Source organism: Lissotriton vulgaris, chromosome 6 (assembly GCF_964263255.1).
Source record: "Lissotriton vulgaris chromosome 6, aLisVul1.2, whole genome shotgun sequence".
NCBI lineage: Eukaryota > Metazoa > Chordata > Amphibia > Caudata > Salamandridae > Lissotriton > Lissotriton vulgaris.
Genome location: NC_141694.1, coordinates 175,950,071 through 176,022,159, shown reverse-complemented (window position 1 = coordinate 176,022,159; position 72,089 = coordinate 175,950,071).

The window sequence follows — 72,089 nt, the reverse complement described above, 5'->3', positions numbered from 1 at the left end:
AAAGCACTACTGAACAGTTATATTTTCTGCTTCTCGCACGAAATCGCATGCAACTCTACAAAAGTGTGTTAAATATGTAGGTATCAAATTATAGAATAGTTCAGAGAAAAACATGGGAGAGCCTGCTTGGAAGGTGGGACAAATTACCATATATTCTGCATATATTCCTGTATGTAAGTGAGAGACATATGCATGGAAAGATTTGAAGAGCATGTTGTGCATGTTTTAATCTAAATAACAATTACGGAACGTGAAAGCTAAAATATTGTAGACTTAATCTAACGTCATTATTTAGTCAGTAGCAAATAGTTTATGGATGAAAGATAATCGCTGCGGGTTAAATTGTCTCTCTCCTAGAGTACGAGCATTGTTCATTGGCCCATGCAAGCATTACGAGAAGGGGAAAGGTTCTGTAAGTCAAAAGAAGTATTTATCGAAAACCAGAGCATGATAATTAGAGAGGAGGAAGCTAGTCACTGACCCAGGCCTACTTTTATAAACAAGAGTACAACTAAAACAGAGCTTTCAACACCCAAACAATTGAAAAACGCTGTTTTACTTTCCTGTCTCTTAACATGCAATGATTTAGAAATACACTGCGGAAATGTCCACTGTTAGGTTAACTCAAGCAATTGTTCCATTGACTGTGTGTTGAGCCCAAAATAATATTTATGGGCTGCCAGTTAGCACACTGGGGAGTTATATGAATGAGTTTGTGAGATGTACGAGGCCCATACTCGGGGGCGGGGACGGGAGGTTCACAAAATGAGGGGGCCAATATGTGAAAGGCAAAACACCTTGCAAGTGTGCGGCTACAATTTGACTCTGTAGGATCCGATTTAGAGTTAAGACTTCCAGTCGAGGTTAGCGATACAGTTCGTAGTTTTCACAATCAGACATCCATTGCAGTGAAGCAGGTGCTCTTGTTTTATACACTGTCTCCCATGATGCACTCGGGCATTCAACAAATTCTTCTTGTTGTCTATGATTCATGTCCCACTCCCTGCTCCCACTCATAGGAGCACACTCGCAGGTACACGCCTTATACTGGTCATACTTGTGAGTAATTCGATTTACATTTTCACCTTTATGTTAGAAGTTGGATTTAGCAGTAAATCCACCGCATATGCTTTTCACATGCAATGCTGTCAGGGATACTTTTATCCCCTGCTGGTATTGTGCTTTTACTGGGTCCTAGGCCTCTACAGAGAGGGTTATTTGATCAGTCATGAGTCAGCTATGAAGGCATACTTCAGAGGAATTGACTTGTGGAAACACAGCACAACTAATATAAAGCATTTAATGTTTAGAAATAATATTGCATCAAACAATTCTTAAACCATGACGTAGATTTTTTTTTAACACGGCAAATAGAGCAAACAGATTTTGCACTATTTTTTGTAGTTTATTTAAAATATAACCGTATTTGTTTCACGCTTGATCCCCTCCTTCATGTTGGAAAACTAATAAAAGAAAATTCTACAAGGTAAGCCCAAAAAATTGAGGGACATATGTACAAGAACTGGTGATAACTATCGCTAACGCTAGTTAGCAGTAGTTTTTTTATCGCCGATTACCGACGAAAACTATTGCCATGTTAGCAACGTATTTACAAGATGTCGCTACATGGCAATAGCTTCATGGATCGCGGTGAAAACTGCCACTAACAATAGCGTGATGGTGAAAGGAATTCTGACATTAGAGGGCAAAAACCAAAGAAAGGCCCATTAGTGGCAAAAAAACACATGTTAGTCAGCCCAACGTGAGTTTTTTTGTCTGTAATGGAGAAAATAGCCTATCATTCAACACCAATAGAAAATAGGCCAAAAATACAATGAAATGCAGGAAGGACCAGCCAGGGCAATGTGCAGCACGCATTAGCAACCCCCTCAAGCCACCCAACATCCAGGATGACCAGGATGACAGCCTGGTTGCTTCGTTGGACCTGCATCTGGAACCTGGATGCCTCGCTTGACCTGCATCCTGAGCCTGGATTACTCGATGTACCTGCGTCTGGAGTATGGATGCCTCGCTGGACCTGCGTCTTGAGACTGGATGCCTTGCTGGACCTCTCCTTGGAGCCTGGATGTCCCGCTGGACCTGCGTCTGGAGCATGGATGCCTCGCTGGACCTGCGTCTGGAGCCTGGATGCCTTGCTGGACCTGCATCTGGAACCTGGATGCCTCAATGGACCTGCGTCATGAACCTGGATGCCTTGATGGACCTGCGCCTGAAGCCTGGATGCCTCACTGGACCTGCATCTGGAGCCTGGATGCCTTGCTGAACCTGCGTCTGGAGCATGGAAGCCTCGCTGGACCTGCATCTTGAGACTGGATGCCTTGCTGGACCTCCGTCTGGAGCCTGGATGCCTCGCTGGACCTGCGTCTGGAACCTGGATGCCTCACTTGACCTGCATTGTGAGACTGGATGCCTTGCTGGACCTGAGTCTGCAGCCTGGATGCCTCGCTGGACCTGCGTCTGGAGCCTGGATGCCTTGCTGGACCTGTTTCTGGAGCCTGGAGCGGGGTGCGGAGGAGCTGTGGAGTCAATGAAGCGTGGCAGTAGATATTGAGGCGTGGTGCTTGCCCATACCTTGTGGTGTAGTCTGGCAGGTTGCATGGAGACACGTTGCTGACCTGTGTGAGAAGAACGCCTTGAGCCTTTTGGAGCTGTGAATGGTACAGGCGCTCCTGCACACCAACGTAAGAAGGTCTGCATCGCATACTACGATCCACCACTACACCGGTGTGCACGGAGGGGATTACCAATGGTGGGCGTCACCTCTCTGCATCAAAGGGTGGATGATGTTGTGCTGTACGGACGCTGCGGATGGTAAGGCCCCTGAGCTGCGCAGAACTTGCTTGGCGTGAGCGCTGCAACTTCACGCCTAAGGGGAGCCAGCTGCATCAACTCCATCGGGAGGTTCACCAGCGGACTTGTTGGCGACTGCTGTACCCATGCTTGTGAAATCCCACCTGGCTGAGGCTCCTGCTGGCTGAGTCACCGATTTAGAGCGAGTGTTGAGGATTGCACCACAGTTTCAATGTCTAGCTAAGGAGAAGGTGGGACGCATAGCTGAGGAGGCATGGTGGTCAAGTCCCCCAGGCCTAGCACCAGAGATGATGCACCCCCAGTGGCGGATCATCCACTCTAGTGGAAGAGCGTAGCCCCATTGCTTTTAAGCAGTGAAGGAACAGGAACAATCATCACATGATGATAACTTCCTGATGTAATCGTGCTATGTTTACATTGCGGGCGAGAGGGTGGGTAGGGCTGCCCACTCACGGAGCAGGCCTGGGGCTGAGGGGCATGCCCACTCAAGTGCGCAATGACTGTTTGGTCAGCCCACTCAGGCCGCCCAAAGCAGTCATGCTCACTGTCCGGTTCGCAATGCAGGCTGCATTACAGCCTGCATGAAGAAAATGCCCACCCCTTCAGTCCCTGGACGAACACCTTGTCCAGGCACCAATGACCAATCCCAACGCCCCATTGCAGCATTGTGATTGACTTAGGGGATGGAGCCTGGCTGCCTACCTCCTGTTCCTGGAAGCAGACTCAGGAGAGCAGGAGAAACGAAGAGACGGGACCCGGCCTCGAGGTAAGATTTATCTCATTTAAATATTTATGACACCCACTCCACTAACACACCCATGTCCATGCCCCACTCGTCCTTTCCGGCCTTTCCCATCACCCAGCTGTTCAGTCCCCCAGCAGTACTTCTCAATGGCGGCCGCTATGCGGCCATGGGCAGCGTGCGTACCCTGGTGTGCCAAAGGTATAGATGAAGTTATGAAGCATACCATTAGATCACATTCCATTTCAATGCATTCTAATACTAGGCATATTGCAACAGTAGGGAAGGTGTAGGATAGCAGAGATGTAAGTATTACTATTCCCACTTCAGTGAGTGCAGCTCTAAAACTAACACTTGCACCTCAAAGCAAACCCTGAATCCTAAAATTCATCTTTGAGCCCCAAATACACACTCTAAAAATCATATCTGACCCAAATGCACACCCCAATTTTCCTAATTGACTCCAAAATACACCAACAATTTCAACTTTTACACCATAATACACTCCAAATTGAAAAATTTACCCCATAATACTACCCAAATGTAATCTCGGGCACCCAAAACCCGTACCCACCCTACAAGTTAAAAATATCCCATTACTGACCTCGCAATGCTTTGTAATGGAATGCGTTGTAAAGGCACCTGCGTTGTTGGTGTTGCATTGTAAAGACATTACAATTAAATACCTGCATTGTAATGGGCGTCTACCGTGCCAAAAGCAAGCCCATCTGTGTCCGTCTGCCCCTGCAATGCATGCAGCACCAATCACCCTTCCTCTCGAACTTTACACCGCTATGACGTCAGCACCCTCCTCGCAATCAACCCTGGACGCTACATCGCCTGACAGGACCAACCTCTGTTTCAGCCTGGACATCGCCATCAATGACGGCTACTAAATTAACCGCAAGGACTACCCCGACTGTCCTGGAGGAGGCATTACCATCGCCTACAGAAGCACACTCCGACTTACCACACACTCTAATGACCCAATGGTGACCATGGAAAATTCTCATCTTCCAGTTCCGAGACAACCCCAACCCCATCCTCTGAGGCACCCTCATCTGCAGGCACCCCGGGCCATGGACCCCATTCTTTGATACCATTGTAGACCTCATTGCACACCAGGCTCTCACATCTACCGAAGACATCCTGCTCGGCGAACTCAAGTTTCACCTGGACAACGCCAGTGACCAGAACACCACCCTCTCCTGAGGAAGCTCTCCAACATCAGACTCAAGCAGCTAGTCACCGCTGCGTGCCACATAGCAGGACACACGGTCAAGCATGGTTCCTCCACAATCAGGACCTTCAACTAAAGCCACACCACCGGACTCTCTTGGACCAACCATCATTGTATACATCACGTGTTCACTATGCCCTCCATACACCGGCGCCATCATCGCCCCCTTCAAAGTTGGATCAAGGCCACCAAAGTACGCCTCATCAACTCCCTCAGCACCACCACTCAGCCAACGCTTTCAGATGATGACAGCGCAGCGCCCAACCACAACCAATAGATATCCAACTGCACCGACAACCGGGTACCTCCCAAGGATGGCAGTGCCACAGGGATAAGATGGCCCCATGCATTGCTGGAGTTACGTCATGGTTGTGACACGGCTGCAGCAATGTGTGACTTTAGCGCATCAGCTACGTCAGGATTCCAGAGATATCTGTAATTACTTGCGTCATGGAATGCTGCCCAGTGAATACAGCGCATCCGTAGTGTCGCAAGAAGGGGTTAGTGAAAAGTGTTGGAACTCTGTCTTGTTGCAGAGCTGCAACACTTTTCATGAGTGAGGCCCAGGAACGCGCACTATCTTATTGAATGGTGTGCAGTCCTGCCTTGTAGTTTTGTCACAGGGCAGCACAGCAACATTGCTTGCAGCGCAGTTCTGCACCAAAACCTGCTGAAATGAGGCCACAACGGTTATCTCCATTTTTAATACCAGCTATTTTCTGGTCTTAAAAAACTGCCTCTAACTACAGTTAAAGGCAGTTTTTTTGGTTCTCCAAACTTCAAGAATCCCCTTGTAAATATCACAAAGTGGGGTTAGCAGCCGTTTTTGCACGGGAACACCTATCTTGCATATCAATAGCGATAGTTATTGCTAACGTCAGGGGCGATGTGGAAAACTGACGTTTTCGATTGAAATATGTCGCTAACAGCCGTTAGCGACAGCTTGTTAATACAGCAATAAAAATATTGCTGATTTTGCGGCTAAAAAGTGCAGCTAACATGGCATTATCTCCTTGTACATAGGCCCCTGAGTGTGGAATCATCTTGAGTCTTGGTTTTATACTTAATTTTAAAACAAATAGAGTTGGCGATTTAATTACACACATAATAATAGTTGCAAGTGAACTCGTCCTATTTTTTGCAACACTGCAATATTATTCTATTATGGATTTTCCTGCCTGTGCATTTGAAGTTGGATAACCACTTTTTTGTTTCAATAGCATTATCTAGTTTCTTATATCGTTTTAACTTCTGTCAGAGGATTCATAATATTTGTACATGTAATACTCGTAGTATTACTAGTAGTAGGGGTTGTTGTAGTATTAATACTTAAAACAGCAGACACACTAACTGTACTAGAAATGCCAATAATATTAATGGCACTAGTGTCAGCAACAGAAGCATAATACCAATGACCGCATAGTAGTAGTGCATTTAGTACTACCCGTGCAAGTATTAGTATTAGAAGACAAAGCACAAATGGTATCTATACTAATATAATAAAGAGAGAGCCCAAACCTTTGAGGCGGGTAATCCCAGGAACTACAGCACCAATCACAACTCCCAATACAGCATTGGAAAGGGCAGTTGGAGCAGAAGGACATAGGCTATGCAGACGCCCACCATATACATTTAAAAGGTAAAAGAACCGTGCCAGCTAAGTAGACCCTTGTGGGCGTGTCTGCGTTGTGCTGTGGTCGTGTGCTGGGGGCGTGACAAACCCTGGGGGGGTGTGGTATGTTCCACCCTTCATGCGATGTCTCATATCGTGTGCTGTGGGCGTGTGCTGTGGGCGGGTGCGGGGCGCGGCATTACGGAAAAAAAGCGAGCGTTGTGCCCAATATTTCATTGTTTTTTCTTCCCAGGTTCTGTACATTCCAGCTCCGGGTGTCCACCCTGCACCCCATAATCATAACCCACACTTAATCCTTAAAATACCCCAACACCCTTAAACACTAACCCATCTTTACCCTATAAATATACCCTGTACCCCAAAACTCAAACCTATCCCTAAACCCTAAAAATACCCCTGTACCCCAAACCCAAACCTAGGCATGAACCCTATAAATACCCCTGTACCTCAAAATCCAAACCTACCCCTGAACCCTAAAAATACCCCTGTACCCCCAAACCTAGCCCTGAACCCTAAAAATACCCCTGTACCCCAAAACCCAAACCTACCCTGAACCCTAAAATACCCCTGTACCCCAAAACCCAAACCTACCCCTGTACCCCTAAAATACCCCTGTACCCCAAAACCCAAACCTACCCCTGAACCCTAAAAATACCAATGTACCCCAAAACCCAAACGTAGCCCTGAACCATAAAAATAACCCTGTACCCCAAAACTGAAACCTACCCCTGAACCCTAAAAATACCCCTGTAACCCAAAACCCAAACCTAGCCCTGAACCCTAAAAATACCCCTGTACCCCAAAACCCAAACCTAGCCCTGAACCCTTAAAATACCCCTGTACTCCAAAACCCAAACCTACCCCTGAACCCTAAAAATACCGCTATACCCTAAAACCCAAACCTAGCCCTAAACCCTAAAAATACCCCTGTACCCCAAAACCCATACCTATCCCTAAACCCTAAAACTACCCCTGTACCCCATAACCCAAAACTATATCTGAACCCTTAAAATACCCAAACACCCAAAAACATATACCTCAGTACCCCAAAACATATACCCCTATATCCATACTTACCTGATCCAAACATTTTTAAAAAAAACGACTTTTACCATTCATGCATTTACAACGAATTTCGTTGTAAATGTATGCATGGTAAATGCATATAAAATGTAATGCCATGCATTAAAATGGCATTGCGGAGTCATGGTTCTTTCGTAATGAAAGTATGCGGAGTGATGGTATGCGGAAAGAAAGTTGCGGAATAATGGGTGTTTACCCTTCCCCGGTAAGTACATTGGTGGCACGGCGGCCCACATCTCCAGCAACATACTCATACTTTCTCTGCACCGATTTGAAAAATGCACAGGTCTCTCTCAATGATGGCCAGCTGACAAATACTTTTAGACACACCTCCCGCCACAAGTTCTAGAATTGCGAACTTTAGAGCTGGGGAGCTACGATCGAATCTCGGCATCAGCTCAACAACCTGTGATTCCAGGCAAATCGCTTTGTCTCCCCGTGCCTACCACAAATGAATGTGTTCTTCTGTAATGTAAATTGTGCTCATGCCATGTTGTCGAGTTCGCGCTATATAATATTGCAAGGGAAAAAAAAGTAGGGAAACTCGAGTTCACACACTACTGAACGCGCACTCTTAAGTGCATCAGCAGTGCACTGTGAATCGGAGCGTTTCACAGGCCTGTCACAGATAAGAAATGCTATCAAAACGAAATCCTACAAAACAATTGGAAAGGGGCGACCACTCGGTCCCCCCGAACGTATGGCAGAGTACCACGATCCCCCCGGGAAGCCATTTTGGGCGGGAGGCGCGTCTCGGCTGGTATGCCCGAAGCGGCGTAGCCGGGGCGCGCTCTTTCCCGCCCTAGAGTGGGCTGGCCTAGACACTGACGCGGCTGGCCACGCCCTCGGGGCAGGCAGGGGCGGGTTTACGCCCGCCCTGAAGACGGATAAAAAGGGACGCAAGACCGGAAGACATCCTCTTGTTCCTGTGCTCTGAAGCTGCACCTCCTCGCTGCACGTGAGCTCGAGACGGAACGAAGAGCCAATTTTGAGCGTTGTAATCTTTCTTTTGTCTTTTGTCTGTCGGAGAAATGCCCAAGAAAGGCGGGAAGAGAATGACGACCGAACAGATGGTTCGGGTTCTCATGAAGGAGATGACTGAGCTGAAGAAGCGGGTGGCGGAGAGAGACGGGGAAGGGGGGCCGGAGCGTCCGTCGGCTGGAGCAGCTCCAGGAGGAAGAGCCAAGAGGCCAAGGAGGGGACCAGCTGGGGGAGTCGCCCCGGTTCCCTGTACCCCGCTCGAAGCGCCAACCCCAGTACCGGCGGAGGGGAATCCGATTCCTGTGGTGGTCACCCCGGTGTCCAAGGAGGATATGCCGCCCGAGCTGGCAGCACAACTTGCAGCGTGGTTGGGCGACAGTAGTGAGGGCGCCACGGCTGCCGAGGCCCAGGCGCTGATGAAGCAATTGCGCGAGAAACGGGATGCAGCCAAGGGGTCCGCGCCGGCTGCAGTAGTCGACAAGCCACAAGGGACGATTGCGACCGCAGATGCAGCGTCCGGTGCAGGTAAGCGGCCATTGCCGATTGCGAGGGATGAGTCAGCACCCTCTCGTAGAGAAAGGTTGGGTCAACATGTGCCTTTGGCAATTAAGGAGAAGATTTGGGCGGGGGAATATGTGAACATCTTCTCGTTGCTTGTTGATCATTATGAGGTGGAGCATGTTAAGGGTCAGAAAGATCTTATGCATCCGAGTGTTTGGCGGGCAAAAATGGCCGCCTTTAAGGTAAATGAGACTATTGGCAATTGGGGCAATGCATGGGGAATTTTTACGTCGATCTTGGGGGAACGTAGGCCCGAGTTGCTTTCCGAGTTGCCGACCTATCAGTCACGAATCATGGGGTACTCGACATCACACCAGGGTAACCATTGGTTCTGCTATGATAATCTTTTTAGAAAGGCAAAAGAGCATAATAAAAGCTTAACCTGGGATTGTTATGATTCTTTGACATGGGATAAAATGAAGGAGACAGGTATGTTAAAAATGCCATTGGTAGGAAGTAATGCTGGCGAACCCTCCCGCCAATATGGGGGGACGCCCTTTCGGTCAGGTACGAGTACCGACGATTACTCGAGACCTGCCGGCAATACAGGAAAAAGGGGGTTCTGCTTCAATTTCAACAGAGGTAAATGTACCAGGCCCCAGGGGTCGTGTAAATTTAAACATGAATGTAGTAGGTGCGGGTCGTCCCATCCTGAGTCCACGTGCAGAGCCAAAACGGGTGATAACGGGGGGAGAGGAGGCGCCAAACAGGTCTAATGTAGTCCGAGGGGCGCCTTTACCTACTCCGATTGATACCTTGGCGATGATTCCCTGGCTCAGTGAATACCCGGATCGTACTTCTGCTGGGGTGCTGCGGAACGGATTTTCGTATGGTTTCCGCATCCCGGTAGGGGACTTTCAGGGTGTGGAGAAGTGTAAAAATCAACTTTCCGTCCTGCAACATACGACCGTGGTTCAGGATAAGATCCGAAAAGAGGTTACTCGAGGTCGGGTCGCCGGCCCGTTTAGTATACCCCCGGTACAGGATTTTGTTTGTTCTCCTTTAGGGGTGGTCCCCAAGAAGGACCCGGGTGAGTTCCGACTGATTCATAATTTGTCAGCTCCACGTGGTCTTTCTGTAAACGATGCAATAGATCCGGAAGTGTGTTCGGTGCGGTACGCATCCTTCGATGAGGCCGTAGCCATTTTGAATCACCTGGGGCCCGGGGCGCTGATGGCGAAGTCAGATATCGAGTCAGCGTTCCGGTTGCTCCCGGTACACCCAGACGACCAGCGTCTCCTAGGTTTCATGTTTCAGGGTTATTATTACATGGATAGGTGTATGCCAATGGGGTGCTCTATATCTTGTGCCTATTTCGAGAAATTCAGTAGTTTTCTACAATGGGTCTTCACAAAGAAGACGGGTTTCCAACATGTAATGCATTACCTTGATGATTTTCTGTTCCTTGGGGCAGCCGGGGATCTCGAATGTGGCCGGGCCTTGGCCGAATTTTGCGTATTGATGAAGCAGTTTGGTGTGCCATTGGCACCAGGTAAGACGGTGGGTCCTGCGACTTGCCTCGAGTTTCTGGGGATCGAGTTGGACTCCAGAGAGGGTTGTTTTCGTTTGCCAGCTGACAAAGTGTGGAAGTTCAGGGCAGCCCTGCAAGTGTGTCTAAATGGGTCTAAAGTTACGCTGCATCAATTACAGCAGTTGGTGGGACAGTTGAATTTTGCCCTGAGAGTTATACCGATGGCCCGCCCCTTTTCTCGTTCAATTGCCCAAGCTATGGTCGGCCTAAAGGAAGGCCATCATCGCACGAGACTATCGGCCGAGGTCCGCCAGGACGTGCGTATTTGGTTAGCATTTCTGGCGGACTTTAATGGTCGAGTCATCTGGAACAAACCAGCCGTGTCCTCTGAAGAGCTGGGGCTATGGACAGATTCAGCAGGTAGCATAGGTTTTGGTGCCATCTTCGGCACAAAATGGTCGGCACAAAGGTGGCCGACATGGTGGCATGACAATGGTCTGACAAGTAATATTGCTTTCCTGGAACTTTTCCCCATTTTGGTGGCCCTGAGAACCTGGCCAGAAGGGTTCAAAGATCACTCTGTGATATTTTGGTCTGACAATATGACCGTGGTCGAGTGCATCAATAGTCAGGCAGCACGATGTAAACTGATTTTAAGACTGCTCAAAGAAATTGTTTTACTGTGTATGCAACTGAATGTGCTATTCAGAGCAAAACATGTCCCAGGGGTAATGAATCAGGCGGCTGATGCACTGTCTCGTTTTCATATGCAGGCTTTCTCGGGTTTCCTTCCCTCAGCGGACCCAGAGCCGGCACCCTTTCCCGAAGCTCTCTGGTCTCTCGGTGCCCCGAACTTCGTCACCTCGTGGGAGAGAGTCTAGCACCAAGGACGAGGAAGGCATATGAAGGGGCGTTTCGGTCCTATTTAGCCTTTTTAGGGACTGATAGAGAGAGGCTTTGGGGCCATGAGGAATGGGTAGTGAATTTTCTGATGTCCTTACGTAGGGCTGGGAAATCGGTGGCTACGGCCCAGAGGCATCGTGCTGCTATTTCCTTTGTTGCCAGGGCCCATAGTATCCAGGACCCGACAGCGTCTTTCGTTGTACAGAAAGCGCTGCGTGGGTGGCAACGCCTTGAGGGTCGCAGAGTAGATGAGAGGCGCCCGATAGGTTTGGATAGGTTGGCCCAGTTGTTGGCTACACTCCCTGCGACATGTTCATCTCAGTTCGAGGCGGTATTGTTCCGAGCCGCTTTTACGCTAGCATTTCACGGGGCAATGCGGTTAAGCGAACTGGTAGCAAGGAACAAACAGGATGTGACAGGGGGTTTGTGCCGAGAACACGTTCAGATCAAAGGAGAGGCAATGACTATCTCCTTTGTCAGATCCAAGACCGATCAAGATGGGATGGGTGACTGCAAAATCATACGCAGGATTCCCGGGTCCTCCTTGTGTCCGGTAAAGTGTTTAGAACATTACCTAGCACGAAGGGTGGCACTATGGGGGGGGACCTTGTTGAGACACGCGGACGCCACCCCACTGACGAAATTTCAGTTTCAGCGGGTGCTTGCGATGTCAATTGCCGCTGCGGGCTTGAACCCGGGCGAGTTTGGGACCCATTCCTTTCGGATAGGGGCTGCTACGGAAGCTACAGCCAGGGGTCTTAATGTTGAACAAGTGAAACGAGTGGGGCGTTGGTCCTCCAATTGTTATAAGAGGTATGTGCGGTTGCACATGTTGTAAAGCTGTAATGACGTACTCACGCCTCTTGTTTTTGTTTGGTTTTTCAGTTACGCAAGCCTACGAGGCGGGGCGGACTATGCAGTCGACCCAACACCGGGCCAGTGGTCAGACATCACCGGCTGTGAAAAAGGAGGTGTGGGTCGTGGGCCACTCATACGTGAGGCGTGCCGCGGACGTATTCAAAGCAGGTGACATGATTCACGTAGCTGGGGAGTACGGGTACAGGGTGTCCTTCTACGGAAGAGGCGGTCTCTGTATTGACCAGTTTCAAGCATATTTTGAGGATTTGTTAGGGTGGACGAGGTCACCGCCGTCTATAGTCATAGTGCATTTAGGAGGCAATGATTTGGTCACCACCGGTAGACGACTTCTTCTCGAGGCAATGCTTTCCACAGTAAGTTGGTTGGCGAGGAGAGTTCCGGGGTGCACAATTGCGTGGTCCCATATGATCCCACGAAAGGTGTGGTGGGGGGCTATTTCTATTCCTGCTTTGAATCAGTCTGTTAGAAAGCTTAATAACAAAGTGAGTAGGTTGTTCCGTTCCGGGACATTGCATTCTATTTCGCATGGCTGTATTAATGATGACAGTATGTATTCGGGGGATGGTGTGCATTTGTCTCGGGTGGGGAATGAGTTACTCATAGAAGACTTCTTAGCATGGTTAAAAACGTTAAAGCATGACCTTTAGGTAGGAGCTTTGTGGGGGGTCCGGATAGCCGGTCAACTATCCGGACCTGTGGCGGTAAGGTCATGATCGGTGAGCAGTAATTGGAAGATCCCTATGAGTGGGCGTCACCCAACACGGATGGGAGCGCTCGGGAGAGGTGGCCTTTGGCCCCTCAACGGTGAGGCGGTCCTGTCTAAGGAGAGGCCGCCGGAAGGAAAGGAAAGGCGGTCAAGGCCCCTTCCTGTGTAGGAGGGGTTACAGCCCCCTCCTGGGGAATTTCCCGGGGCCAGTGACGTCTGCGACGGCAGATGTGGTAAGTTGTGTGGGGTTTGGGGGGAGGTCTACGCTACCTTCTAGATACTCACACGAGTCCTCGAACGACCTTTAAGTGGCGTCGAGTTTATTGGGGCCCCCGTCAAGTCAAGGGAAATTGGTAGTTGCACTTGGGGTACGCCTCAGTGCTGTCGCCCCTCCCAAGTGGGGGGGGTATTTCTGGTTAGGGATCTTGACACCGGTTACGACCTTGCCGTTGGCCCTTAAACGTTAGGATGTACAATTTCATTATTTCAAGAAAATGTTTTGTAGGTTGTTAGTTCGGCTAGGAGAACCTCTGTATTAGAGAATCTGTTAAGGTTAGCCAAACATCGCAATGTGGTTATGAAATTGTACATTAATATGAAACTGTTTAACGTTTAATTTTTTGTTTTAATAAATACGGCCGGGGAGGGTCACTCCCTCCCTCTTCCAAAAAACTTCAAGAACTGTTTCCGGTTTCCCTCCTTTGGGGATTGTGTTGAGAGGGGGTGGCGGGTATCTCAGCCATAATACTACTGGCCGGCAGCAATTCATACCCGGACAATGTCGGGACGGGCTGCTAGTTCATTACTAAAGTTAAAATCGATCTGCATTTGAATACAGAAGTGAAAAGTACAATAGGCATAAAAATTTGAATACATACATTTTGAAAACAGCATGCTCTCAATTAAGATGTGAATGATACTGAATAAATAACCGTGAATTTTCATAATTTTGAAAAACGTTATTTTTGAATTCTTTATGTCCCCTCTCACTGCACCCCCTTATGTTTATGCACAACAAAGAGGTGGCTTCTCTATCCCAACCCCTTTGTAGCTCCATCCCTTTGTAACCTTAATCACTTGCCTACGTCACTTATTAACCTTTTGAGGGATTTGCTTTTTTCCATCTACCTTTCACAACTTCTTTCTCTGTATAGTTTTCTCAAATTGGGTCTGAACACTCAACATCACTCTTACCTCCCTTCCTCTCCCACTTAATACCCCGAAATTCCTGTTGTACATACACCTTCTACATAACTCCTTAGCCCATCAATCACTTACCTTATCCCAAACCTATTTTTTGATCTAAGTTATGATTGTTTTTGTTTGTTCTCTTCTTTGTAACAATTGTTATTTCACCTTTTTCTAATCAACGTTCCATTCTACTGTTATATTCGAAGATGTGTTTTAGTAGAATGAATGGCCAGGAGCTATACTGTTAAAATATGTATGTGTGTTTGTGTGAGTGTGTGTTTTACTAGGAAGGTTACTGCTCACAGGTCTTACGATCATAGTATTATTGCCCAGATTTAAATTGAGCTATTTAATGTTGGACTCATACATTTAATGGAACGGCTGGTGTCCTCCAGAATAGTACACTGGTCAGGAGTGTAGGGTAACCCATTTCATGGGGCAGGAATCTCTCATCCCCTTGGCCCTGGTATGCATGGAGTGGGGTGAGGAAGTGAACCAGAGGAGAGTCATAGTTAGTACCCATTTGCCCCTTGACTGTATTCTGGTAAATAGGTTGCCACTGGTGAGAGAAGAGATAGAAGGGGTTGACGCCCAGGGTGCCCTGAAAGCTCAGCCATCAGATTGAATGAAATGAAATGAAATAAAAATGTGTCGAGTGCGCTAATACCCAAGGATCTCTAGGCACTAGACTCAGTAAGAAGATAGTTGACTGAAGTTGAAGTTGATAGTGTGAATAGAGTTACTGTTCAAAAAGCCACATTTTAAGGGCTTTTTATTATTATTATTAAATTAAATTTATAAGGCGCACAGCTACCTGGAGGTTTCCCGGCGCCATAGGACCACATGCAACAGAAGGAATCACATCTACTAAATAGCCAGGTTTTTAGGCCTTTACAAAAGATCTTGTGGCTGGTTTCATGCCGAAGAAATGAGGGTAGCGAGTTCCACAATACTGGCCAAAATAGGAGAAAGAACGTCCGCCCATGCATGATAGTTTGAACCTTGGGACTTGAAATTTGGCTTGCGATGAGGAGCGAAGCGCACGAGTCAGAAGATAAGACTGGGCTAGGGAGCATAAATACAGGGGTGCTGTGCCTTGTTTAATTTTATGCATATATCATAGGGCCTTAAATTTGGTCGGGTTCTCAATCCTAAGCCAGTGAAGATCTCGGAGAGCACCAGAAGTGGACGATAATTTAGGCACATGGGAAAGCATTCTAGCAGCCAAGTTCTGAACCACTTGTAGTTTACGAGCTGCCTCTTTGTTGGCTCCTAAATACAGGACGTTACCATAGTCCAGCCTAGACATAATCAAGGCTTGAATTACGCTTTTTTGGGTGGGACCAGGCAACATCCAGAGTATTTTACGGAGCCATTTTAAGATGATAAAGCAAGTAGATGCAGTCTTGACTACTTGTTGTCTCATAGACAGCTGCTCGTCGAGCATCAGGCTTAAATTGCGTACAGGTAGCACCGGTTGGAGTAGTTTGCCCATTTCTAGTGGCCAATGAAGTGGGCCTCAGAGATCTTTATTTTTCCCCAGGATAAGAACCTCAGTCTTTTCAGCATTCAACTTAAGCCAGTTTGTATGCATCCAGCTAGCTATTTATTGCAGCCCTACCTGTAAAGATGCAAAAACAACAAAAACAAACAATTGATGGACGGAATGTTGCACAATGGCAAACATTCACCCTCAGTCACAGATCTGGGTTTAATCCATCGTTATTTTGCTCACCACACCACCCCAGTTCAGACATGGCCATATGCAAATCAGTCATGACCCTGTGTCTCATGGGAACAGTCAAGCCCGAACTGTCAAGCCATGTCTTTCCTGTACCAGAATCAAGCATCCTAGGACCGGTTTCTGGCTATCAGCCATCATCAGCCAGGATAGCTTGATTCCCGTGGCATGGAGAGCACAGGACTCACGTCTGAGCATACCTGTCCCACTCGGGGTGACAAATGCAAAAACAACAAAAACAACAATTGATGGACAGAATGTTGCACAATGGCAAAACATTCACCCACAGTCACAGATCTGGCTTTAATCCATCGTTATTTTGCTCACCACACCACCCCAGTTCAGACATGGCCATAAAGATGACACAGTGGAGGGTTTGTTGGAAGAAAGCGAAAAGAGAAGCTGGCTATCATCTGCATAAGAGAAGATAGATAGCCCAGCTTCTTCCTTAAAACCTAGCTAGAGGACTGACATAAATATTGATTAACAACTGGCTAAGGATTGAGCCCTGTGGTCTTGGATCCGGATATCCGCAGAAAAACCCGAAAGGTTCTTCCAATGAGAACATTTTTAATCCATTCTAAAGCTGGGCCACTTATCCCAATGGACTAGAGTGACTTTAAAAGAACTTAGTGGGACACTGTTTCAAAAGCGGCACTCAAATCCAATAAAATGAGTACCATTGTTTCCCCTTTGTCCACATGCTGCCAAAGTTTTTCTGTACGTCCTAGGAGTGTTCACTTTGTGAAATACCAAGCCCTAAAGCCTGATTGGGACACATATAATATTTTATGGGTTTCCACATACTGCGAAACTTGTTGATTCGCATGTTTTTCCCAAATTTTTGAAAAACGGGTAGCAAGGAAATAGCACGGAATTTAGATGGTTCAGCCGGGTGGGCATTCAGTTTTTTCAGTAGCGGAAGAACCATCGCGTGTTTCCATTTAGGTGATAGGGTGGCCTCTCTCAGTGACGCATTACGTAAATACATAATCAGTTCCAAAAATAAGGTCTCTAATTTTTATAAAATATGGACAGGAGGTGGGTCATTGGGGGAGCCTGATTTAAGATTATTTAGAATGGAACTAAAACACAAAGGGTCTATTGGCTGCCAATTAGTGATACTGAGATTAGACGCAGAATCAGGAGACTTGTGTGGCGTGATACAACCAGACAAGGAGTTGGTTAATGGCTGTTCGATGTTATCTGTAGTTGTACATAAGTCAGCATACATTTTCTCAACTTTCTCAGTAAAGAACTTCAACACATTTTCACAGTGTGTTGCATTTCATACCAGGGGCGTTGGTGGAGAGGATGCTCCAGAGAGCTCCTTAACTATTTTGAGCAATACTTTAGATTAATTATGTGCCAATATAGTAGTATTGCTCACGTGTTCAGCACGAGCAGCTTTACACAGAGCGTTGTATCCTCTCTTAGCAAGTTTATACCTGCGCTTGGAATCAGGAGCGTAATCTCTCCAAGGCCTTGCACTTGTTTTTTTTTACTTTCAGCTTTTCTGTAAACCAAGGAGCAGGAGGACGATGATTATTTAATTTCTTGCAAGATATTGGGAGGCAGGCATCCACAGATGACGTGATCCAAGTGAGGATAGCATCTACATCCAAGATTCTTATGGAAGAAATCTCCGGACTATTTCTAGCAAAGTGGAGTTTGAGTGAATCAACATCTAATTTATTCCAGTTTCTGTGCTTAAGATCGGATATGGAGGAAAGAGGACTGTTCATCCGCAAATCAATCACCACTTTAAAGCTGACCAGGAAATAGTCAGACCAGAGTAAGGGGAGGGCCATTTGACAAGAAATATTAGGCAGGTTGGAGAAGATAGGATCCAACAGATGGCCGGCCCTATGAGTGGGACCAGAATTACAGAGTGACATATTCAAGGCTTCTAGATCAGTGACCAAAGTGGAGCCAATCTTACATACAGGATCATTGAGATGAATGTTAAGGTCCCCCATAATAGAAAAATGTGCAACATCCAGTGCAAACTGAGAAATAATTTCAGGAAATCTAACTGCCCATGGTCAAGCAGGGCCGGGCGGACGGTACACCAATAAACCTGAAAACGTGAATTCGGGAGTTAAGAGGAGCCTAAAAAAGCAAGCTTGACAACCTTCACAGGGTAGATTTACCCATTTGCACGAGAAGTCTTTTTTTTTAATTATGGCGATGCCACCCCCAATTTTTCCTTCAAGGTCCCTTTTAACAATTGTATAATTAGGAGGTAGGGCCACTGCGATAACGGGCCCGAACCCTTATGTAGCCAAGTTTCTGTGAGAAAAATTGCGTCGGGTTGTAAGTGTTGTGATGGAACAACATACATTTTTTACACGAGCCCAACAATTAGATGAAGATATAGATACATATGTATCTATATGCTCTACATGGGTTGTCTCTAACCTGTAAATTTGAAAGCATAAGTGATTCACTCATTAGAAATCAAATTGTGAGGTGCACAAATGACAAGAGGGTAAGAGAAAAGTTGTTAACATAAGATCTTGATCTTGAAGCGACAATCCAAGTTGTGAAAGGAATGAAACATGCTTCAAAATGGTTGAAAGAAATAGATACTTCATCAAAAATTGAAACAAAGTCAACGAACATTAGCAATAAAGTATCTCCAATCTGTGTTGTTCCAAAAACGTCTTCTAATGATACTGTGAGAAAATATTCTGAGGGAGTAAAGAAGAATACAGTAGATGATGGAAGAAAGAAAGATACTAGAAAAATAAAATGTTTTTGTTGTGGTATTCCAGGACATATTGCTAGAAGTTTTAAGTGTGCAGCAAGGGGTGTTGTGTGTCGTAATTGTGGGAAAAAAGGTAATTTTTTAAAAATGTGCAGGTTAAGATATACTGATAGTGGTGTTAAATGTATAAATGAATCACCATGTGAAGTTGTAACAGAGAAAATTGTACCTGTTCATGGAGAAGAATATACTCGAGTTTGCAAGTTAGATGCCACAAGGGATACGAAAGCTATAGGGGCAAAGATGGAAAGTAATGAAAAACTTGAGATACCACATTGCGTTATCAATTTAAATGATTTTCAGGTAAAAGTGTTGGTTGACTCTGGGAGTATGTACACTTTAGTATCTAAGGATACATTATCCAGAGAACAATATGATGATTGGTCCGACCCTGACATAAAAGCAGTGGGGTATGGAGGTAAGAAAATAGATATACTTGCAGTGAAATGGATGAATATCCATTCTCTTTTATGGAACAAGTAGTTTATGGACGAATATACTTGACCAATTATGGAATGGAGGATTAATCGTCTGATAATGGACAATATCCAATTGTCATTAGCTAATGGATTATCTTGGAAAGAAGAGTTAAAGAAACTAGTTTGGGCACATAGGACTACTCCTCATGCTATTACGGGTATTTCTCCCTTTGTATCTCTTAAAGGGAGAGAACCAGGTAGGAAAGACAATCCCAGTTAGTTGGTTCTCAAGGATCGTTTATGGGCAGACCATCGTGCTGTCAAGACAAATGTTACAGAGAAACAAAGACTTACTGAAGATTATTACAATATGAGAAAAGGTGTGAAAATGTTAAACATTGTAGTTGGAGATTGGGTCGTCACCAAAAGAAGTGGCTTGGTCATTAAAGGGGATAGAAAATTCTCTGTTCCACTAAGGGTAATTGAAGTAAAACGCAATATAGTGGTATTGGAAAATCGGACCGTTTGGAGTATTGGAAATGTTTGTAAAGTACCTAATGTACAATATAACCATCGTCATATGTAATAGTGATGCTATGAGATCCTTTGTGTTATGTTTTTTTTCTAAATCTTTTCTTGTATACATTTTTAATGTTCCATGAGAGAGGAGATGTGTAGTATTAGTGAAGTTAAATAGTAGTAAAGTTACATTATACACTGACTAGCATGTGAGCTAGAATGTCCAGACAGAATGTGGAGTGTCCTGTTCCAGATATTCTATGTGGGAGTCATTTACTGTTGGGCAGCGTTGTGTACTGGACTGCTGTGCTGGGAATACCATTTCAGAATAAATACTTCCCTCGCCAGGGGTTGTTGCATGGAGCTTATCATAGTGCCTGTGTTAGACCACTGTGATCTTTTGAGTAGAGAAGTACAGGTGAAGCTACAGTGAGGGCAGGGCATAAGTGGGCTATTTGGTTTAAAGGAAATACACTCATCTTGCGCTGTCTCCCGTAACTCAAGCAGAGAACTGGGTACATATTTCCTTATTTCGTTAGTGTACGGAGCAGGGGTTATGGCTCCTTGCCCCGGATGGACGCAGATGGGTGCAGAAGGGCTTGTCTTTGGGCACTCTTGGCGCGCCCGCTGCACACATCCGCTGCACGAACTGCGGTGCATTGCTTTTAAAGGTTTCCTGATCAGCTGGCTGCTGACAACAGTTAAACTCCTCCCCCCGCCTTCTCCAGAAGCAAAGATCCCCCTGCTCTCTCCACAACAAGTGGGCAAACCCGTGGTGGACCGGGGAGCGAGTGGGAAGAGTTAAAGCAGGTAAGGCCAGTGAAGTTATCACAATTGCTAAAAGAGGCCTAGAAAGTGCAAAAATCTATTTTTAAAAAGCGTATTCAAACACAGCAAGTCGAGACATCTAGCGCATATATAACCTTACTGTAGCACGTCCGCTGCGTGAACTCCAGTGCATTGCTTTTAAAGCTTTCCCAATCAGCTGGCTGCTGACGTCGGTTAAACCCCCTCCACTGCCTCCTCCTGAAGCAAAGAGCCCACTGCTCCCTCCACAACAAGCGGGTGAACCCGTGATGGACTGGGGAGCGAGCGGGAAGAGTTAAAGCAGGTAAGGCCAGTAAAGTTGTTAACATTGCTAAAAGAGGCCTAGAGAGTGCAAAAATAAATTTTTTTAAAAGTGAATTCAAATACAGCAAGTCGAGACAGCTAGCGCATATATAACCTTACTGTAGTGTGTCCGCTGCGCTAACTGCGGTGCATTGCTTTTAAAGGTTTCCCTATCAGCTGACTGCTGATGTCAGTTAAACTCCTCCCCCGCCTCCTCCCAAAGCAAAGATCCCACTGCTCCCTCCACAACAAGTGGGCGAACCTGTGGTGGAACGGATAGCGAGCGGGAAGAGTTAAAGCAGGTAAGGGCAGTGAAGTAGTAAAATTGCTAAAAGAGGCCTAGAAAGTGCAAGTTTTTTAAATTAAAAAGTGTATTCAAACACAGCAAGTCGAGACATCTAGCGCGTATATAACCTTACTGTAGCTTTCTGAAGGTGACTAGATTAGTTTCATTTTTCAATGCAAGTTGTAGGAAGTTCCAGAGTTGAGAGTTGCTGCTAATAAAGCTTCTTCCTCCCCATTGTATATTTTTTAAATTGGGAACAACCAGATTGGAGGCTGTTATTGAATGGTGTGATCTAGGGGGAATATACCAGCAAGAACTTTGCCTCAAATATTCTGGTCCTGCCCCATGAAGTGCTCTGAAGGCAACGAAGAGGGCCTTAACATTGATACTTATTATTATTATTTATTAAAGGAAATTTGTAGAGCACACTGACACCATGAGTTTCCTGGCGCTATAAGACATCGGATTCCAGAGCTGAGGTTGAGTGCAGGGTTAGCAGGGAAGGGGAAAGAGAAAAGTTTTGAGCAACTTCCTGAAATGCAGGAGGGAGCTGCTTGAATTGATGTTCAAAGGAAGGGAGTTCCAGAATTTCGGAGCCAAAAAGGCAAACCTACGTCCACCAAATTTGTTAGTTCTAATTTTGGGTGTGGTAAGAGATTTAAGATGGATAGAGCGGAGGTTGCGGTTTGGACAGTAGGGGGTGATCAGAGAGGTCAGGAAGGCAGGGCAGGGGCAATTGAGGGCTTTGTATGTGAGACAGCCCAGCTTGAAGGCCACCCTTTGTTCAATTGGTAACCAGTGAAGTTTGTACATCATAGGTCTGGGAGATTGCCATTTTGGGGATTTAAAAATGATCCGGGCTGCCTGTTTTGGATCACCTGAACACGGTGAAGAAGAGTTTTGGGAAGTCCGTGATAGATGCTGTTGGAAAAATCCAAACGGGAGAGCACAAGAGAGATGATGACCTGAGTCAAAGCAGGGGTGGGAAGCAGATGACTGACCTTCCGGATCTTTCTAAGCTGGAAGGAGCAGGATGAGATCACGGAGCTAATATGAGGTCGGAGAGAAAGGTCGGCGTCAATTATCACGCCGAGGCTTTTTACAGAAGTGGAGGGGGCCGGCGGGGGTCCCAGTGCGTGAGGCCAGAACTGGGTACCCCAAGAGGAAGGGCTAGAACCTGGGAGAAGAAGCTCAGTTTTCCCGGGGTTAAGCTTCAATTGGTTGGAGTTCATCCAATCTTGAATGTGGAGCATGCGGAGTGAAAATTGTCTATTGCATTGGGGGAGTTGAGTGGGCAGATGATCTGCAAGTCATCCGCATAGTTAAAGACTGTAATGTCCCACTTGCGGAGTGAATGGAGTAGGGGACGGAGGTACAAGTTGAACAGGAGGGGTGATAAGGAGGAGCCCTGAGGGACTCCGCAGGTTGTGGGGGTCTTGGGGGCTGTGTAGGGGCCTAGGCGGACGGCTTGGGATCTGTTAGACAGGAAAGACCGGATCCAGCCGAGAGCGGGGTCGTGGATGCCAGCCTGTTCGACACGGTTGAGCAAGATGTTGTGGTCAACCGTGTCGAACGCGGCCGAGAGATCCAGGAGAACGAGAGCCTGGGGGATTCCTGAGTCGGCATTTCTTCTTAGCATGTCGAAGACAGCCAATATGACGGTTTCGGTGGAAAATGAGGGCCTGAAGCCAGCCTGATTAGGCTCCAGATAGCGGGAGGACTCAATGAAATTGGAGAGGCAGCTGGTGACATGTGCTTCAAGGAGTTTTGAGAAGTAAGGCAGAAGCGAAATGGGGCGGTAATTGGAGAGTTCCGCTGGGTCCGCACCAGGATTTTTTAATAGCTGGACATGGATGGCTTCTTTGAAGGGTCTCGGGACAGTGCCTGTGCTGAGTGAACTGTTCAAGAGAGGTAAGATGCAATCAGGTAAGGAGTGACATACTCTACGCAAGACCGAGGGTGGACAGCCGTTGTTCGGGGAACCTGATTTTACCCGGGAGGCGAGCTGTCCGAGGGAGGTAGGGTTAATAGGGGGGAATTCAGTGAAAATAGGAGTGTTATTGAGGGGGGTTTCCAGAGTGATGATCTGGGGGACAGTGGAGATCGATGCCTTGATTTTGTTGATTTTTTCGACGAAAAAAAGGTACACCTCTTATGGGAAGCCAATGAGGAAGGCTAAGGGAAGAAGAGACAGATTCACATTTGGGGATGCCTAAGAGTAGTTGGGCAGCTGAATTTTCCAGCATCTACAATTTGTTACGGCCTTTCTTTTTGATGTTAACAAATAGGTTGTTGACATAATTGATCCTAGAAAGCATGAGAGATAAAATTAGTTTTCTGAAATTCCCTAAGAATAAAGGGAAATATTTTCCAAAGGCGTTTCATTGTAAAGAAGGAATCTGAGGTGACACCAAGATTCTTGACCTTTGCAACTGGAGTGGGAAGTGTGCTGAGTTCTGCCGGTCACCACCTGAGAGACCAGAAGGAGTTATATCTTCCAAAGAGCAGAACCTCCGGTTTACCAGAATTTAGCTTTAGGCAATTCTGGGTCATCCGGTTCCCTATCTCATGCATGTAGTTATAGAAGTGCATGGCTGTATATAAATGATCACTGGACACAGAGACAACAATTTGGGTGTCATCTACTCAGGTTATGGCCATGAACCCAAAGGACCTAATCAACTTGACCAGTGGAGCCATGTAAATATTGAAATGTGTCGGACCTAACGACGTATCCTGAGAGTGCCACAGGGAAGAGTTAAAGAGGATGAATTTAGGGTTTCCAAGGTGACAAATAGCTTCTGGTCAGAGAGAAAAGATTTAAGGAGTAAAAGTGCTTTATCCTTGATGCCAATAGAGGAAAGAAAAGTCAGAAGAATATCATGGTTGAAGGTATCAAATGTTCCCGATAGGTATAAAAAAATCAGGGGAGCATTTCCACCTAAGTTCATACTCTGTCTAATTTGCTCTAATGCACTTATAAGAGCCAGCTATGTGCTGTGATGACTTCTGAACCCAAATTGACAGGGATCTAAGTTGGCCTGTTCCTCACTAAAAGAGGCCAGTTGAAAGTTGATGGCCTTCTCAATGAATTTTGCAGGAAAAGGGAAATGGGAAATTTGTTCGGAAATACCCTGTGCTGAGCACCTAATTAAAGATGTTAGAAAGATGTCTGGAAATGACTTCCTGTATAAGGTGTATTATTTTGAGAGAGCAAGGATCTACAGGTGTTCCAGATTTAGTCTGGGTAAGTAATGTCAGGACGTGTGGTGGGGAAAGTTCAGAGTTGGTCAATAAAGTTACCCGTCATTGTCTTCCTTAGATTGAAGGCCAATTGCGCTGTCAGTAAGGTTTATAGGATTAATGGAGAAGAGATTTAAGACTGTATTTACCTTATCTTGAAAAAATGTGGCCAGTGAGTTGCAGAAAGTTTGATTGATATTATTGTTTACCTTTTCTGGGGCCTTAGATAGTTTTTGGACAGTAAATAAAAGTTATTTTGCGGAGGTCTTAAAGTATTCTATTTTATGAGTATATTACCAGGGTTTCTCCTTAAAAATCATATTTTTGTAGATAGCTTAGGAGCGCTTATATATGTCTCTTTTTCTGTTATGGCATTTCTGTAGTCTCAAATTTTCTGTGAACCAGGGTTCTGAGGGCGCGGACCTAGAGTTATTGAGGGACTTTAGCAGTGCTAGCTGATCAAGTGCCATTTTAATCCAATGATGATAAGAGTTGGCCGCTAAGTCCAGGTCTTCAGCGATCAGAGGTGGTGTCACAGCTAAGGTCGCTTTCAGATCATCAGTTTCAATGGTATGTCACTGGCGGGAAGGCCTTGGGGCAACAGTTGCTGCAAGGCAAGTTTGATGTTAAATATCACTGCCTTGTTGTCAGACCAGACCAATTGGAGGGCAGGGAGATTTTGAAGATGTAGACTGTTAGTGAAAATGCCATCAAGCAGATGACCTGCCAAATGGGTTTGTCTCTTGACTAGTTGCTCAAATCCTAAGCCTTGATCTCCTTTGACTGTCTGAGACTGTTCCATCTCTCCTCAATGTTTTTGTACTTGTACAAATCCTTGAATGTAGTGTCTAGATGCAGCATACTGATAAACTGACGTAATCTTTGTTGCAGAGTTATATAATAGGTTTTACAGAAGGTTACATGTAAAGTTAAATGTTATAACACAATCTTTCTGGTTTCAGTCACTTGAATTAGGTGGACATTAGCGTAGTCCATTATTGTGATATCACTCGCTATATCACGTGTATTTTTGCAGGTTAACAAGTTTGCAAGATATATAATTAACTATATTTACCATGTGCGGTTATACTACTTAGGGGTCCAAATTAGTCATATGCTCCATTACTACACAGGTACTGACTTGGCGCCTTTTAATCTGAATTATCTTAGCTGAAACTAGACCCAGCTCAATACCCTCCTAGTTGTCGGTAGACAGATCTGCTATCGTAGCTCCTGTTTCCAGTTTGTTCAGGGGGAAGGGAGAGGGAGGGGTGGGGGAGAAGGGACAGAGGGGTTCAATATTTGTGGTTGTTCTCTTTTTCTTGTATGTTAGTTTTAAATATTTTTTACATTATATTGCTTCGACCGGTATACTCTACTCCTGATACATGTTTAGTGACAGGGTCCTTTTGAACAATAAATTAAAACAGTCTTACCAGTTGAACATTAACAGTATCCTAAAACCCAATATGCAGACTTCATGGGCGTTGCTATACATCCACTCACTAGACTACTCAGACTGATTGTTTCATTTAACGATAATGAGTTTGCCTGATGTCTCCAGCTAAAGTTATTGCAGAAGACCTGAATATTGTCTCCCTGAATGTGAAGGGACTTAACCATCCTGTTAAACGTAGGAAAATATTTGATTTCTTAGCAAAATCCAAAGGGAACATTATACTCCTTCAGGAAACGAAATTATCAGAGGAAGATGCTGTTTCATTAAACACAACTGGATATCCCATATTTCTTGCTCACCTGCATACCCCAAGGAAAGAGGTGTCATTATCCTTATAGCCAGAAAATCCAACATTACCACTGTCTCACACACACATGATAACGGAGGGAGGATTTTAGTCACACACTTGAAAAAAGGAGATGACTCAATACATGTCCTCAACGTATATGGCCCCAACTCCGATGAGCCCAACTTCTGGGAAAGTATCTCATCTACAATATGGAGCTTTCCCCAAGAGGACCTAATCATAGTAGGCAGTGACTTTAACCTACCTTTAGACCTCCTTGTTGACCGTCAGTCAAAATGTAGATACCAGCCCACATGTTCACATGAAGTGCTCCATAAACTTTGCTCAAAGTTCAATCTGAAGGATTCATGGCGCCTTCAACACCCGGACACAAGGGACTATACATTCTACTCAGCCGGCACAATTCCTACACTAGGATTGACTACATTTTAATTTCCGGTACATTTACACACCTCATAGACCAAATGGATATAGCCCCTAAACTAGTATCAGACCATTCCTGCATTAACACCAAACTAGCAGATACCCACTCCACAATCCCTCCGAAAAGATGGAGCTTTAATGACGAGGTTCTCTCTAACCCAGCAGACAAAGAAATGATTGTCAAAGCAATTCAGGACCACATCGAGCATAACGATCTGCCAGACACAGACATCTTCACATTGTGGGACACACTAATGGCGACTATCAGGGGGATACTCATTGGTATCAAGGGAAAAAAGAAATAAAAACCTAAATTTCGAACTAGATACACTCAAAAAGAAATTAAACTCATAGAGTCCTCACAGGCCAAGGCGATTGATAACAGGATTATCTTAGATCAACTAGTTAAGAAAAAATATCAATATAACAAAATAGTAAGCAAGAGAGCAGGAGTGTGGATCAACAAATCCAAGGCACTCAAACTCTGCGAATGAAATTGAGCGGGCAAGTTACTATCCTCTTACCTCAAACATAAACAGAGACAGTTCACTATCTCTTAGATAAAGGATTCCTATAATAATACCCAAACTAAACAAAAAGAGAGCCTGCAAGCCTTCCAATCCTTCTATGATAATCTGTATAAAAGTAATCGGACATTAAATTCAGAAGAATGCACCAGATACTTAGAATCGCTGAACCTACCGAGATTATCAGAATTAGACAATGCAACGCTAGGAAAACCCATCTCTGACAAAGAACTAACTATCTCCATTAAATCCCCTAAGAGTAATAAAGCCCCAGACCCAGAAGGCTTCTCCGCTTTCCTTTATAAGGCATTTGATGGTTCTCTTCAACCTATATTATTAAAAGTATTCAATGCAATAGCCAGAGAGGGACGTACTGCGAAATCAATGAGGGAAGCCAACATTATAGTCGTACCGCAGGGAAACGACCCTCTCTTGCCAATAAATTACAGGCCAATCTCTTTGATCAACATAGACTGCAAATTATATGCAAAGATACTAGCCACAAGGCTGAATGAGGTGCTCCCTAAACTAATGAGCAATTCCCAAGTTGGCTTCCTCAAATATCGAATTTCTAATGACAATACACGGCTGCTATGCCACATACCCAGAAAGCAAAGGAATGCTGTCCAAATGCCAGTGCTGGCTGATGAAGGGCCACTTGACAAGAATGCAAATAGCCTAAATAGCTACACTGACACAGCATGCACTACTCTAAAAAATGCATTCTACAATGCATTTTTTGTTCAGCTTTTTTTAACTTCTTAACAGTTCATTTATTCGTTAGAATTGTTTTGTGTTTTTTAAAATATATAGTACTTCATACCTCTCTTGAGGTCACATAGTACTGCCATTCACCGATGTTGGGGAGATACAGGAGGTTATTCCAGACACTATTTCCTTCCCAACTCTTCGTCTTTACACTCTATTTGCCAATTCCACTCAGCCCTCTCAAAACCAACTGGTTTCCTTTCAATAAAGTAGGTCACTTAGTTTGTTTTCTATGTGGAGCAGGCAAATGTGTGTGAGACTATAATGTGGGGCAGCTGCATAGTAACTCAGCCACAAACTTTCAGATGAAAAGGCATGAAGACAGATATCACAATTTAACATGAGACAGCCAACATAAAAAAGTAGGGTCCCTGAACCCTTTGTAGCACCAAAGAGTACGTTTTTAGCATAGTATTTGTCTACTCTCATTATTCTACTTGTGCTGACTTCTTTGGAGCAACTCCACAAAATAAGACCTTTAAAAGGAGGTGCCATTTTTCCCCCAGTCATTTGGCAGTTGTTCATGTAACTCCATCACCATTAGCTCTTGGCTGAAACACACATACATTTTGAATAATAATGTAATTATGGTGTAGTGCTTCCAAGCTCTGCACATTAACAGCTCTTCGAACCTATTGTTGGCCTTTCAGCTGCAGGTGCTCAATGGTACCCTTCCTCTCTGCTCTCTGTCTCTCAGGTAACAACACTTTAGGGAAGATATATTAAACTATATTGCAACTCTGCGAGTAACTAAAGTTGCTGCGTTGTGTTGCAATATGGGCTAAAACTGTGCAGAGCCATATTTAGTAAATATGGGATTCTGCTTTTTTCCCCTGCAGTGGTCTGGAAACTGGATGTCTAGTGCCACACACACATACATTTGCACAATGGTATGTGATGTCTAGCATAGGTTTTGTATTGGATGGGCACCTTTCCAGTAGAAAATACTATGGTTAGACAACGTTGAAATGAAATGAAAGTGAAATGAAATGAAAAGAGATTTGTAAAGCGCATGGCTGCCCTTGAGCGTCCCAGCGCTGAAACCAAACACAGGACCACCACCCAAATACAACAGAAACAAAAACCTAAAGGGGGAAGAGTTAAGTTTTCAATGCCTTGCGGAAACGCACTAGATTGGATTCTTTCCGCAGGGCCATCGGCAGAGCATTCCATAATTGGCCTGCATTAATAGAGAACCGGCGACCGCCGGACTTCACCTTTTTGGATCTGGGTATCACCACAAAATTACCATCATCCGAGCGAAGGGCTCGCGTAGGTTTGTAAGGGCGCACCAGGTCTCTAAGGATTGGAGGGCCTGATCCTTGCAAAGCTTTAAACACGATGCAAAGGGATTTAAATTTTATGCGAGCTGGAAAACTCGTTTGGAACGTTTGGAAACTTTCCAGAAAATTGATGTGTGATGTACAGAGCAGGACACATCAAATGGTGTTTGTATCTTGCATCAGACTTAAATACCCATTAACAAAAACCATCAGCCAGTAGACGTGGACATATACACTGTCACAGTCTTCATTGTAGCATGCATGCAGGTGTAGGATTGTGATACCACATGGAGAAAAAATTTGCCTTGGAGACAACTTTGTGGCTATTGGAGGACACAGGACTAGCCATCAATGTTTTCATTTTCCCTCATTGCAGTCCATGAATATTGCACCCTATCTGTCAACTGAAATTCTCATTGTTAGAAATACCGGACTCAATTAAACATTCAGGCTCTCCCTTGGACCCATGTCCGGCGTCTATTTTGCAACTAATCCCTGAGGTTATAGGGTCAGCCCTCACCCCCCTGCTCAACACCATATTCACCACCGGCATTTTTCCCAGGGACTGGAAGAAGGCCTCTATCCTCCCCTTACTTAAATAACTGACCTTAGACCCAAAAGACCAATGCAACTATAGGCCGAATTCTCATCTTTCGTTTCGGGCAAAATCGCTGAAAAAGCTATAAACACCCAGCACAGTGCATTTCTCCATACCAGTGATCTACTTAACCCATCTCAGTACGGGTTTAGGGCAGAACACATTACAGAGTTGGCATTAATTAAATCCACAGAGGAAGTAAGGGAGGCCTTGGATCTTGGAGGCAAGGCAATACTGATCATGCTAGATTTGTCAGCAGCATTTGACAAGGTCCATCACAAAGTTCTAATGGACCGGTTGTCTGAAGCAAGGGTAAAAGGTGCAGCTTGGAACCTCCTGCAGTCCTTTCTTTCAGAAAGAACACAAACTGTGGATTTGGACAACAATAGGTCAAAGCCATTTCCTCTCACTCGCGGGGTGCGTCAGGGCTCATCGTTAAGCCCAACATTGTTTAATGTATATGTGATAACTCTGGTAAGTTTGATAAGATCTTTTGGATTTCAACTTACTTCCTACGTGGATGACACTCAAATAGTGGTATCACTTAGAGATGGGGAGGAAAAGGAAACCGGTGCACGTTTTAACGACTGTATGAAAGCCATTTCAGAGTGGATGTCAACCAACTGCCTGAAATTAAATTCAAGCAAAACAGAGGTTATCATATTCGGGAATAACCCTCACATATGAACACCAGACTGGTGGCTGGAAGAGCTGGGAATCTGTCCTTCTCCCACCCGGAAAGCAAAAAGGCAGGGGGTAGTAATGGTTAATAAGCTCACATTCAGCGACCACATAAGCACGGTGGTGTCAGCCTGTTTTCTGATAAGAAAAATAAAGATAATCTACCTGAAGGTAGCCTTAGGACAGTGGTCACTGCACTTGTTATGGCACGTCTGGATTACTGAAACAGCTGTTATTTAAACTGTCAAAAACAGCATATTAACAGGCTCCAGACAGCACAAAACACAGTGGCCAGGTTGCTGACAGGGACACCAAAATTTGTCTCCGTAAAAAAATAATTAAGACAACTTCACAGGCTCCCTGTGAAACAAAGGGCGCATTTCAAAGCCCTTTGTATGACTTTCAAAGCCCTCAATGGAATAGACCCTGATCACCTGAGGCAAAAACTCAAATGGTATGCTCCTAGTAGGACTCTTCAGTCCTTAGGATCAAAACAAGTCAGAGTTCCTACATTTAAAGAAAAACAATTGGGGAGGTAAGAGTTTCATCACATGTGCATCCAAGGCCTGGAATGAGCTGCCGTTCTATTTGAGGAACTCAGCAGATCTTCTGAATGAAAGAAGATCTGCCGAGTTCCTCAAATAGAACAGCGCATACTGGAGGTTCCTGGTCAGCTAGTTGGCCCCCAGGGACCCCTAGTATTTAAGGGGAATTAGTTCCCCTCTGCAAATGCCAGGGGGCTGTGTTGCAGAGAAGTGTAATGAGGCCATGCCCCTTTTTACATCTCTCTACAAGGTAGCCCCCTGGCGCATACTGGAGGTTCCTGGTGGGCTAGTTGGCCCCCAGGGACCCCCAGTATTCAAGAGGAATTAGTTCCCCCTCTGCAAACGCGCCTGGGGGCTACGTTGCAGAGAGGTGTAATGAGGCCATGCCCCTTTTTACACCTCTCTGCAAAGCAGCCCCCTGGCTCATACTGGAGGTTCCAGGTGGGCTAGTTGGCCCCCAGGGACCCCCAGTATGCAAGGGGACTTAATCCCCCAACTAAGAACGCTCTACGGAGCACATTTGCACAGTGGTGAAGGTAGGGGCAGCTTGAGGTGATATGTGTGCAAACATGCCCTGTGGTACGTTTTAAGTTGGGGAATTCATTCCTCCTCAATCCAGAGGTCCCCTAAGGGCCAACTAGCCCACCAGGTATCTCCAGTATTCGCCACGGAGCTGCGTTGCAGAGTGTTGTAAAAAGGGGCCGTTGCCTCTGAGCACCTCTCTGCAACGCAGCTCCCTGGCGCATACTGGAGGTACATGGTGGGCTAGTTGGCCCACAGGGGACCTTAGGGTTTAAGTGGAATGAATTCGGCAACCTCAAACGCGCCACAGGGTGTGTTTGCACACATGTTACCTCAGGCCCAGCCCCCTACCTTCACTGTTGAGCAAAATATTCCTCTAAAATCAGGCGAACTACGAATTCCAATGTACTCACCTGTTATCAGGAGAGACCTCAGTGCTGTATCTTTCAGCCCACTACTGATCCTGAAAAGCAATTCTAACCATACTTACAGTAACTTGAATTTCCTTCCATAGGCTAACATTGACTGGTTTCACTTGGAAATTCTGCTAAGTGTGGAGTTTTGGAACTTAAAAAAATTCCTGTAAAATCAGCCGAACTACGAATTCCGATTTACTCACCTGTTATCAGAAGAGACCTCAGTACTGCATCTTTCTGCCCTGTACTGATCCTGAAAAGTAAATTTAACCGTACTTACCAGTAACTTGAATTTCCTTCCATAGGATATCATAGCCTGCTATATAAAATATATATAAATTAAAAATATATAAAATGTAAAAAAAATATTACAATCTTAATATTCCTAAACACATTTTTTTCAATTTATTTTAAAAATATGTAATGTAATTAAAAAAATATCTAAAAATAAAGTTTAAAACAATGTAGTAAATCAGTACAAAAAATATAACAATTAATAAATTTAAAAATTATTATTTACAAAACCTTTGAAATTCACTGAAAAAACCATAGGTTTCAGCCACATTATAGTTAGGAATTAGCATTTAAAATAAACTTAGAAATTCATTGAAAAAACCATAGGTTTCACACATGTTATAGTTAGGAATTAGCATTCGAAAAACCTTAGAAATTAATTGAAAATACCATAGGTTTCATACATGTTATAGTTAGCTGGACATTTCACTCATACAAAACCATTGAAATTCCCCCGTTATAGTTAGTTCAGCTAACTATGACTCGCTCGCCAGCAATGCACTGCTGATGACATCAAATATTACATCACTCATGACATGGTCAGTGACATCACTCATGACATCACTCATGACATCATCCTTGTGAAAGAGTGGCAGACCTCCTCTCAACCTAATATAACCTTTGATACACACATTCAAAAAGAGAAACTAAAATTTTCAAAAAAATGGAGATACCAATACCAGTTACAACAACCTATTCAGTAATTCCAACACCTACATAAACATCTACTCATTCACCAACATTTCTATATAGTCACTCATACATCTTCTCACTCATCATATGTATTCATACACCTATACATTCTGTTACACACCGACACTCATCCATAGAGTTACTCACACACATACTCACACATGCAAATAAACATCCATTTACTTGCATATACAGCTATACACACCACTACACTTACTTTCACAGAAACGTACACATACTTAATTTCTTAAACAATCACTTATAGAAACACACTTATTTACACAGGAACTCTTCCAATCTCTCACATATACTCACTTGTATACATCAATATTCACATATACTAGTTTAAAACATATGTAGTTACTCATAAATATACTATTGAGACAGTCATTCATTCACTAACACACCCATAATTACACTCATCCACACATACAGTCCTGCACACATGCTGTCTTCAAAACACATACAAACAGTGAGTCACTCATTCATGCATCTGTGTGCTAAGTAATACCCCCACCAAACCATACAGACACTCATTCTGATACTCAAAAAAACAACTATTAACTCATATAGACACTCATGTAGCTACTGACCAACCCATGCAGCCATTTATACCAAAGTGAGACACTGATACAGATATTTAAATATTTAAACATTACTCGCTAATACATGTATTCAGTAAGATACACTTAATAAGTCAGTTATACAATCAATTTTACAAAAAAAAACCATTTAGACTCTTATTTAACCGTTAATTCTTCCATCGATGTTTAGGTATACATATATAAAAAATATTTATCTTTCAGAAAGACGCACATTCTCTGAATGATGTCATTAGGTATGTCATCAGTGATGTCATTTGAGATGTCATCAGTCTAATTTAGTTACAGATATGTCTTACATTCATTGGACAGTGTAATTATTGTGCATCATCCATAGGTTAAATTAATGTAGTGTTCTACCTTACACCTGTCTTCTGTGAGTATCATCAAAGTCAAAGCTTTAAATAGAGGTTCTTGGAAGTGTATTGTACTAGCAATAGTATCTGGCACTTTAGTCCCAGAGACAACAAGCAACACACGCCACTAAGACTAGCCGGTTGTCATCCAGTTCCAAGGACTCCTGAAAACTTGCTGGACTGTTGGATGGAGAAGGAACGACCAAGAAGGATGCTAAAACTATGGGCCTCATAGAGAGACTGAAGGGTAAAGAAAATCCTCAAATTTCTGGCGGTAACTCTAAATATGAAGTACAATTCAACAGATGACTTGCCTCCAACATAGGGATATGATTATGAATTTCGCTAGAGTAACTGAAGGATATCCAGTTCCCCTCAAACCCTACATTAAGCTCTATTTCACTATAATAAAGGCACAATGAGCAATGTGAAAAACAACAATTACAAACACATACAGGAGGAAATATTTTTTAGAATAAAAAATAACTAAAGAAATTATAGAAAATAGTGTTTTAGTCTCTAAGCAGTTCTTTTCAACACGCATATTGAGCTGTCTAGATTGCAAAACCTTTCAATGGCACGTTGGTGCATTCCAAGATTGCTTCATGGGTGTAACATTGACTTCTTCGCACAAGACACAGGATTTCCTACCGATGTTTCATAATACATTAAGGAAAATATTGTTTACTACTTCTCATTTCTCAGAGTAACTTTGGTGCCAGGGGAGATTATCCACAACACTACTTTACTTATAAATTGCTACTGTATCTGATGTTGTGGTGGAGCAGCAACAAATAAAGTTGTACTGCTGCCGGAGGCAGAGCATTTGTCAAAACAAATTACTATTTAGAATAAGAGGAAACATTTACATCATCAATTTGTTGATTCAGTGGCATGTGTTTTTAATGCTTTCCCCCACAACATACAGTCACCTTCATTAAAATGGAAAATGCAAACAGTGTCTGTGTAATTTACTGGGAATTCGGGATAAAGTTTCAGAGTTACTATCCAATATTTTTTCTAAGTCAGTTTAAACAATTGCTAGGCAATAATTCCAGCTTCCTCGCCTTATTGTAACTTGAGTAGCAAATGATTTTCTTTCAGTAATTGTGTCTAACTCCAGGCATCGTTGTTTCCTATCCATGCATTTCTAAGAGTAAAAAATGTATACTCACTGAACAAATATGTTTTGTGATTCAGATGAGTTTTCTCCAAGAGTTAGAAGGCCTTTCTCCTGAAAATGAAGCCTGGGTGTAATTTGCATAGCTGCCCTTCGCAGAACGATAAACAAAACTTCAGACGTGCTATGCAGAGTTCTACGAGCGGGTGGAGTTGCTTGTCCTACCTGTTTGCATGATGTTTCCATCATACCTCAACGCAGATTGCGTGTTTGGGAGGAAATATTGTGCAAACTGCACCACACAGTAGCGCATGGACACATCCATCTTGTTTCTTACTGTTTATGGTGCTGGGGCCAACTCCCTTGGCTTTTAAAACTTTTTGGATTTATCGTTTAAAAACTTTAAGACCGGGGGGTGGGGGGGGGCTTAATGAAAGAGTGGAATTTTTATGTATATCAGCTAGTATCCTGCTTTATGTCATGAAGCCACAGGCTAATCGTTTTTCATTATACACATCACACTATGTTTTTCAGCATACAAGGACCAGAAACCTTAGCGCATACACACAACTTTGAACCCCACCCCTTAATTCCTTTATGTTTCCTGCTCGACACTCGAGCGAGTTTAAACGGAGCAACAGGCAACGGTTGACACATCAGCAAGCGTTAAACTCTTGGCTACTGGTAAGCGTCATTCGGCACAACTGCAGTGTGTAAATAGACTTTGGTTAACAAGTCATTCTTTGTGATTTATACAAAAACATGTTCGTAGCGGTTTTGCTAAATTTAAAACTTCCGCATCCGAGCAAGTGATCAACGGTCTTTGACTCGAACAATCCCCGCCATAGAGCCGTAGTTTTTTAACTCTTATGCCGAACATTTTCTGCATGTTTGTTTCTCGGGTCTAAACACTGCGCCAGAGCTTAGACAGGAGATTTGTATGTGTTGCCTTTCACCCATCAATATAACAGTTAAAATGTAACGGTTAACATGATTTTTTGTTTACGTAGGATGTAGCCCAATATTAAGGTTGTGATAATAATTTTGAGAATGCGCTTTACTCTTTATATTGTTTCTAAGTCATGCTAGCAGCTAGGTATAGCATTGTACGGATGGCGATAGTAAGCAGTATTAATGATTTAAACTTTGTTTCACAGATCCCTTGACAAAGGCGCCTCCGCGCCGAAATGCATTGGGAGGTTATCTAATGTCAATAATATAAAGAAAGTCAAGTTGTTGACATATTGTGAAAATTGGATTGATGTGAATTAACATTATGAAATATGGAAAATACCATGGATTATAATTAAAATGAAACTATAGAAATCAATTATGGAATTATTGATTCACTAAATCATTGCTGGAGATCCAGCCCATACTTGTGTCCAGGGAGACAAGTTGAACAAAGACTTGCTTTATTTTTTGTTACCTAACCACTCCTGAGTGGGGAGTGGACCATGGAGCACAGTAAACCAGAAAAAAACATATGAACAGAAGCAGTTCTCAATCCGTTTTTTTAAAAACTTTTTTCCCATCTTTTTTTATTGATCATCTTATTATATTCCTAAGTGTGTATTTTGTGTTTTTTCCTATTTTTTGGTGTTTTTTTGCATTAGTTTTGTACTGTTTTATATTTTAGATTTACTACTTCCTTATTACCCTTCTTCCTTCTTATTCCCCTTTTTTTTCCCCTTAGCGCCATGGCCGATAAGGCCACACCAAGACGGGCAAGTAGCAGGTGCCTTCCTTGCGCAAGGCGTGCCAGGCAGGTTTACATCCCCCTGCAAACCTGTTTTCTTAGCTGGAGGTGGCAGTGCTGTTTTTTTATATCCAGTGTCACCTCTCCTCCACCCTGGCAGCAGGCCTGGGTCCCGGTTCGGTATGCAGGAACACCAGCAGCACTTGGTGAGGGTGCGCCAGGCAGTTCACTGCAGCTCTGGGGTCCGGCGCACCCATCAGCAGTCAATGCACTGCTGGTCTCACATCCTGAACAGAGACCAGGACCTGCTGGACCTGCTAGTGGTTGAGTTCCTGGAAATTGGTGAATAGCTAAGTAATTATAAAAATTATAAATTATAAAAAAAATTGAATCTTATTATTACTTGTGTGTTCTATGCAACAGCTAATATTTTTTTCCCAATTACCAAGCATGCTGCTTACATGCAGGTAAGTTAAGTTTTCAAATATTATGTGATAGTTATTCTAGACAGGTGCTTACATTACTTGGTGCTACCTAACCTAGTTATCGTACTTGTTGTTGCTGGCTTCGGCTGACGATTAGTAACAATTATGTAAGACATTCTGTAATTAGTTATTTGTAATATGTAACCGCATGGTGCATGCCATACAGATGGTGCAGGGATATTTGTGAACAACAACATCCATTTTTCAATGGAAGCTTGTGCTGTGGGCCTTTTCTGCCTGCTGCACAAACTTCCATTGACAAATGGAGCTTTGCGACCACCCTCTGGCCTATGGGCGATCTTATCATAATAATGCGGTTGTGGCCACCAACCTAAGGTTGGGTAGGTCCAGAACTAGAATGGCATCATAATAATTAATAAGGCCTTACTGGATTGGCCCATCAAAGGCGTTTGGGAGATTGCAAATGAGATTTGAGAAGAAGCAAAAATCATTATTTGTAATTCATTATTAGTCATTCCAAAGTATAGTGTACTAAATTTGGAATAGGGCTAGGTAGGTAGGTTTTGGAAATTTGGAATAGGATACGACTGCCAGTCGATCTGATTTAGAAAAGCTTAATGTTATTGCAATTGCCATTTCCTGTCAAAAAATATTTGAGGAGAGTATTTTTTTATGTTTAATTTTTTTATTTTACAGTGTTTAATAAAGCGCGAACTTGACCCGAATCGGGTATCAGAGAGCTTCACATGGCACCAGTTGCATTACATAAGGGCACATTCATTTTTGTTAGGCACGGGGAGAGTAAGTGATTTGCCCAGAATCACAGGATGTTCAGCGTCATTGCCAAGACTCAAACCCAGTTCCCCAGGTTCGAGGTTGACCGCCCTAGCCGTAAGGCCAATTCCTCTCCCCTAAATATCCTGTGCAACTCTTATTCACCATCAATCTTTTTTTGTCTTTATGTCTAATATAAGCATCCTCGGTCAAGAAGAGAGCTGAGGTAGGTGATGGTCCAGGAGCTGGAGGTGACTCCCAGAGTTACTCAGCTGATGGCTCTGCTGCCACAGGAAGTCCTCCTGGTGTTAACATCAATAATATATTTATTCCCCTAACTTTTACTGTTCCCTTTTGAAATATGTCTACTTGTTTTATATTTTTTTCCTGAATCCTCTTCGATATATCCGTTTCTAAATTCTTGTTATCCCTGCATTATCCTACTCACTTATTTTTTATATTTTAAGTTTCTGTACTTTACTTCAAACTGTCTCAAATCTGTAATTACTAGTTTGTCTGTAGCTTCATTCTTCTGCTTTGTCAGTCAGCTTTCCCTTGCCCCTTATGTTGTGGACTGCCTAGTGGTGGTACTCTAAGACTCAGAGAACCCATTGGTCACATAATACTACTACTACTACTGTGCCATGTAAATAGCATGCCCATTGACCAAGTAAGGCATTCTACGCATGTTTGTTGAGATGAGACGGCTCAATCACTAAAAAAAGAGAGTGGCTGTGGTCACGTTGGATACCCCAAAGTTGTGTTTTCTGAGCTAGGCTTTGTATTATCAGCAGCAGTTAGTGAACTGGGAGCATGTATGAGGAGCACGGCCCCATTCCATTTCTCAACAAAGGTCATATGCTATTTCTTCTCAAAACATCAGATTCATCAATAGCTAGAGCCACTCCTTGAAAGTTTTTCTTGAGGCTTTTTAAAAAATTGTCACCAACAAAATGCCCAAACTGATATTTTTAATAGAAGATACTGTCTTTTAATGTATCGAAATTGTTGTGCCTGATGTGTGTTGTGTATTGTACTATAAAACGTTATTAGAGGGAGGCGTATCTGGCATCTAAGAAATGTTTATTCTTTTTTTCCAAGCCACACTGACCACCATTGCCAGGGCCAGCAGTGACAGTGCCAGCTAGTCTGCAGATGTGGCAGCCGAAGAGGGTGAGCCAGCGACAGTGACGAGCAGTGGTAAGTCATATTGCTTGCTTATTGACAATTAAATATATGCTCACTGTAAAGATGTAGTGTTTGCTTGTAAACAACAGGTGAACACAGCAGGTGTTGAGCTGAGTAACTAATGACTGCTCCTTTCTTCAACTCAGCAGAGAAGGTTTAATGAACAAGACCTCTAACTATGGGTTGATGTAAAAGGGAAAGAAGGATTGAAGGAGAAAGAACAGGTGAAATGTAATATATATGATTGAAAGAAAAGGATGTGTGGGTGAAAGCGCGGGATGCATATACTGTAGGGGTTTGAAAGCTAGGATGTCTGGGTGGGTGATGAATGGATGAAAGGTAAATATGTGGGGAGCCTGGCTGGGTGGGTGAAAGTGTATGTGTGAAAGGATGTCTGCCTGGGTGGTTTCTTATGATTAAAAGAAACTTCAAGACGCATGGGTGGGTAAATGACAAATGTCTATTGCTGAAAGGTTTGTTGAGAGTGAGACAGAGAGCCATGTTTGGATGGATGGCTATATGGATTGATGGTTTCAATGGTGAAGACTGGATTGAGAGAATGTAAAACTTAAATGGTGGTGAGTAGCAAAGGCAAGGGTGAAGAATAAAATATAAAATACTAGAAGAACAATGCAATGATGAATGGAAAAATCTTTGGGAAGGAGAATAAACAAGGGACTAGGGTGCACCTCTGTAATGGTGTTCTTCTTACCTTTACTTGCCTGGAATGGAATTTTTCCAAGGTTTTTCTATTCAAAGGGTTGAGAAGGTGGTATTTCCTACTCCTACCTGGACTCAAAAGTGGTTTTCAAGTGCAATATAATATGTATCCTTCAGACCCACCCACTATCAATCACCTCTCTCCCATCATACAAATGTCCTAATTGTGTATGTGTTTTGCAAGAGCATTGTTTACAATTTGTCTTTTTTCATTCTTCATATATAGCCACTCCTGCTGATCCAAAGCCACCTAGAAGGTAGGAGATTGCAACCCAACCCTGGCAGCGGAAACTGGATTCCATCAGGGCTGAGTCCTGGCAGCTGATAGCCTTAGAGGATGAGGAGGCAGAAGCTGCTCCAGATGCCCATGCCCCAGTCAGGCCACATCAGTACCACACTGTTGCAGTGGTCCAATGGGCGCCTGCCGCCATTCTACCATCACTGCTGCTCCCCCTTATTTCCACCAAATGTAAGTGCTGCATCATGCCGAGGCTAGCAAATATTGGAGCCAGACAAGAATGAATAGACAGTCACCTGATGAATCTCCTAGCCCACCGTTAGTGCCTTCTTCAGACCCTTTTTTAATCTTTTTTGGGTGAATGGGAGTTGGGGCATTGCTGTTTTTTCTTTTTTATGGACAGCTTTGTTTTTGAACTCTGAGTTTTTGGATAGTACTTGGACATTGGTTGGGGTTAGGGAGAAGGGTGGGCTAGTTGTGGGTTTGGTAGTTCAGATTTGTTCAGGGAATAAAGTTTTCATACTTTTTCATTATGAATGACTTTTAAAAAGATTGTGGGGTTATTGTTGTACTTTGCACTGCTGTCTTTGCAAATAGTTAAGCGGTACCCTCCCTTGTCCTCCTACTCTCACCTCTTAGTCTCTGCAATCTACTCTGCTACTATATATTATTATTAACCCCTAAGTACTCAGAGGGGGTGGGGTGAACTTCTATTTATAGAATGATTGCCATTCAAAAATGAATCAATCAAACACAGTTCACTTCTCTTACCTGATTAGATGAAGCGAGCTCTGCATGTTTTCCCAAGGTGCCATGGTGGTGGTAGTAGTAGTAATAGCATGAATTGCTACTGTTTTAACATTGAAGGCAAAGTCAGAAGAACTGAAGCGAGGTCTCACTCCCACCGAGTCCTAGGCAAACTCGTACTGTAGGATAAGGAGACTATTCAATACAGGGAAGTTAACAAATTGAAATAAAAACTAGGCTAATGCTGTTATTATATGCAAGTTTTGAAAAACAATGACAGTTACCAGAGACTAGACTAGTAGAACAGACTCAGCCCCAAGAAATATGAAAAACAATGAAAAATGTAGTTAACCAGAACAATGTTGAGCTAGTAAAAGTTACATGAAGTCGACTCAAGATACTATGAACTGTACAAAGTGGACCAGCTTAACCGTAGATGCAAATTAATACAGTGCCTGAATGATGATGCTGGCAATGAGATGTTCCTCTGAAAAAAGATATCATACACTCTGCGGGTGGGTAATATGATATATTGCCAGTTTGGGCTATATGAGCTGACAAATGAGATCCTCTTCACCCTGCTCTGAGTTGGTATTGTTTTCACCACATCCACCCCACCAAGTGTGTGAATAATTAAGAGTGCAAATTGTTAAGTCACCTCAATAAATCACACAGCCCGGGGTAAGAGGGTTAGGGTTTTGATGAATGGATGTGAGGGGGGCTTTGGCAAAGGTTAGACAAAGACAAACAACGCACAAGGACAACATTCCTCTTGGCAATGATGAGCAGCCGACCATCATACATCTATTATTGGAAGAAAAGGAAACAAAGGAACAAGTAAGTACAGGTACACCAAACCAAATTGTCTGTCTGCCGCAGAGAGACTAAGTTACATTATTATGATCTGTTTTACCAAGCTTTTGACAGATATCGAACATATTACAAATTAAACTTTGTGTAGGATTCAAGTAAACAACACAAACACATGCAATTCAAATGATTACTAAAAGAAAAAATTATATTGTTTTGCCAAATTGGGACTGGGAGTTGCCTCCGCATTGAGGAGAAAAGAATAGCCATTTAGGGCCTCATTTATGAGGTTTTGCCGTAGAGAAGCGCAGCAGGCCTTCCTGCTGTGCTTCCCTACGGCAAAAGAAAAGGGCAGGAATGCACCGTATATATAAGATAAGGCGAATAGCTGTCCTTTTCCCCTGCGCCGGCACACAATGGGCTGCTTGCGCCAACGCTGGCACATTTACACAGGGTGCAAGGTTGCCTGCGTTGTGGGGATGATTATTTTTGTACAGGAAGGGAAACCTTTCTGTACAAAAATATTCACAAGAGGCTTTTCCTATTTCTATGTGTGCTGCAGAATGCAGCACACATAGAAAAAGGAAAAACAAGAAGAAATAAAGATATTTCTCCCCATTGCGCCCCCTTTACACCACCCCTAGGGAGACGTAAGTTTTTGGCACTGCTTCAGATTAATGATTTCTCATAAATCTGGGGCAGTGTCAAAAGGCCATGGATGTTGCTGGGAACGACCCCAGCAACACCCATTGCATGCCCCCTTTTTTTTTCTTTAATTTTTTTCTTATTGAAAAAGACCTGGTACAAACAACAATAAATAAATACATATTATCCAATCATATGACAAAGGGAAACCTTTCTGTACAAAAATATACACAAGAGGCTTTTCCTATTTCTATGTGTGCTGCAGAATGCAGCACACATAGAAAAAGGAAAAACAAGAAAAAATAAAGATATTTCTCCCCATTGCGCCCCCTTTACACCACCCCTAGGGAGACATACGTTTTTGGCACTGCTTCAGATTTATGATTTCTCGTAAATCCGGGGCAGTGTCAAAAGGCAATGGATGTTGCTGGGAACGACCCCAGCAACACCCTTTGCATGCCCCCTTTTTTTTTCTTTAATTTTTTTCTTATTGAAAAAGACCTGGTACAAACAACAATAAATAAATACATATTATCCAATCATATGACTTATTTAAAATCCATCCATAAATCTATTATGTAGAGGAAAAGGAGAAACAAAGAAAAGAGAAAAAATAAAAGACAATACCATAATAAAATAGTATTCTCACAAGAGAAAGACAATAATAGGAGGGGACAGTTAAAATTCATAGACAATGCTAGACAGAGAGTCACAATTCCATTATCAAATCATATTATCCCACATAAAACTTGACAAAATATAAACCCTATATTTGCGAAGACATCCAATCAGTAATGGGTCCCCAAATTGCCTGCCCCCAAGCTCTCATCTTTCTTCTCCTGCGTGAATAGAGAGCTAATTCGGTAGGGGGTACTACATCTTTCCAACAAGCAGCTAACAACAGCCAAAGGACAGCAACACAAATGAATATCAATGTTTCCTTCTCTTTGTTGAGATTCAGATTGTTATCCGTTCCTATTAACATTAGGGTAGGGGATAGGTCGATCTTAAATCCTAGCAGCCCCTCCCAGAATTTCTCAATCTCTCCCCTAATAAAGCCAATTTACCACGTTGATAAAACATGTGTAGCAGATTTGCTGGGTCTCGGAAATTTGTCATGCTCTCTTCTCCCCCAATCAAATAGTTTAGCCGGGATAAAATACAGATTACAAATCGTCTTATAATGTTGTGCTTTTAGGTTTGATGAACGGAATACCCTGTCAGCCAACTGCAGATATTTATCTAGGTCCACCTCCGGGTTGACTAATTTAGATACCCATGTAATTTCACATTTTTCGAGGTCATCCTGTAAACTTGACAGAAAGCCGCCATAGATCATTTAATTTCAGTGCCACCTCTTAGCAAGTAGTCCAACATATTAATCTGCCCTTCCGGAGAGAGCCGGGGCCTTGTACCCTTCAACAGGCCCAAGTTTTGTAGAAACTTAAAACTCTGATTCATAGGAATTCCAAATTTCAGCTGCAACTCTTTAAAACACAGAGAATTATCGCCTTCACAAATGTCACCTATTCTTCTAATCCCTTGTTGCTCCCATAGGGTCCCCATACTATCATAACTAAGTTGCGGGAGGATGTTAGAATTCCATAAAGGTGTGTAATAATTGATCTTAGGAATACCCAACATCTTTTGAACTTGCTTCCAAATTTCCCAGAGACTGTTGGAAACTTTATACCGCATCTTCTTATAGTATCACCTATCATTTTTCCGTAGCAGGAGTCCTAGTGCCTCTCTGCCTAGCAATATATAGTTGGGATTTCCGGATTGCCTTATCGGGTTTTAGATATTTTCGTCGCAGGGTCGAACAATATAGCCATCTGGCTCAGGAGACAGGCTAATTAATAAAATCCCATATTAGTCATTGCCAGCCCTCCCCTTTGTTGTGGTAATGATAAATATTTCAGTAATCGTCTGATTTACCATATTGCCAGATGAAATTCATAAAGATTGACTCAATAGATTTTAGTATTGTTTCATCAATCAGACAGGGGATTGAGCGGAAAAGATAGATTACCTTGGGGAGCATGGTAATTTTAAGTACATTTACTCTTCCTATTATAGAAAGATGCAACATATCTATTCTCCTAAAGTCTGCATCAATTGATTTTATCAGTGGGTTAAAATTGTCCTTTACAATTTCACTTATCACGGAATTTACCTTGACTCCCAGATAAACCGCCGAATCTTGATACCTCCAGTCCACCCTTAAAATGTTATTTGTACATATTGTCTGTGTTTTATTCTTATTTAAAAGGTATCCGGAATTACGCCCAAACTCCTTAGCTATACTCGCAATCGCTACCATGGCTTTATCTAGTTCTGGGGTAATAATAGCCAGGTCATCAGCGTACGCTAACAGTTTTGTTTCGAAGCCATTACAGACCACTGGTTTAATTTCCATGCATTCCAATAGATATCATACCAATGGGTCTATATACATAGCAAAAAGAATGGGTGAACAGGGACACCCCTGCCGTGTCCCCCTAAAGATACAGAATGGCTGAGAGGAGCCTCCCTTTAATTGGAAAATGGCCTTTGGACCGGAATACATTGCCTTGATTGCTCTCACGATTTTAGGGCCAAAGCCCCTTCTGTCCAATATCCCCCAAAGATATTCCCACGCAACACGATCGAAAGCCTTTTCGGCATCCAGGAGGATCATGGCCATCCTGGACCCCCGTGTCAGCCTGGACATTAAATAATGAGATGATGTGGTCCGTAGTCCCATGACCAGGGATAAGCCCATGCTGCCACGGGGAGACCAGACCCCCAACGACCCCCCCTAGCCTTCTAGCCAAGACCTTCGCATAGATTTTTGTGTCCGCGTTAATGAGGGATATTGGATGGTAAGAGCCTGGTTTCTCCTTAGGCTTACCTTTTTTATGAAATACGACAATGTTTGTTTCCTTCCAAGAGTGTGGTACCTCACCAGAATAAATAATACCATTAAATAAATCCAATAATATAGGGGCAATCTCATTCTGTAAGCTTTTATATACCTAAAGGGGGATACTATCTGGCCTGAGGCCTTCCCAGATGCTAACTCCTGCAAGGCTACCAGGACCTCTTTTATATCCATGTCTTCATCAAGCCTCGAGCTATCCGCAGCGGTCAAGTGGGGGCCCTCGTCCTTAAAATCTATATCGGAGCCAATATTCTGCGTTTCTTCCATATATAATTTCTGGTAAACATTTTTAAACACTTTTACAATATCCTCCAGCTCTGTAGAATTTTGAGTGTCCTCTTCTATCTCTGTTATAATATTTTTGCTGGCGTCCTGCCTGATTCTCAAAGCTTAAAGTTTCCCTGCCTGTTCACCTGTCTCATAAAGTTTCCCCTTATGAGTCTGGTACTCATCTGCCGCTTTCTGGGCTATCCCTTTAAGTCGATCAGCTTTTATAACCAAAATCTTTTGCTGCTTCTCCGTAGCATCTTTACCCAGAAGAATATCCTGTACATGATATTGTTCCACCATTGCGAGTTGGGTGGTTCATTTCTCGTTATCCTCTCCCTTTTTTTTCCTAATTCTAACAGAAAAGCTTATAGTTTCTCCTCTCAGGGCGGCTTTGAATGCATCCCAAACACTGTTTCTATTGGCACTGTATCGGTTCATCTCAAAGAATTCAATTGTCCATTTACTTAAGTGTTCTATGAAGTATGGAGTCGCTAATAATTTCTTCTCAAAAGTCCACCTGGAATAAGTGCTAATAGAGATGCCTATATCAAACTGCAAAATTAGAGGAATGTGATTAGAAATGAGTTTAGGTAACTTTTTAATCCCAACCTTATTCAGTTCCGTGGAGGAAATGAGGAAATAGTCTAATTTAGCATATATTTTATAGGGGCACGAGAAATATGTAAAGCCATCTCTATTTGGTTCCTTATTCCCCCAGACATCTACTAGCCCATGTGATTCCATTAAAGAGCCCGAAAGACCCTGGGCTTGCGACCTATGTACACAATATTATTAGTTAAATCAGCTGAAATATTGAGGTCTCCACATAATACAATTGGACTGGGCTAGTTCGTTAGCTCTGTTTCCCAAAAATTTTAAATCTCCGGATCATCTTGGTTAGAACCTTAAACTGTGCAAATTGTACACCCCATTTTTAATTCGACCAGTGCCCATCTCCCTAGAGCGTCCGACATCTGGCGTGTAGATTTACCCCCTGTAGCTTTAGCCAATATTCACAAGAGGCTTTTCCTATTTCTATGTGTGTTTCAGAATGCAGCACACATAGAAAAAGGAAAAACAAGAAATTTCTCCCCATTGCGCCTCCTTTATGCCTCCCCTGGGGAGACGTAAGCTTTCAGCACTGCCTCAGATTTATGATTTCTCGTTAATCTGGGGCAGTGTCAAAAGGCCATGAATGTTGATGGGAACGCCCCCAGCAACACCCATTGCATGCCCCTTTAAAGCAAAACAGTGGTTAAAGGGACTGACATTTATCAGGCTGCATTAAGCCATAAAAAGTGGCTTAGTGCTGCCTGATAGATATCACGCAGGCTTCTGGGCCACGGAACGTCACAAAAAGTGACGTTCCGATGGTGCAAGGGGCCTCATAAATTAGGCCTTTAGTTTTTGCATTAATTCCTTGTATACCTGGTGTGTGAACAAATTGGTGAGGCCACTTTACAACAACCAGCAAAAATACTACAAAAAAGGGCTGCACGTAATGTAACTATCGGTATTGGGCTGATAAAACTGTCTTGATCATCATTTCATCATCACATAATATATAATGAAATATGAAGCCTAACAGCAGCACATGCATAATGACATTATTTATCATTCATGACTAAATGTCTATCTCCAGTTACCTTCAACAACGGGCCCCCCCACCCAACCACCACTTTGCTTCAAAATTGAACCAGACAGCACTGAGCAGCACACTCATCCACCAGCAACATAGCATTGTCCCAACAATGCACCACTGTCAATCACCCCACTCTCCACCACCACTACTACACAGACTTATGTGTGTCTGCTGTGTTGTTTACCTGTAGCCCACTTCAAAGTCATCAACAATCATCCAAATCGGTCGGTTTCAGTGATTTTGATAAAACGTCTATCTTCTTCTGGTCGCAGTCCTCGAAGTAGTCACGCTCTTGTCCATGCCCTGAGTCATCCCATCATCTCTGATCCTTATGAGTCTGATGCCATGTATGGTCTCCAACTCCGTACCTACAATGTCCTGAGTCCTGAAATGCAATAGATTGTCCTGTAGTAGTACAATTTTGTTTTTGAACAACAAGAAGGGATAGATTGAGCCACTTTTTGTGGACTAGATTTGTGTTTGCAGACATTGCATTATCTAAGGGTCTGGTTGGACCTGAGTCTTTGAGAAGTATAAACAAAAAAAAATGAAAATCTAAGCAGAGTGGACTATGTGGAGTGGACCAGGTGAAGGAATCTTGCTATTCGATCTCTCCAATGGGAAGGAAAAAAAATAACCTTCAGGGGCAAATTATTGATCAGCCGCCACTACTTGGCCCACTAACATTGTGAATCTCAAATCTGAATCATCACTAACAAATTTAGCAAAGCAAACAAACACCCAGTCTCACACTGCTTGCCACCACATGAATCATCTCTTTTTCAATCTCAACACACATGAAGATGACATATCATCACAACGAGTTCACATCATAACAGACAGCAATCACTCAGCGTGCAATGCCTACCAGCATTTACCTGATCTACTGGTATGCTCACTTTGATTGATTGGTGATATACTGCAGAATGCAGATCCTGCATTTGATCGTGAAGCAGAGAAATGCCAGTGTAAATCAAATTATTATAATGTCACATGTGGGGCAGTCCCTCAGGGATAGGAAAGGAATGGATAGATAGTTCTGCCCAAGGCCTAGATTTGGAGGCAGGCACACATTTGTTTACTCGCCGCCCAATTCCTTGCTTGAGGGAAATGGCTTTGGAGGGTGAGTCTGGACTTTTTCACTGCACACAGTTGCGAGTACGACTCCAACCCGGCAATAAAATATCTCTAAGTGTGTATATATATATATATATATATATATATATATATATATATATATATATATATATATATATATATATATATATATATATATATATATATATAAACAGTTGCTCCTTCTGGGAAACTCTCGCCTTTGGTGGGGTGGCTTGTAACCGGCGGAGCAGCCGGTAATATTATGAAAAAGAAAATGGAGTACCGCCGAGCACTACGTTCACATCAAGACACCAGGTTCCAGGTTCATTTAAGCCAAAATAAGAAGGTTTATTAAAATCATAAACGTTGTGACGCGTTTCGCGCTCCACAGAGCGCTTGTTCACACGTTTGCCCATAAAGTTTGTGCTTTTTAAGAAAAACATAACAAACGTGTTACATTCGTGAACATGAAAAGTGGACTTTGCGGTTGACTTTGCGGTTGGCCGCCATCTTGGAGAGCTTTACAACATCGTATACACAATAGTACAATAAAACATTTAATTATTTGCCGTAACCTTCCTGAAGCCAGCGTTTACACTGTTGTCTTATATACATGGAGTAGTCTCTCTGTAGCGTGTACAATGTTTAGTCAAAAGAGTGGTGATCAGCGTATTATGTTAAAAAGACGTCTAGCGTGCATTCTGGGAAATGAAGTTCAAACTCTTGTGGGGGTACAGAATCTATCACTCGTATTGCACTCCTAATGGAAATATGCCACTCCCAAGTAAGGAGAGGACACATGTGACTAATTGTACACATTCTTCATGTTTGTGCAACTCGCTTATTTTTGAAATTAGCATATTGTATAAGTCTCACATTTCTTGTAATCTATGGGCATATTCACATTACCGGTCAAGGTCATTGATAATGGCTGGTTAGTGCCTTGACCTGTCTCTCGTGCACGCAATAGATCCACCAACAATACTATACTTCAATTAACTATGGCTAATTAAAAAACTATATATATTCTATATTTTATACAACATGTGCATTCGATCAAGAGAGTAAAGACCTCATACATTTTTGTTTGCGGGTGTCAAAGAAAGAAAGCCTAGTAGTCAGGGAAGTAGAGCTCATCCTCAAACTCTGGTGGTTCACCCAGATGTAGGATATTTAACACACTACTTTCATGATCTGAGTCTCTGTCATCTTCCTCTTGTGGTACTTCAAGTATGGTGTGATCCGGTTGTATAAAGTGCTGGTTAATTTTGATCATGGTTAATCTTTCCACACTTTGGAGCGAGAGACTCGTCCTTCTCACTGTGACTAGGGCACCAGCAGCCCTGAAAACGTGCTTTGCAGAGACAAAGGCTACAGGGCAACCAGATAGTTCATTGCCACACTGCTGAGAACAGGCCATTATTGCATCTTCCCATACCAATATACCAATGGGTTTTGATCAAGGTAGACCTCTGTTGCATCCCCAAATAGGCTTGGACCATTTGTTCAATGTTCATTGCTGGTTCTCCACTATGCTTAACCTCTTTTGCCTTCGTCTCTGCACTGGACTTAAGCCCTGCCAGTAGAAACCACTCAGTTGTAGATTTGGGAGCTGATGCTCCTGGTCTTGATTTTGTTGATTATGTTCTTGTTGTTTGTTGTGGCTGCAGTAAGCCAACAGCACTGCCCTCAGGCTCTGAACTTGAAGCAGGCTGCCCTACAGGCCCTGGGCCAGTGGGCCTCTAATTCCCTGACGTTCTTTTTCTAGCTCACTGCCTTGCTCAGCTATCCATGTTTTGTATCTTCTAACATCCCCATCTGAAAAAGGAATTAAAGTGGACAGTAATGGTTTGTACCGTGGATCAAGAATTGTGACATGGGTGTAGTTTTTGGAGGACACAGTGTCTCTTTGCACCCTTGCATTAGCAGACAAGCGAAGGATTAAGCTCTCCTCCATTTAATACACATCTTTTATCCTCCACTCCTGCATATATTGCAGACACCTCATTCAGCTGTTCCTGTAGCATGTATAACAATGGCATAGCTTTGCCCAGGGTACTGTCTTCTTTGCTGACTTACCATGTGAACAACTCAGAAGAAAGCAGGCATTTGACTAGGCCCCATTGGTCAATCTCAATGATCATGCCTTTTACAATTGCATCTCCTTTTTGCATGGCATATTCGTTGCTAGGTCTGTACTGCTTAAGCAGGGTTTAAGCATGTTTTAAGTGGAGTTCCTGCGTGTTGGCACCTCCTGTATGAGTGCTTTAGCAGGCATTTTATTATCACTCTTAATAACCATCAGCTGTTTGCGGGCTACAAATGAATGGCTGAAATGAGTGCAGATTCTTTTGCAGGTGGACAGAAAGTTGATTACTTGGTCTTCTTTTTAAAAAAAAAATCCTGTTCAATGATGTTGATGCAGTGCGCCAAACAAAGGAAACTGAAATAACCACTATCAGCCATGGCCTTAACTATATCACTGCCATTGTCTGTGGCAACAAATCCAATTTTAAGCCGTCTTTGATGTAACCATTCAAAGACCTTGTTGTTAAAGTCTTCAAAATGATTGCAGCTGTATGGGATTTATCCATTGCAATCAACACTACTGTCACATGGTTAAGAGCAGCATTAAAATGTCAACAGTGTCAACACCTACATATATTTTTTCACTAGCCCCCACAAAAGAAATCCCGTGTGCAGTGATGCACTTGTAATCAGTTGCTTGGAAACTGGTCCCAATGTCTTTTGTCAGGTGGATACTGTGGACAGCACTCTGCTGCAAAGCGTGCGCTGGAACAGAAACTCTGGCAAAATAGGACCTGCTGGGAACCTTCCATTTCAGACAAATTCAAGAAAACCTGCCCATTCAACAAAAGAAAAAGGAAGGAGGTCCAGCGCTAACATTTTAATCAGTTTTGCGTTGTACAAATGTGCCGTTGGGTGGTTACGTCAATGATGCCCCTCTGGCCTAAACATGACAGGAATAGTAGCCTGAATTATTTTAATTTCCTGATGCCACGGATGCAGGTGACTTCTTGAGAGCTGGTGGTGGTAGGCTCAATGTGCTTTTAAGTGGGGCAGTCTCTGTCCTCTATTGCCTTGGTGTCTCAACCCGAGTCTTGTAGCCCTTACGATGTTCCTGATGTGGGCGATACTACTGTACTGCTGGGGAGAGGGCTGCTTTGCACGATGAAGAGATCTTCATCTTCTTCACCTTCCACTATGATCAGATCGGATTCGACTCCCTGCTCAGCTGTCCTGCCCGGCTTTTACCCCCTTCACCAACAACACTTGAGGTTTTTGGGCCATGAAGAAGTGCCTCCCAACGGATCATCTAATGATTTCTCAGATGTGATATTTGGCCCTTGGTACCAAAGATTGTACTAAGCTTACCCCGACTAACACTCGTTCCGCAAAGAGAGCATATGGCATTGTTCGCCTCCTTTTGGCTAACCGAAAAGAAATCCCAAACTGGGGAGCTCCACTTTCTGTCACTGGCGGCACCGTCAATGTCGGATCAACTGGCAGTAGGTGGGCATTTTGATGTTTGACTTCTGCAGTACCTACTTCTGCTGAACTGGTTGTGGATTTGTGGTCGCTGAAAAGACTTTGCAGATATGGCAGTTGACGGTGGTTGGATCTGTGGTACCACTGCCACATCCCCTCACCAGGACATTGGGATGCAGTAACGTTGGTTTCCACTGGGGTTGGCTAACATCCATACTGAATGGCTCATCGTCATCCTCCTCTTCTACACATGCCTCCATAGATCTAAGGCTTTCTGGAACCTTCCCTTTCTCTAGCCTTGTCTAAGTTGTCTCATGGTGTATCTGACTCTTAGACTGACATGGGATCCAAGTGGCCTCTAGATCATCAGAAGGGGGGCTTACACAAGAAGATGATGCACCACTAACGCTCCTTTTACTAGCTGGAGATATGGAAAACAATGGAGCTTCTTGAGCAGATTTCTCTACTTCCTCAGCATAAAGCTCAAGCTCTTGAACTTCTCCTACCTCAGGAGGAACTACTGTTGGTTGTTGTGGCTGTTGTTCTAGTTGTTGTCCACTTCTCTGAGTTTCCTGCAATGATTGGATACTACTTTGTGATAGAAATAAGTCAATGTCAACATCACTGCTCGCCGGCGTTGCCGTGATTAAACTGGCTGGCTCTGTGACAGACATGGGCATGGGACTATATTGGGGTGGGTCCACTGATTTGGGGGTGCACCTCCCAGCTTTCTCCCCAGAGTCTGCTATGGCGGGCACAGTCATTTTTTTCCTAAAAACATCTGTGGCGACATACCAGTGGTTGGTGTGGTGGTAAGCGCCTTCTTCTTATCACTGGCTACTTTCTTGGTCGCAGTTTTAGCACCCTTCTTTCAGGCCATCTTGAAATTGTTAGTTTATAGTGGCACTTAGCTTCAAAGTTGAAGAGATGTCTGATGTGTGGGTCACTCACTCGTCATGCCCACGTTGTGCAGAGGCTTTTCTGGCAGTACTGTGAGTGATGTGTTTTTGTCTCTTGTTGTCTTCTTGTTGTGCACCTAAAAGAAAAGAATCAAGAAGGACATCAGTGAAATGTGGCATTGTTGCAGTTCAATTAGAAGCACAGACAAAAAATATTATTTAGTGTAGTCACTGCTGTTACTCCCTTAATGAACAATAAGGTGTAATTATATCTACACATTCATAAAACGGAGAACCACACCAACATATACTTTCACAGTGACTGACCACTCAGGAATGAATAAGAGAGAGCAAAAACAACAACAACAACATTGATGCAACTGCTTTATGTGCCCCATGTGATGTCACACCACTCACGATGTGTGATGTTGCACAGCACTGATGGAGGTGCACCTGACCATTGACAATGGAAAGAATAATCCCTAGAAAATGAATGCTGTTGTGCACCTATAGCAGCCATGGGCCTGATTTGATTAATGCAAGATGTAGTGGGAAATAGTATAAACAAATTGCTTTTTTTTATACAAAAATGTTTTTAAAAATTGAAAACATAATTTACTAATTGCCCAAAGAAATGGAAAAATTAAAGTAATTAAACATAAGTAAAGTAATCAAGATATAATAATAAGATATTAATAAACTGCTATCTAATTGCTCAATCATCCATGCAGCTTGTGACAAAAGGGCTGTATTTGGTTGGACACACAAAATGGTTGCCAACTAGTGCCACATTGTTATCAACAACAACCCTGAACAGGAAGGCATTGATTGAGAACAAGGAGAAGAAATGAAGGCCTATAGGGAAAGCACACTGTCTGGATCCACAAAATGGCTGCGACCCACATGGTCACACAAAGGCAGGAGGCCTAGAACAAAGAATGAATAGAGGCCTATGGCAAAAGCACACTGCCCGCCTATTTAAAATGGCCGCCAGGCACATGGTCACAACAAGAGGCTGGAGGCCTAGAGCAAAGAATATATGCAGGCCTATGGAAAAAGCACTTTGGCTGTCTACATAAAAAGGCCACCAGCCACATGGTTACAACAAGAAGCTGGAAACATCGAACAAAGAACTCATGTAGATCTATGGCAAAAGCACACTGGCTGAATACAAAAAATGGCAGCCAACCACATGGTCATACCAAGAAGACGGAGTCCCAAAAGAAAGAACGCATGCAGGCCTATGGCAAAAGGCAAAAGCACACTGGCTGTCTACACAAAATGGCTTCCAGCCACATGGTCACAACAAGAAGCTGGAGGCCTAGAACAAAGAACGCATGCAGGCCTATGGCAAAAGCACACTGGCTGCATAAACAAAATGGCCACCAGCCACATAGTCACTCACAAGCCACAACAACAAGAGGCAGGAGGCCCGTAAAACAAACAGCACATGCAGGCCTAGGGTCAGTCTGTTGACTATGCAAAATGGACCCTGGCCAGTGGCCATATGGCATATGGAACAAAGGCAAATGTTGGCCTATGGAAAACACACACACTGGCCATACAAAGAAGGCATGGTAGAACAGAGAAAAAATCATTAATTCAGCAATGCTAAAAACTAAAATTTGTGGGCTAAAAAAAATGTTTACAACGACACACATTCTTCAAAGGCATTACCCCACCAAGTCCTGTATACTGTTAGCATGAGATAAACATGACATACTACAAAAAAGCACATTTTGTATTTCAATCCAAACCCAACCATGGCCTAAATGCCATAAACACCACAGAAACATTTGTTTCATGGACTCGTGGCTAGCACTAGACCTGCTGGCTGAAAGGCCAATTGGCAGACTAGGTCAAACAGTGCATTCAATCAATATTTTGTAAAACATTTTTCCTTTACAAAGGTAGAAAAATTAAATGCAAAGAAATCACTTGGCCATCCACCACAATAAATCCATTAACAGTATAAATAAATCCAGGAAAATGGCCCCAATCAAACAAACAACAATAGTTTTTAACTTATTTGTGAAATCTCAAATTCAAAGTCTTTAAATCCAATGGGATATGCAGCAGACAAAAAATAATCCTTCCAGCTTCAATTCCAAAGGAAAATTAACCAGCAAGCACTGGGAGGAGCTTGCTGGACAGGAACAGTAAGTTGGAGACTCTGGGGCACTTCCTTCTAGTTGAAAAAAAAGTAATAAAACAAAAGAAATACTCTGCCAAATGTAAATTTGATGAAGTTTTTAACTTAAAAATCGTCAGTTCAAGAAGATTTGGATGCTGCTCGAGGAGGGAATCTTCCCCAGATTGCAACCATGGAAGATCCTGCATGTCACGTTCAGCAGAAACCATCCACCCGATGTCGTTGGCGCACCTGAATGATGTGTTGGCGACTGCATAATCTCATGGGAGCCTGCGGCTGGCTAGCAAGTGTCATGGTGCTTCCAAACTGCCATAAAAACTTTGTGGGAGATCGCGAGCACCCGCCGAGTCACTCCTGCGCACTTAAAATGACGTTTCAAGTGCGCAGACCAAAATAAAAACTCTGCTTCATTGCAGAGTGTGGAGTTTAACAGTAACTCTTCGCCATGAAACGCAGAGTTGCCGAAATCCGCAAATCTCTGCGAACGTAGTGGAGTTTTACACCTGAGCTTATTGAAAATATATGTGCACGTCACATGGTTAAGCTTATAGTAGGGTACAAATTGACAGAAAGGGTTTTGTGTATCAGGACTGGATATTCAGCTTTAATTCACATCTAAACTTGGAGCAAAACTATTCTTGAATAACGATTTATTTTAATCAGGCCATACCAGTTTAATGATAGTATTTAACAAACATTTTACAGTAACTGCCCCGGTGATTGAAGTGTAATTCAACAGAGTTCACAGTGGAGACAAAATTAGGACAGTTGTTGAACTACAAGTACTAAGTGTGTGTGACTATATCACTAAAATGTAACTGCGACTTTCAGGCCTAGCTTTAATTTATGTGTAGCAAGAATCAGTGAAGGGCATCTGTAACTCACTCGAGAGTGGTTGGATTGCAGCAGGCTGATGATACCCGAATAGAGGAACAGTTTTTAGGTCTGCCGTACTCCAAGCTCTTTAGATTTTATCGCAATAATATAAAGGATATACATACTTGTAACAGCTTTCAGACAGCACTTTCCATTCAATGGCCTGATGTTGTGTCACTCGCTTTTTTCTGCTGCCCACTACAGCATAAACTATAGGGCAATTGATCAGCTCAATCAAACCATTGGCAAACTTGACTGTGAGTGATGACATTAAGCTCTTTCACAAAGAGCACGTCCACCCTGTTTATGCCAAGATGGGACTAATGTTTAACATCCACAGGTATTAAGTTGTAGTTTCCATCTCAAATAGCTTCTTTTGAATGCAAAAAAGAAGACAATTTAGCTCCTGTTATACGGTGATGAATTAGTAGTGGGTCATCATCTTTGTTAACAGCACAAACAAACAATTGTGTCCATAAGCCAAACAGAAGGGCGCAATCTATATGTGTGCTATTTAGAGTTCACAGATAATACTTAAAAATACCAAAGTCAATAGAAAATATTGCCAAACATGTAATCTAAGATATATTTGAACTTGAAGATGCTTTAGTTGAAAATCAAACTATTTCACCTGCATATTAGATCCTGTTTTCCTTTCCCTAGTACAATATAAGAGCCATTGAACTGGATTCCTTTCTTAGGAACTCATTATGAGACATTATATGTAGTCACAGTTTAATGATCAAAAATGTGTAACTCTCCCGCCAAGTGTGTCTATTTTGATCTACTGGAATGCTGCGCGATGTACGGGCTGCCCTCTCTCGTATAGAGCACGACATAGCGGCGCTAGACACGGAACAGCTACAACACCACACAGAGGAGAGGGAGCGCAGGCGCTTACAACTGATGGTGGAGTTTAGGGAGGAGGCAGAACGAGAGCTCCGATTCCTGGCTAGGTCATACACGGCTAGGCAACATGGGGAGGGCGAAAGACCTGGCAGGTTATTAGCACACTTACTCCATCCGCCACACACCTCTTCCTATATCACGGAGCTTAGAGGACCGACGGGAGACATATTACTCACCACGCCTGAGATCTGTGACACCTTTCTGTCTTACTACACTACTTTATACACCTCTACATTGACTGACGATGCTACTGACTGCGGGGATTACCTGAATGAGATTGCAATGGTATATTTAGATAAATGGATGATTGACTTTTTGGCCCGATCCCATAACACCGGATAGCCCAGGGTTCTTCGGCCCCTGGGCTGGATGGGTTTTCAGCCAATTTCTACAAGGCCTACAAAGATCTTCTGGTTCCCCGCCTGGTAGAAATGTATGCCGAGGCCCTTGAATCAGGTTGTGTGCCCCCCACTCTAAGAGAGGCGGTCATTGTGCTGTTACCTAAGCCGGGCAAAGACACTACACTCTGTGAATCTTATCGCCCTCTATCCTTACTGAACCTCGATTACAAGATCTTAGCGAAAGTTCTTGCCATCCGCCTCTCGCTCCTGATGGAATCCATAGTCTCTCCTGCCCAATCAGGCTTTATCCCACACCGCTCCACCTCCCTCAACCTCCGCACCCTTTTCTCCGTTCTACACCGGGTTGACCCTGATACTCCGGCGGCAGCGATACTGTTGGATGCGGAAAAAGCGTTTGACTCTTTAGAGTGGCCTTTCCTCATGTCTGTGATGCGCCGTATGGGAATTCCTGAATGCTTAGTCAACACAGTGAAATTACTGTATACTCTTCCCGTCGCCCGACTGCGCTTAAATGGTACAATCACTGCCCAGTTCCGACTGGTGCGAGGTACGCGACAGGGCTGCCCCCTGTCCCCACTGTTATACATTCTGGCAATGGACCCTTTGGTCCGTCATTTCCAGGAAAGGCATTTACACTGAGGCCTCCAACTTCGCACTGGCCCACTTTTGATATCGCTATATGTGGATGATACGATCCTCTATGTCAGGCAGCCCCAGACCAACCTCGAGCCATTGCTCTTGGAAATCACCCGGTTTGGCAAATACTCTGGCCTCCGTATCAACTGGCATAAGTCGGTCGTATTCCCGCTCACACCCAGTACGGTCGAATGGCCCAACTCTTTCCCCCTCGCGTGGAGCCGGGATTCGGTGAGATACTTAGGCATCCATATACATTTGGAGACTGAATCCATTATCAGATTAAATTACGGAACTGTGCTGATGGCCCTTGAGGGGCAGGTTGAAAGATGGAGTAGACTCCCATTGTCCATGGCCGGCCGTGTCTCTTTCATCAAAATGATTGTACTGCTGAGGTTTCTATACCTGTTCAATAATATACCTATACCCCTCACCAAAGTATTCTTCACGCAGCTCCGCTCTTTACTTCTGAAACTGGTGTGGGGCAGCAAGACCCCGCGAGTGGCTTGGCGCGTGCTAACGCTCCCATATAAGCGGGGTGGACTAGGCATCCCAGATTTTTATCTTTATTTTTTGGTGGTGCAGTGCTCCTACGCATATCCATGCTTTCACCCTGATGCCAGGATTCCGTACCTGAAACCGGAGGCCGATTTGGTGTTGCCGGGATATTGTCCACCACCCTCCCGTCGGGCTTTCCGAGAGATCCGAGAGACATCCAAACTGTTTCATGTATGTGCTGGGCATGGGGGAGACTGGGCCGCCTTGTCTGCCTTTTGCAGCTATATTCCCAGGCCCTTCCGTTGCCCAACGCCACTTGGCTCCCGATAACTAGGGAACTGTGGTGCGACAAACGTTGGCCAAGTTCCACATTGCCTCCGTTGGGGACTTGTTCCCGGACGGACATGTATTCTCACTTACAGAAGATCACCGCTTTACGGAGAGGACGTTCATGGACTCATTTGTTCTAACCAGGCTGCGCTCCTTGCTGCGCGCTTCATTCTCTTCGTACCCCCTCCCTCCCGAGGAGATGGCGCCCCTCACTTTTATCATACAACACACGTCGGATGCACATTTGGTCTCTAAGTTGTATCAGATGTGCTGCGACCTCCTCCCCTCTCGAGATCAGGTAGTGCGTGCTGCTTGGGAGACGGATTTGGGATACACCATCTCCGATGGTCAATGGCAGTGGTGCTGTAGAGCGACAAAAGACGTCTCTATCAATAGCAAACACAAACTTATACACTTTAAGTTTTTACGTAGGTTGTACTTCACACCAGCGCGACTCCATAGGATAGACCCATAGACCCATCAAGATCCGACGCCTGTCCCAAATGCGGTGGACCATTTGCAGATTTCGCACACCTTTCATGGACCTGCCCTGAATTGCCTGAATATTTGTCCCGAGTACACGACACACTCAGTGACATGCAGCACTTAACTCTGGCCCTAATCCCGGAGATCGCTCTCCTGGGACACGTGGCTGAATTTCCAAAGACAGTGCGCAGGCTGGCGGCACTGAGTTTTCTGCTAGCAAAACGCGAAGTTGCACTGAGATGGTGTGACCGACGACCACCGCTACACAGCTCCTGGCTCCGGAGCATGGCACGCTGCAATATTAATAGTACCGAATACTCCTCCATGGTCCCCGCCACATCCAGGCCAGTCGACATTTGGGGCCCATACCGCGCATACATAGCAGGCACCATTGAGAGAAGCCAACCCACCCCTACACATGTGGTGGTCCCCGAGGGTGTTGGTTGAGGGATGTGGGAGTACCCCAATCTTGGTTGTTTGATTAATGCATACTTTGTGGGATGTCCCTACCCCCCCTCCATTCTCCTCACTGAACTGGGGAATTGAATACTGTACATGTACTGATGGAAACGTTGCATGGTAATGTTGCCTTAAGGGATTGCTGTAGATATGTTGTCCCACTGTGGGCCTTTATCCCTATCTTGACCGTGAAATTTGAGTATGTTGAGTATGTTTGACCGTGAAATTTGAGTATGTTCGGACAATTGTACGCTTTGTATTTGTGACTAGGGTGACACCCTACGAATTACCAGTGTATATTGAATGTGTATACTTCTCTTTATTTTTGTATTTCTTTTTGAAAATAATAAATGCATTTCAAAAAACAAAAAAAAAGTGTGTCTATTTTGGTCATTATCTGGCAGCAGCTAACCCAGCATCTTATACACCATGGTTCCTTATGGGTGTACTGTAGTAATAAGGTGGTTAAAATAAAAGTACTGAGGAATAAATGGCCATGAAGTTCAGGTACTTCTGGATTTGTGTACAAACACCAGAATTTTAACAACTGCTTACTATGAGTAAAGAAGATCAAAGAGAAGGATATATCACTTTAGGACATTGATAAGAAAAATTGTAATCAGTAATTGAGTTTTCTAGTCTTTGAAATTGAGCTAGTATCATATTTCTGGTCAAGTCTGCTACACCATCTTTGATGTGTTCTTTGAAAATAAACAAGTATTAAAGTGGAATTCAGTAGAGGGGAGCCTATAAAGGCAAAGAAGCAAAGATTACAAAGCTACAAATTGTGCATGTTCCAAGCACCATTAGCTTGTGGATAAGCTATGAGGATCTTAGTAGTGTGTGTCTTCTTTATTTAATTTGTCTCACTTTTATTAACTACATCTTCAAGGAGGGGCATTTTAGGGAAAACAAGATTTTATTTTATTTTCACATTGCTTCGCATTTTAGTAACATTTTCAGTCTATAATCATCTTCTCCTTCTGACTCTATTACAGGACTGGTTTCCAGGATCATCAGAAAAGAAACAAGAGGAAGCAGGTAAGTGTAACGCTAATGGGTTTGGGTTCCTGTCTTCATCTATATTTTGTCAGTCTCTGAAAAGGAATTTTTAGGTTCACCTGAGGAGATTAATAATAGAGAAGAGTTCAGTTTGGTAATCACTCAACAGACAACCCTACTAATCTTAATTAATAAAGGTCATGGTTAAAAGAGAGATATTTTCCAAGAGGAAATCAGTAAGAGATATACGGGCACATGCATCAAAGTCTGAATTTGCGATTCCTTATTTGCAAATTGTAAGGAATTGCATTTAAGGAATCGCAATGTGCTATGCATCAATTTTTTTGCAATTTTTTTGCAATTCAGTAAAAATCGCGATATTTACTGAATCGCAAGATTTTTGCGAATTCTTATTTGCGAATTCGCAAATTGCGAGAAAGCACACATGATGAATATCATTTAGTTAACAGCCAGGAAGCCAGTAGAGTAATTACAGACAGCTGCTCCCTGGTTTCAGTTGGAGGTTTGGCAGTTGGTGTTTGGAGATTTGCCTGGAGGAGGGGCTGCAGCCTGGGTGTCTGAATCCTGTGGAGAAATGGCTCATGAAAATGCAGTTGAAGAGAGGCAAGCCAGGAAAAGAAAAATTAAATTCAGTGACCGGGAGCTGGAGATTCTTATTGAGGAGGTCACTGAGAGGCAGGAACAACTTTTTGGCAAACAATCTTTGAAGGTTCCTGAAGCAGTAAATAAAAGGAATCTCTGGCTTGCTATCCAAGCAAAGGTGAATGCTGTGGGTGTTGCACATCGTGACATAAACAACTTACAAAAACGCTGGTATGACCTGCGCAGTCGTGCTAAAGAGAAGATTGCAACAAGGATTAAAACAGCAAAAAGAACTGGTGGTGGCCCCCCCAGGGATAGGCCCAACACCCCCCTGGAAGACATGGTGGAAGGCACACTTTTAACTGAGGCTGTTGTTGGAGTGATTGACATTGATACATCAGAGCTTCCTACCCCTTCTGAAGGTAAGATAATTTTTTTTTTCATTACTAAATGTGCACTAAGAGTGCATGTGGGCTATCAATGTTGTTGAACATGCTGAAATATCATTTCAGTTTTGTACTAGTTAATTTTCGTTTTTTAAATCTGGTTATTCACAGTTGTAAGTCAGAAAGCAGTGCATCATGAGAGATGTAGTTTACTCATATGAAAAGTAGTAAATACCAAAGCTAGTAGTCATTACAGAGACCAAAGTAGACAGGCAACATGTGATTTTATTTAAACAAAACCTTTTGTAAAGACATTTTACAACAGTGCAAATTTTAAAGTAACACACTGTTTGCACTTTCTTACTCTTAGAAAGACTTCAAGAAATTATAGAACATGATTTGAGAGATTACAACAATCAATATGATCCACACTCAGAAGAGGCAAATGTTGCTACAACATCAACATCCCTTTTTCTAAGAAGGCAAAAACACAGAGTGCGCCAACTGCAGCACTCTGATTCAGATAAAGACCAAAATGGAACTGTCTCTGAAATGCAGACTGTTCAAACTGCAGCAACCACTAACACAAGGCAGAGTAGGCGAAGGAGACTTCAGCACTTTTATAGGCGCCGGTCACAACCATCAGATGTTGGCAGAGCGGCAGAGGGTAGCAGCACCAGCAGTGTTGTGGAAGATAAAATCCTCAAAGTTCAGCGCCTACAAGGCAAAGACATTAGAATTATTATGGGAAAACTTGGACATATCAGTAAAGAGATTGGTGGCATGCACAACAGTATAAAAAAAATTGCAAATGTCATTGAGAAAGGGGATAAAACAACCTCAGAAAAGCTAGACCGCATTGCAACTTCTTTGGAGACATTGCGCACAGTGATACAGACCCAGCAAGTGAGAAGTGGTGAAAGGCACCTTAGAGCAATGACCTGCATGCAGGGTCATACCAACGGAATGCATCGCCTGTCTAACTGTACTGCGCAACTCTGCAAACAGACAGTTTCCATGCAATTTGATATGAAGCAAATTTGTACAGAGATTGCCAGGGGAATGGGAACACTACATGATGCTGTTGATAAAATACATAGTGATGCTGCACCTCATATGCAGACAGAAAAGGAGGGAGGTGAATTTGGCATTAGTATCAGTGGCATACTTAACCATGGCGTACCTGGGGCACTCCGTAGCAACAGGAAACAAAATAATTCCTGCAACATGGCCATGGGCAATTTCATTAATACGAGGAAGGCATTAGGTGTGTGTGGGCGTAAGAAATAATATGTTTTCTCTAATGTTACATTTTTGTTACAATTTTGGCCAAATCATTTCATTATCATTACATTTATTACTAACATGAATGCAAAAACATTTACAAGTATATCAAAAAACATTTAAATTGCATGATTTCAATGCATTTAAGTTTACTTAATGAAATAAATAATTTCCATTCAAGCACCAGATTGTCTTGTGTAATTCTTACCTCTTCAGAAATAATGTTGTGTTATCTCTGCCCTTCTCCTTATTCCCTCTGCTGCTTCTGGCCCATGCATTCTTGGTTGTGGTTGTTGAGGCTGATTGTCATTTTGAGGTAGTACATCTTCTTCATTCAGTTATATGCCTCTCTCAGTTGCTAAGTTGTGCAACATTGCACATGCAGCTACTATTTTGCAACAAATTTCAGGATGATATTGCAATGCTCCACCAGTCTTATGAAGTATGCGAAAACGGGATTTCACCACACCAAAGGTTCTCTCTATCACATTGCGGGTTGTTATGTGAGCATGGTTATACTGCTGCTCTTATCTGGTTGCTGGATTGAGATATGTTGTCAATATATAAGACCTCAATGCATAGGCACTATCACCTAGAAGAAATGATAATGACAGATGAAATGCATAAATGACATGTGTCTACATTAAAGTAGGATGTCTTTTGAATTAAAAATGTAAGTTTACCTAGCAAATATCCATCTCCAAATTCGCCAGCAAGCAGTCGTGCATGGATGGCACTGTGTCTAAAAATGTAGGAGTCATGGGCACTTCCCGGGTAACTTGCCACTAAGTCTGTGATGATAGTTTTAGCATTACAAATTGATTGAATGTTAAGGGAATGGAAGCATTTCCTGTTGCAAAAAATGTATTCATTTTCAGAGGGTGGGCAAATGGGAACATGTGTGCCATCTACACAGCCAATGACATGTTGGAATTGAGCGATGTTATAGAAATTTTCAACAAATCCTGCTGTGTACTAGGAAACTTAATGTGATAATGTGATGCCTTATTCTTTATAACATGGCATTTAGAAAGGCATTAAAAAATCTGGAAAGTGAACTTGGGAGACACCACCAGCATTAGTTATTACACCCTGAAATGAACCAGAAGCAAGGAGGTGCAGTGTACACAATAGCTGAACATGGGTTGGTATAGCTTGTGTCCTGCGTGTTTGCCTGCAATATTGGATCCAATTCTTCAATTAAATCTAAAATTAAGTGAGCATTGAGCCTATACCTATCATAGATTTCTTCTTCAGTCTGCCCTAGTAAGGTAATGCGCACTCTGAATATTCTCTCCTGTATCAACCTTCTTCTCCATCCTGCTGCTGCTCTCAACCTCTGCCTGCGTGCCAAAAAGTAAAGTGCTGCCATTCTGAAAAAGATTTGGATGCTTTCTGAGGCCCCTTATATGCAGTCCTGATCAATGTCACCTGTTGTGAAGGTTTGACTTCTTCTAATTTTAAGAATTCCAATTTGCGATTTCTTAAAAAATTGCAAATTGCGAATTTTCAGGCATAGCATTTTTTCGCAAAAATATGCGAATCGCAACTTTAGCGAAATATTTAAGGAATCGGAAATGCTTTTGCGATTCCTAAAATTGCGAAAATGCACTTCTCAATTGATGCATCCCAAATCAATTAATTGCATTCGCAAACGGACGAATTTTGCGATTAGCACCGTTTGCGAATGCAATTCAGTTTGATGCATGTGGGCAATAATACTTAGAAGTGTAGATATACAAATACATGCACACACAACACTGTCCATCACCCAGCACCTATTTAGTCCACAAACCCAAGTGGACATTGAAATCTATTAAAGTGACCATTTATTTGTTCATAGGAGGTTTACGGTCCCTGCCCCAGCACCCAAATTCGGTCCTACACTTTCTGAAGACACTCTCCCCGGAGCTTGGCTGGGATGATCAGCACACCAGCAGATGGATTCTTTGTTGTTTCAGAAGGCTTCTCCAACTTCCTGCTCGGGCGATATGAAAGGCCGTTCTTCATTACGGGTTTTCAGCACTTAGTTTCTGGAAACTGCCTCTACTCTCATATTTCTGGGTGAGATGGTAGTTTCTTCTCCGGCTCCCAAAACAGTTGTCTTTTCCATGGAGTCCTCTTTGGGTGAGTCTTCCCTGCATTCTCCTCCCATCATCAAACTTCCTTTTGGCTCTTCCATCCGGTGAAAATAGTCCATCAACAGTGTGGTGGGGTTGGTCCCGCCTCCGCTGACTCCAATAAAGGATATTTTTTGGGGGTTTATTAAACTTTATTGAGACAAAATGTATCATACAACATTGGGCAAAAATCAAAACAATATATAATATACAAGAACAATTACATTATACAGAATGAAATGCCATGAAACATAGTACAAAGCTGTTTATAAAATTTTAGGATTCATAAAATGGGGTGAGCGAGGGAAAAAAAGATAGAAGAAATAAGATATGCTCTACAATTGAGGATCAAATAACAATAAATATATATCAGCACAAATGGAATGTAGGTGTGTAAATACAATTATAATAATAAATATTTTAAAAAGAAAACAGAAAAAATACAAGGTAAAACAGAAAATCATGGATGCTCAAAATTTTTAGAACAATTACGAGATATTTGAGCAATGGAGATTTTATTCAAATAAACAGTTAGTGGTAACCAAAATGTATCTCTATTTCTCTGTGGATTATAACAGGCTGTAAAAAAAGTATCCAGTTTATGGTAGTGGCATAGAGTTTTTTACCAGGATTTGACTGAGAGTTCGTTTGAGCATTTCCAATTAAGTGTAGTCTGTTGAAAGGATAAGGATAACATGAGATCAAATAGTTCCCCTCATGAGACAATAACCCAAGTGAGTCTGATAAACTGTCTCTAAAGAGGATGGTGTTTGATACGGGAGAATGGAGATAAAAAATAGTTGAAACCCTAGACCAAATTTGTGACCAAATGAGGCAACGTGAGGACAAGAGAAAAGGAGGTGATATAAATCAGCAAATGGATGGTCACAAGACCCACAAGTTTTGTTATCAGAGTGTGTAAAAATTGAGATAGGAGTAAAAAACAATCTATGGTACAGAAAAAAACACAGATTGAGTGGTGGATACAGATCTGGAGATTTTTAACGATCTGATCCAGATCGTGTTCCAAAAGTCAGTGCTCCATTCACAACCCAGATCCGTTTCCCATAAAAGTTCAACTCTAGATTTGGCTCATTCTGGATCAGCAGAGTTAAAGAATTTATAAATAAGAGAAGCCTTTTGGAAATAACGAGAACATTTTGATAAGTGGATCTTGCGTAGACAGGGAGTCTTCAGGGGGGAGAGAATAGAACATTTCTAAATGGTTTCCATCTGTAATAGCAATTGGTGCAAAAACGAACGGGGGCATTGAAAAGTGGTTTGAAACTGGGGAAAGGAACATGGAGAAATACCATCAAAGATATCTTGAATCCAAATGATAGCCTTAGATCTCCAAGAACTCCAATAGGAACTCCAATAAGGTCCATAAAGGACGACTCAAGAAAATACCTGTAGGGGACAAGAACAAAATAACACAGGGGTGGTGACATCACACGAGAGAATGACACGCTCGCGATGGGGGGAATCAGAGCCACACAAAGGCAAAGGAAATAATAATGAGCAAAACGAACCAAACAGGTTAAGTACGTCATACGAACCTGAAAGGATACAAAAACAAAAAATATAAGAAATATCAAATACCTATCATCTGGTAATCGAGGATATAATAGAGAGGCACAAAATAGAACCATAATTCAATAACATTGAGAATTAAAGTTGTTACAAGCAAGTACGAACTAAGAAAATATTATCAAACAAAATGATATATGATAAGGAATCACAAAACAAGACTACAATTCCGAAATAATAAGAACACCATAGTTGCAAACAAATATATACTGATCAACCATTGGAAGGACCAGCAGTGTTCATATTGTTCAAAGTGTGAGAGTGTATAAACTTCTTTAGTTCTGCAGGATCTTCAAATAATACAGTATTATTTTGGAAAGTCACCTTGAAAATGCAAGGATGGAAGAGGCCTTATGTGGCTCTGAGAGAACGAAGAGGAGCACGAAGATTAAGAAATGATTTTCTTCTAGCTGCAGTGGCATTGGAGAGATCTTGAGAAAGTAATACTGTCTGTCCCAGCCAAGACACTTGACGCTTAGCTCTAGCTGCAGAGATGACTGACAACAAGTCAGTAAATTTCAAAAAGAGGATGATGGAGATGTGGATAATGAAGGGCAAGGACTAAGCCTGTGGGCTCTCTGAATGTTGAGCGAAGTTGAAGAGGGCATATCCAATATTTGTAGCAGAAAGGAGGAACAAAAGGTGACAGGATATTCTCCTTCTAAAGATTCAGGCAGACCATAAATATGTAGATTGTTTCTCCTGTTTCGGTTTTCCAAATCTTCAGTGCGCTGTTGTAGCCTGTGAACCTCCTTTTCCAAAGAATTAATTCTTCGAGACTTTCCTTGGACATCCAAAAGTTGCTGCTCCATTAAAGATACTCTACTCTCAATTGAAGACACTTTTTGTCAAGAAGCTGCATTTTTCTGTTCTTTTCCTCTACAAAGGGACGTGGAGCTTGAATCTCTTCCAGCAGAAGCTCCAAGGAAATAGTTGGTGATGTCTTATCAGGAGAGGGAGGATAATGTTTCAGGCAATTTGACGCTGAAGATGATGGAGAAGTCTTGTTTACCACAGATTGTGATTTGGAAGCATGAGAAGAGGCCACACCAGCCATCTCTTCAATAACAGGTAGTTTTATTGCTGTTAATGAATGAGAAATAGATCTCGTCGAAGGCTGCCCTTTAGGGATAAATACAAATGGGATTCATTTACCCATAAAAGGGGAGACCATTCAGCTGGATGGAAATGGCAGAAGCAGGTTTCAAACCAAATTAGCACCTCAAACGTACTATCACAAAGTTATAAATAGCAACTGTGAAGCCAAATTCTCTCACAAAGAAGTCCTAGCAGAAAGGACTAAGCTGAGACATACTAAAACGCCATATCTATGACAAAAAGTATGTCACAACTGCCAGGGCGTGATCTAAATAAAGTTGAGACTCTACATCCAGTAGAAATTAATTCCATGTTCATGAAGGGTTGACAGCGGTGGAAAAATAAGTAATTTTTGTCTAATAGCCTGTATTGAACAATAAACTCCTCAGAACTTATAAGGTATAGAGAAAGTCAAAAAAGGTACAGCTTAGAATTGACGAGCAGAGATCCATAAGTTACAGATGAAAGATGAGGTTGCAGAGACTCCCAAAACATTGCAGGAAGCTAAAATAACAATTCCAAATGAGATTTCCCAAAGAGTTGTATTACAAGCACTTACTTGTGAGAGAAAACAAAATGGCGGCTGTTCAATGAGGTAATCTAAACGGACTTAAAATAAGGAAAAAAGGCAGCGCGCCACCTCAAAGTAAGCCCCCGATTTCTGCTGCAATAGGAGCCACTTTCTGTGCCCTGAAAGGTGCAGAAAACCCACCAAAAAGCTGAAACTTGTCCCCGGTGCGGTAGAGCAGGGACGTCAAGCGGCCATCTTGAGTGGCGGCGAAGCCACGCCCATCAACAAAGGATTCTTAAAGTTGTAGAAAACAACCAATATCCACCTGCAGGAAAGCTAGAGGTTCATCTGTTAAGATGGCTCTATGTGTAGAGGACCTTGTCCTCTAGGTCACAAGGACATTCATTTGAAATTATTACTGAATTGCATATTACTGGGCATATCCTCATAAGCTCTTCAACAAACATCAAAGTGTTGTAAATTGCCCAGAGGCTGCATTAAATAAAGGTCAGCTATAAGGTGACATTTTGCCCTGATAACGTTCAGGAGAATGACATATAGTGTTAGCTGGTGCACCTGGATGCTGACGATTCCACCTCTTGGACTTGGTCATTTCTACAGGGTCATCCCCAAACATTTTGCTTTCAACCTCCTGTTTTCTAAACATGTATATGTTGGCTTTCAGGACTATGTGCACTTTACCACTGCTAACCAATTCGAAAGTGCTTGTACCTGTTCCTTAAAACACAGAAGCCTATACCCAACTGGCATATTGAATTTACTTGTAAGTCCCTAGTAAAGCAGCACCTTCTATGCCCAAGGCTGTAAATTAAGTGCTTCTAGTGGGTCTGCAGCACTTATTGTGCTATCCACTTAAGTAGTCCTTTGCACATGTCTCAGGCCTGCCACTGTAGCCTGTGTGTGCAATTTGAACTGCCATTTCAACCTGGCAAAATAAACCATTTGCCAGGTCCAACCCTTCCTTTTTAATACATATGTCACACCTAAGGTAGGGCCCATGATAGCCCAGACGACATGGTGGATAGTGTTAAAAAAGTTGTACATGTACTGTTAAGTTTTACTTGCTTTGGTATTAAAAAACTCTCACGTTTGTTTTTCACTACTGCAAGGCCGACCTTTCCATTTGGATAAAATTATAGTTAGCTCATTACACTTGATAAGCTGTAATTTCTCATTGGGGCCTAGTGAACAGGTTAAGTTTTGTGTCTAAAGAATTGTAATTAAACGCCAAAGTCAGATTTTTAATCACAATTCTGAAAATGGGCCTTTTAAAAAAGTTGGTATCTTCTTGTCATAACCATTTGGTGCCTGCAGCCTGTTCCTGAGTCACATGTCTTGGTATAACTTAGTATACCTTTATCAACTTTAAAGCCATGAAAATCTTTTTTAAAGCCTTCCACAAGGTGGGAGCAGGGTACTTAATTAAACGAGTTAACCACTATTTTACATCTAGACCTTTGCATTCCTCTAACGCAAAGCTGGCCATTATGCCCAAAACTCGCCTTGTTCATACTGACGGTAGATCTTTTGGCTTTCTGGATGCCAAACTATGGAACTGCTTGCAGGAGTTCCTGAGGCTTGACACAAACCTACTTTCTTTTTGTAAAAATCTAAAAACATGGCTCTTTAACCAATAATTGGCTTCATCCACTCTTTATGTTTCGGCTATCTACGCACCAGGACACTCTATCTTGAGTAGATGTGCGCTTTAGTAAATACTGCATTTCATTTCATAACTTGCAGTTTGTCTTTGTGTATTGCTCCCAGACAGCGAGACAAAGGGAAGATAGGTGTTGCTAGGATGAAAATTTCTGAGCTAATGAGGTGGAGGAGCTGTCACCTAAAACACTTGCACATCACAAAGGTCCTGTCTGAGCACTCTCATAAAGGGTTTGTCACTTGTCTATTGTAACCCCAGATAAGCTAGGGCCAGGACAGGGAGAAAGGGGATGCCTGATACCTCATGGGAGTGGAATCCCCAGAAACGTCTCCAACTTCAACCTAGGCAGTGGGTATAAATATTGGACCTCAGACACGAACTCTTCAGTACACTTCTGGACCTGTGGATAATCTGCCAGGAAGGATTGCTGTGCTTCTGAAAGGACTGTCACTCTGTTGGACGCTGCTCTGAAGGACTGCTACCCTGCTGTGCTGACCTGCTGGTTGCTGCCCTCTTGCTTGGGCGAGAAGGACTGGACCAGCACCCTAAGGTGAGCTGGCTGGCCTCTTAACTTGAGCTTCAGGGACCGTAGGCTCCAACAACCTTGACCTCAGCACCTGGAATCTGCCATTTGTGAGTCTAACCTGTCAAGCGGTGCCACCCTAGTGCTTGATCCATGAAGTTAGGCCTAAGGTGCTCTGCCAGCCTCTGTGGATCCAGCAGAACTGAAGCATTAACTCTGCACCGCAGCACAACCCACAGCAGAACAAACACATCTCCTCCATAGCATGGAGTGGTGCCATCACAAAGACCCTCATGGAATCCCATCAACTCATTGGAACTGCCTCTGCGTGAGGCATCCTCAACGCAGACCCTTACATCACGACAGGAGCATTGACAATGACACAAGACCCAGTATTGCAGCCTTGCAGTTCCTCAGAACTGATGCATGGGCCCGACTGTGCTACGCATCATCGATGCTGGACTTCACAACGCACGTCCTCGTTGATGGGAACCTCACCAACAATGGAGGACCTTGCATCGTAGCCTTAGCACATCTTGGAACAGATGCTTTGCTTTGGCTGCATGAGACACTTCTTCAACGGGGTGCCTCGCAACACTCCACAAACAGGACTTAAGGTACTTTGTTCAAAAGGCCTAACTGCGTCCCTGTAGCCAGCCCACACTGCATTATGGATGGCCTGATCTTGTGCCCCAGTCCAGCGCAGCCAGATATTTCCCAGTTGAAGCTTTGTGCTTTTTTGACACTACCAGAGGGTTGAGCACAGAATAATTTAGGGTTGGCTTGTGCCTCACCCTGAAAAGGATTGTGATTGCTGCTTGAACATGGCTTACACCCCAGTTAACCAAGAACAACATTTCTCACATTGATGATCAGCATTAATAATCTGGACTTGTGTTTGTGCAGTGCTACAAGGAGATTTTGTGCTAAACTCGAAATCCTGGATTAATAATCTGATACCAATTTGGGCCTTTTAAAAATGCTCTTTTTTCTCTCAATAGGTCAATTTTCCAAATTTGACTCTGAACTATTTAGGGTGCCACTAGTGCTAAACGTGACTCGTGCTACACATAACTCATGCATTTTGGACGTGTCTCAAGCAGCTCAGACACCCTATTCCACCACCTGCCCAATGAGCCGCAATGCATAATGGCACAATGGCCTCATTTACGGGCTGACAGCTTTCAGTGAGTCCCTTCCACATGCCACAGCGGTGGCTTGACCTGTTTAAATCTCAAAGACCACTTCCTCATTTAATGCACAGCTGACATAGAAAGCGGACTAGCGTTTCAGCCTCCATTTTGTCTTAGATTAAGCTATACACAGGTGCTGCCATGGCTACGTTTGTTTAAATGGCAAAGTGCTATTTTAAATAACTTCTTTGGGCTTTAATTTGCCTTATGATCAGCTCTTTTTCCTTGCTTCCCAGATCATTTACTATGAGAGACAGAAGGAATATAGCTTTATTTAATCAGCTCCTGGTTTAACATTGGTTTGCTTTATCTACCATAAATACCCATTTGATAACTATAATCCAAATATTAGTTTAAGAGTGTTATTAGTTAATATTTCACAACAATATCTTTTATAAAATTATTTTCAGTTTATTTAGCAAATAAGGTTTTATAATAATAATAATTTATTGGGATTTGATATTTCACTGTTTCTTACTAATTGATCTGAGGACAAGGGGTTACCTCAGCTCGAGGTAGGTGAAGATATGTTTAAAAAGTATTTTGAGGAAGGACTAAAAACCTCCATTATGGAAGTGGTCAAGGCCAGCAATATCCAAAAGAAAGACAAGTGCTTCTTCAGAGGTGGAGTACCTTTCTTTTTCAGATGAAGATAGATAGGCCCATGAACTTCAAGAGGGGCAAAAATGCCCAAAATAAGTTGAAACATTTAGGCAGACCCAGCGCTGAAAGAGACCATGGTAGCTGCAACACTACAAACAACAATGATGTCCATCACAAGAGAGAGTGGTGTCCTTCACGGCAGAATAGATGACCAGGATTCTTCATTCCTGGATGTGTTCGAAGTCAATGAGGACAGTGATAGCGGCTCTGAATA